The sequence below is a fragment of the Drosophila grimshawi genome, unplaced genomic scaffold (assembly GCF_018153295.1).
Source record: "Drosophila grimshawi isolate 15287-2541.00 unplaced genomic scaffold, ASM1815329v1 contig_1367, whole genome shotgun sequence".
Taxonomy (NCBI): domain Eukaryota; kingdom Metazoa; phylum Arthropoda; class Insecta; order Diptera; family Drosophilidae; genus Drosophila; species Drosophila grimshawi.
The window spans coordinates 4,808,691-4,880,779 of NW_025062889.1; the positions used below are offsets into that span (position 1 = coordinate 4,808,691).

Here is a 72,089-nt window from a genome sequence, read left to right on the forward strand (position 1 = left end):
CAACTTGAATATTTGTCTGTAATCGTTTGCTTTATATATGTTCAAAGACTGCTGCAAGACAAACGAGCTTAAAGTAAATCGAAATCCTTAACTGTCCTCAGTGGCTCTCTGGGCACACCACACTCCTTTACAATACACACACACACACACACACACACTGCTCTGGTCCATTTGTGATTGTAAGCGCATTCCCATGTCGCACATAATCCAGCGCAGCTGAAAAAAGGCAAAAGAAGTAGAATCCCAAATCCCCTATACATATACCAAATACGAAAACGCCTTTAATTTGCTCGTTTCTGTTGAGGCTGCGAAGGGATAGGGGGTGGTAAAGTGAGTGCTCGTATGGCAGAGTGCCTGTGTGTGTGTGTGTGTGTGTGTGGTTATAAGCATTTGACATGGTGTGAACACGCGCATAAGGCCATTTCAATGGTTTTCAAATGCACGACAACTGTCAGTAAGGGTGGGGGTGGGAGCAAGGCGTTATGTTGCCCCCCATCTGTCTCTCTATCTTTGTGTGTGTGTGCACAATTGGTTGGCAATTTATTTAAATATCGGCACACAGTTGGAAACGCAATGCCAACTGGAATTTCATGCCAAGTGAAACACATTTCAGCGTAAATACAACGAAACAACAGCAACAACAACAACAGTAGCAGCGGCAACAGCAACAACAACAAGCGCTGAGAAATTTCGGCTGCCAAGCAAGCTGGCAAAATGGAATTTTTTTCAGCTGCCGGCGGCAGTGGAGGGAGGCTGCTGCGACTGCGACAGCGACAGCGACAGCAGCTGATTTTAATAGCCCAGCGGGGCCAAATGCCGGCTGCTGCCAGCCGAAGCTAAAGAGGAAGAAATGCTGCAGACTGCGACCGATGTCTGTGGCAGCAGCAGTTGGTGTTCTTGTTGTTGTTGATAAGCCAATGTGGTGTGTGCTTGTGTGTGTGTGTCTGTGTGTGTGTTAGCAGCTGAACAGCTGTTTCTGACGCGAACACAACAACTGCGCCGGCGCCTTGCATTATGCAGGCGAATACAACCGAAGCAAGACACGAAGCCACTGCTGCGGAGAAACGAACGACGATGCGACGAACGACACGACGAAAACGAAACATGTGCGAGACGACAGACGACGACAGACGATGACTACGACTACCTGAGCAAATTGAAACTGAAACGGCGCTCACAAACAAATTCAACTTTCAACTGAGCGGACGTCACGCAGCCAACAGCGGCAGCAGCAGCAGCAATAGCAGCAACAGCAGCCAGCCAGCGAGTCAGCAGCAGAGGCAGAGTTTCTCTCAATTTGCCGTCTTGTGTGAGCGATATTTGGGATTCGGAATTCCATAGCCGCCATCCAGCTTCAGTCGTTTGGCATTGGCCCGACATGCCGGTACAAGAGACGCATCATCGTTTTCGTTTACGCCAACAATTGTTGTTGTTTGTTTGCGTCGCGTCGCGTCGCGTTCACAGCAACAAATAAATAGTTTTATTTATTGGCGGCACACGGAATAGTTTATTATTGTATTGTGTGCATTTGCTGCTAGTGAAATACACGCCCATTGCAGCTGGCAAATCGCGCGCGCGTTTTTTAGTGGGTGTCAACAGCATCAAATGTATCTCAAAGATACGCAAACAATGCAACAACAAGCCTTTTAAGTGCAGCAGCAACAAAAACAACAATAACAATAAATACCAAAGCAAACGTATATTAAAAAGAATTACCAAAAAAAAATAAATAAAAATAAAAGGAAATCGAAGGCAGCCAAAATGGTAAGTCAATGAGCCACATGCAAAGTATCTGAAAGATGCGCATCTGTTAAATCTGTGTGTGTGTGTGTGTGTGTGTGTCGTCTCCTCTCCCCTCCCCTCAACCAATCGAGAGCAACACATGTTGATTGTCCATGGCGAGATAGCGCCAGCTGTCCCTGGCAATACGCTCTCAAATTGTAGATATAAATATATATGTATTTAAGTATATATCTGGAATCTGGGCAGCTGCGCGTTTTGCTCTTTAAAAATATCTCAAATACGACGCATCTGTTTTTTATTTGCGCAAATGTTTGGCCCAAAACACAGAGCTACACAATGTTGGTAGTAGTACAAGTCAAGTGCTTCATATTTTTGCATTGCCCTGTGGAAGAGCAGGAATAACTCGCAGCGAATTCGTTTTGTCAGTTTCACGTGCGAAAAATTATAAATTACGAATATTTTCCTGCTCCGCACTTCCTTCCTTCCTGCCTTCTTCTTCTTCTACTCTCTGTCACGTGTGCTTGTGTGTGTGTGTGTGTGTGTGTGTGGATAGTGATGTCGGAGTATGCGGAAGTGGCTGGCAGCCAATGACTTTGGCCGCCGTCTGTTTCTGATGGCCTTGGACTGCGAATCTCAACTGCAAATAATTGCAGCTGGCTGCCATTCCCAAAAGCCGCCTTCTGCTCCCTAAAGCAGCATTATATCAGAAGCCAAAATCCAAAACTTCTACCAAATGAAATATGACAACAACAGCAGCAGCAGCAGCACCACAATTAAATATATAGCTCGTCGTAATATAATTGTGAATGGGACATATTTATAAATCTATGGTATGTTCACAACTAAAGTTGGAAAAGGGGAAATTGCTATATACCATTTATCATTGGAATGTATCTGTATACTGTCAGCGGATCAATAAGTAAAGTGGTTTGAAACGAGTCCATTTAAATATTGCGTCAGCTACAATTCGTGACAGAATATTCAAGACAGACTCAATCTATCAGATCTTAAGTAGAAACACAAGAATTCGCATAAAGCAGACTTGAACTCTTACAGATTTGATAAGATAAGTCATATTCCATATTTCTTACTTTTTATTTGTATAAAGTCGCTTGACTAATCGAGTTTTACTTGTAAAAACTTAACTTATATAACTTCATACACAGGCCTAAATTTTTATATCATATTCCATTCAAAATTATTAACAGTAATCTGAAAATTAGAATAGTTTTTATAGACTTATATACTTATATCTTTCTCTTTAAATCTGCGAAAAGTATTAACTAAAAACTGTAAGAAGAGAGTCATAAAATTATTATAATTTTAGAATGACATTAATTAATGGTAATATTTAATACAAAAAATGACTAAATGCGTGTCCCAATCGAAGTTGCCAAAATTGAAATTGAGTAGTCAGGTTGAGTTCTCGGTTTAACTAGAAGCCATCAAATCGATTAAGTTCAGGTCACACGTGCCACGGATCAGGCCAAAACAACAAAAAAAAAGTGTTCGATTGCAGCTGGCCAAATGTTTACGTCCAATTTAAGAGCGGTGGTTTCTAACCAATTTTGGCATTTCAGACACAGCTGGGCCATCTGCACTAGCAGCTGCTGCTGTTGCTGCCGTTGCTGCTGCTTGAATGACTCATTGGCCCAAAGCACCTGGCACTGTGCGATTCAGCCTGGCCTTGACTGGGCGGCAGCTGCAAAACGATCTGCACTTGTGCACACCGCGGAAGTCTGCGTGTGTGTGTGTGGATGAGTGAGTGTGTGTGTGAGTGTGTGTGCCTGTGTGTGCCTGTGTGTCAGACAGGTAGTGAGTGCAAGCGAGAGAGCGTAGCTGGCGCGGTTGAAACAGCTGCCGTTTTGCCTTTTTGGCCTGAATCGTCTGCCTGTCGATTGGTGTTTTTGCTCTGCGTTCAGTGCCTGTCTGTCTGTCTGTGTGTCTGTGTGTCTGTCTGTATGTCTGTATGTCTGTCGTTGCCGCAACACCTGCGTAAACATTTTAACAGCTTGCGGGCTAAGCAAAGAGCTCTGTTCTGCTCGGCACTGCTCAGCATACCCTTCGCCACACAGGGTATCTTAATAACTGCTTGCGGCTTATGATGGACTCAATCGAGTTATTTAAACTTATATATATTTCAAAAGGTGTCCTTATAAGTGCCGTTGAATAAAATTATGATTATTTCGACAAGTCCATTAAATAACAAGCTTTATAATTGACCATAAATTGCATTCCTTACGACATAAGCGAAAGGGTAATTTTTCATGATAACTATAATTTATAATTTATTTATTATCTGGAACACATGTCCTTAAAGGTTTATATAAGATGCTTTTGCTGCTTGTAAATGACTGCGATAAATGACCGTAAAAATATGCCGTTGAAGCTCATTTTTTTAATGGTTGTGAGCTGATCTACAAAAATGAATTTTACGTCAATTAATATTGTACTTTGTTTTAAGTTTAGTATTCCGAATAAACAAAGAACTCTTTGTTTTAAGAGTCTCATTATTTTTTTACACTCCAAAAGTATTCTAAACTAAAAATTTGCTCATCTATTTTTTAACTTAATTAAAAAACTATACAGAAAAGAATTCAACAAAGAATATTTATGTAAATTTTGAAATATTTTGCTGAATGTTCAGAAAGCGAGAGAGAGAGAGAGAGAGAGAGAGAGAGAGAGAGAGGGAGAGAGTATTAAAATTTCCGCTTGACATTGAATCGTTATCTATTTGCACAGCATGCAGTTGTTTAAACAATACAAACTGTACGCCGCTGCTAATAAATTAAGCCAACAGAGTGCTCGCAATTAGCCTTGGCTGAAGGAGTGCGCCAATTAGCGTGTTCGATTGAGCAACTGGGCTAACTGGAGCTGGAAATCAGCGCTGCGTTGCTTTGGCCAATAACCAATAGACAGATAGGCTGGCTGGCCGGCTGGCAGGCAGGCAATTTTCATATTGAATAATGTAGTGGTTGGGCGGATTGTTTGACTGGTAAATTGCTGTATTGACGGGCTGATTAGCTGGAAGCGAATTCAGCGATTCAGTGCATTCGAAATTGACAGTGCGGAGTGAAAAGGGCAAAGTGATTAAGGTAATAGCCGACAGTTGGTAGTCGCTTCCAGCCAACTGAAATGCACATGACAAGTGCAGCTGTTGCTATTTATTTTTTAATGCTTTCTGCTGCTGCTACTGCTGCTGCTGCTGCTGCTTCTGCTTCTTAGCGCGGCGTGTCACATGTGGCAAGCAATACGTGGCATGTGGCTCTGCGCCAACAGCACAACACAAAGAAACAACAAAAAAAAAATCCCTGCCCAGCCATCCATCAAGCGCTCAATCAATCATTAGCGCTGTAAACTTGGCCCAGACAACCCAGACCAACCCGCCTGCCCACCCACCCAGCCACAAGGATATAAAGTTGTCGACGGCATTTTCACACCTTGGCAATTAAGCGACACGCCCACGAAAGAGGCGGCGTGGCGCCCAAGTGCTGGCTGCCTAGGCGACATTGACTAATGAGACGCCATTTTGTTTGGCGGCTAAACAGCTGAGACAACATCACGACGACAAATGGCAATGGCGACCGGAAATAAGTCAATTTACTTATTAGCAGCAAACAACACACAATTTCGGCAAACAACTACCCAGTTTTCAGTTGGCAGCTCTGCGCTCAAAGCACAAAGCCAAACAAAACGCCAAAATATGTCACGCACAGCACAACAACTAACACCCAGCAACACACACACACACACACACACATCCTATATAACTGTGTGTGTGTGTGTGCGCACACGCTTAATCGAAAAAGTCAAAAGCAAATATTTCGGGCTTATTTTTTTGTCCATTCTCGCATCCTGAACCTGAACCTGAACCTGCTTCTAGCCTCGGTATTTTTATTATATTTATTTTGTTTGTTGCGTATGCTGCAAGTGGCAGCTTATTAAAAATGCGCAAAGCAGAAACCCGAATCCAGAATCCAACCACAATTGCTTGCTTTCGGGCCAAAAAATGACATAGATAAAGTTGAAATTATATCGCCATGTGTAGAAAAACAATTCAGTCTCGATTTGCAACAACAAAAATTGACAAAAGAGTGTTGAATATAAAAAAAAAACAACTTGTTCAACTCAATGCGGAAAAGAATATACAAAAAATTGAGTGGAGTAAACAAAGTTGTTATTGAATAACAAGCATTATAAACATCAGCAGCTCAAAAGGACTTTTAAGTAAAACGATTGTAACTAACAAGATAATGCAACAATTTTCTTTGATGCGACCAGGTTGCAAAGTATAGATACAACATGTTGCAAGTGGAAGGTCGTCAGTTTGTATTACTTCCAAGTATTATAATTAATGCTAGCGAAAACAATTTACATATATATCTGACTTTCTATTCAAATAAAGCAACTATAAATAAACCAAATAAACCAACAGCTGCCGACAGTCGAATGATGAGTGTTGTCCAAGTTAAGGCAAGGCTGAATGACAAGGGTTCAGGCTCGATTTTTAGGGAACTAACTATAAAATATTAATGTATCTGTCTGTGATGTATTAGCTGAAGGCCACTTTGGATTTGTTTGTTTGCTACTTGATGGCTTGGAACTAAATAGAATGATTAATTCAATGCATAAAACTAACTTCGCATGACTTATCATAAACTAGATGATATTACTTTTTTAATCTATCGTTGTTATTCAGTTACCCGAAGCCATTTAAAGATCTAGCACAGCATTTAATGTGTTCTCTTCAGTTTTGTAAAATATATGCATTCAGTTAGACAGTTTCAACATTTGCAATATACACTTGCTAACCAAAAGATGAGGAAGATGAGCAGATGAGCAGATGGAGAAGATGTGCAGCTGTGAAATGCGTCATGTTGTCCATTTTCTGTCATTCTCTCAACAGATGTAAAGAGTGCTAAACTAAGTGCACATTTCATTCATCTTCTTCATAATGTTGCCTGCCATTTTCAACATATTCTCTTCATTGAGCTGAAGCCCCAACCACCACCACCACTCCCCCTTCCCTCCGGACCGCCCACTCAACTAACCAGCAATCCTTCAGCCTCAACTGACGCCTCTTATGTTTTAAACATTGTCGACAAAAAAAAAAGAAAAAAAAACAAAAAAAACATAGAAGGAAGAATAAATAAAAAATATAAAACAGCCACGACTAACGGCATGTCCAGCGCAGATACAGCATCAGTGTGGCCTTATACCCTTATGCCACTTTTAATACCCTTACCCTTTTGCCTTTTACTCTCTGCTTCTTTGCCGCTTGGCAAGCGCCCAAATTGTCTGCTGCTATTGCTGCTGCTGCTGCTGCTGTTGCTGCTGGTTTTGCTTTGGGCCAAAAACATTTGAATTGAATTTGCAGCAGCAACTGCCTCAATTTCCAGACACGCTGACCTTGTCACACATACACACACACATACACTGAGAGAGAAGGGGCGTCAGCCAACGACGACGACAACGACAACGTCGCAGCTGCCGCAATATTTCTTGCGCCAGATGAAACGCAGATGATGCCAGGCAACGGACAAAGTACAAGGGAGCAGCAACAGCAGCAACTGAAAAACTGCGCCCGCCAAGTGGCAACAGCTGCCAGTTTAAGTATAACTGCCTCGTATTCCCCCTCTCTCTCCTCTCTCTCTCTCTCCCTCTCTACCTCTATCTTTCTCTGTCTCTGTCTTTCGGTCTACCCCTCTCTTTCATTGCTTGCGTCTTGTAACTTGTCATAGCGCAGTTGTTCGAGCTGCAGCTCAAGTGCCGGCAACAGATTTTTGCTGTTACTGCCCCAAAAAGTTGCTGCCATTGCTGCTGCCGTTGCTGGCATGTGTTGCTGTCGTTGTTGCATTGATTTTAGCATGTGCCCAAAACAAAAAAAAAAAGTGTAGAAATTGAAAGAAGCATAGCACATTTCACAGGTGCTATGTCAGCAGCAGAAACAGCAGCAGCTGCAGCCGCTGCAATCGGTGCTGTCAGTTGCAATTTTTTAATTGAAAAACGGCAGCAACAGTCGGCAAAAGCAACAGCAACAGCAACTGTCGTGTGCAGCCCTGGCAAAGACAGCAACGTCAGCCTCAATGGCACGTGCCAACATGTGTTGCCCAAACGCCTCCCGCAGGTTTCACCTCCTTGCCTCACGACTGTTGCAGACAACTTGGCTGCACAAGCAATCAGCAACAGCAGAAGCAGCAGCAGCAGCAGCAACAGAAGGCAGCAACAACCGGCTGCAGGCATTCAACGAGCAACGACAACAGCAACAACAAATGCGGCACGTGCTGCGTGCAGCTCAGTAACTGAAAACGCTTTTCCAATCAGACAATCACAATAACAACAACGACAGCAACAACAGCAATAAACAGCCAAAAGCAGCTGGAAAATCTTCAATTGTCCAGCAACGGGACCTCGTTACATTTGAAAATTGCATTTGCAGCAACAGCAGCAGCAGCAGCAGCCACAGACACAGCAGCAGCAACAGCAGAGGCAGCAGCAGGAGTAGCAGCAACAGCTGTATAATTGAAATGCTGGCTGGCAACATGTGGCAAACAGTCGCATTCTGTGGCTGCCAAATGTTCTAGCTGCAGCTGCAGCCACTCACAACAACAATTACAACTCCAACTGGACTGGTCTGGATTGGACTGGATTGGACTGGCTAGTTAATGGCCAGGCGGGACATAAAACAGTTCATATCGGAAATAAAACAGACCATAAAGCCGATTAAGCGCGACACTCGCTCAACTGTTTTTCCTGCTGCTGCTGCTGTTGCTGCTGTTGCTGTTGTTGCTGTTGCTGCTATTGTCATTGTTGTTGCTGTTGTTCTGTTGTTGGTCGCTGTGACACGCCATTATCTTATTATGCCTGACACACACACACAAACACACAGAGAAAGGGCCAGAGGGAAAGGAAGTAAGTTGCAGCGACAGACACACGTGCGGTGACTAGTGCAAAATTGTTGCTGCTGCTTTTGTTGCTGATGCTGCTGCTGTTGCTGCTGCTGCTGCTGCTGCTGTTGATGCTGTTGCTGTTGCTGACTGTGTGTAATTTAAAATGACGTCGATGCTGCGGCACGTTGCAGTGGCACACACACGTTGCTGTGGGCAAACAGACATCTGGCGAGGGCTACTTGAAAAACCATTAAATTAACTTTAAAAAAATTAAACTTTTTTGTTGCATATATTAATCATTTGATGGCGCATTAATTATGTCAGCTGTTTGCATTAATCAAGCTTTATTATTTAGTTAAATATAGCTTTTATATTGATGGTATAATTAAATAAATCTCTTGTTATATATTATATTTTACGTACACTATTCATTTAGAACATTTCAAATTCTCCTGCTCAGTTTATTAAAAGTAATTGGATTTAAAAATATACATAACATTTAATATAATATATATAATATGTTTCAATTACTTTGCAATTATTTCTTAATACTTTTGATATGAGGAACGAGGATATTTCCTGCTAGTTAAACAAAATAATTAATTAACTTTCATCGTCTATCGATTTCGATCTATTTTGTATAAAATAAATCGCTCAAATTTAGTTTGATTTTTTTAAAATTGTGTTAAGCAATTATTTAGTTAGTAATTGTTGTGCTCAGCAATTGGGTGCCACAAACTTCTGTGGCAGCGCATTTCACTCACATTTGTAGCTTCGTGTGTAATGAAGCAGCTGACGCAGCAAGTTGCAAAAAACTTTTTACTGTAAAGCACGCACACACATTGGCATAACTCCTTTTGTCTGAATGTGTCCGTTGCTGTTGTTGTTGTTGCTGTTGTTGTTAGTGTTGTTGATGTTGTTGTAGCTGTTGCACAGGTGTCGTCGCCAGTAATCTCTTCCAGGCGGCGTTGGCGGCCGGCGCCACTTGTGCATAATGACGCAGTCCGCAGAGGCACACACAAAAGCCGGACTGTGTGTGCACATGTGTGTCAGTGTGTGTGTGTGTGTGTGTGTGTGTGTGTGTGTGAACTGGACTCGTCCACGCGGCTGTCATTTACACACTCATACAAAGACACACACACACACACGCAGCGAGGACGTGAACTGGCAGCTTACAGCTAAAGCACATGCAGCTGTGCTGTGATTTCAACCAACCAGTCCCAAACCCCAAAGTCTCAAAAATACAAAACCCAACACGTAAGTGTGTTCGGGTGTATAGACGAGAAGATACCCTATACTACCTCTTCTATATACAACAACAATTTAACTTACAGCTCTTCAAATCTGTCAGATTTATGCAGACAACTTGAATCTGGTTGTTCCGATGATGCCTTGCTTCTGCGTCTGTTACATCGTTTTGCACATCGTTTAACACCCGTTTGTAATGTGTACAGGGTATAGGAATACCCACAACCCCAGAAAGCAACCCTTCACAGTTATTGTTGTTGCTGTTGTTATTACAGTTGGCGCGCCTTTTCGTTAACTCTGCCACAACTCCTGCCTCTGCCTCTGCCTCTGCCTCTGCCTCTGCCTCTGCACTCGCTCCTGCTTCCGATGCCGATTAAGTATGTAGGTGTGTGTATCTGTGTGTGTGTGTGTGTTTTTGTTAGCAAAAGGGATAAAAGTATAAAATACTTTGGTGTCCAGCCAGCCATATGGCTATTGCGCTGCTGCTTTTGGCCTTTTTTACACGAATTAAATGAATGTCGTTGAATTTTTTATGATTTGTGTTGAGCCTAATTGAAAATTATGTGCAAGTTGTTCCTGTTGCTGTTGTTGTTGCTACTGTTGCTTTTAATTTGTCATTGCTAGCCTAATAGTTGCCACACCCCGTGCACCCCACGTTTAAATAATTACTTTTTCTTTTAGCCAATTTTACCAGCAGCCGTTGCCAACGAGAGTAAGCCACCCGCACCACTCGCACCCGCACCACCTCCACCTTCACCACCGCCCATCCGCTTTTGCCCCTCTCAAGTTTTGTGGCAAAAGTTCTGCGGGCGACATTTTCCATTTTGGCTGAAACCGAAGGCGCTTTGAAGTGCCTGCCTGGGCAGCTGGGTGTTGGGCGTGGTGTGGTATGGTGTGGTGTGGTATTTGCGGGGGTTGAGCGAGCGACGAAGAGGGAAAAGTAACTCAAGTTGAAGCCTTAGACGCCTGCTGGCGCCGACAGGCGACAGCTGCTTGAGCGACGACAAGGCGGGGAATGGGGTGGTGGAGGAAAACACGGCTGCTGCTGCTGCTACTGCTGCTGTTGCTGTTGCTGACATTTGATTCATTCGTCATAGCCTGCTGCTGCTGCTGCTGCTGTTGTTGTTGTTGTTGTTGCTGTGCCTTTGCTAAGCAGCTGCTGCCAGCCGAGCAGCCAGCCAGCCAAGCTATTAAGTGAGTCAGGCCAAAAATGTAGCACCATCCCACCACCACCCACCGCCCACACTCACCTGGCGCACAGCACACACCCACACACACACACACAAAACACTTGTTGTTGCCGCTTGTCACGCATGTTTCGCTTTGTTAGTTTCTGAATGCCTGCTGGCTGCCAGTTGACAAGTGTTATAGACGCCATATGCCGGCTGGATCCGTCATTAGTTGAACCCACAATCTCCATGCCCCTCCCCCAGCAACGGGCTCTTGTCGGCACTTTGGCAAAACGGCAGCTGCGTGTCAAGTGTTTGTTTTTAATAGAATTTCATTTGCAGCATTTTTAGTAATTTGCCTGATGCGAAACAGCTGTCCGCCTCACTGCTCTCTCTCTCTCTCTCTCTCTCTCTCTCTCTCTCGTACTCTCACTGTAATATACCCCCCTTTTTGGCTAGTGTAAATATTGCCTAGTCCGACGATTGACTTTAAACATTGCGCCAAAAAAAAGAACAACCAACAAAAAAACTGTTTTTACACCTCAAGCAGGCAGTTGGCAGGGGGCGTTGCTGGGGGCATACCGGAGATTGATCGAAAACATGAATGAAAATTTCCTTTATGTTGTTTTCTTTTTCTATTTTTTTTTTTTTGCCACTGTGCTCTTGTGTTCTTTTACGCTTTTGTTTATGCAGCCGGCAAGCTGCACAAACTCCCACAGCTCGCCCAGGTATTTACATATTTTAGTGATAAAAATCAACAAATTTTCCCATGCCAAGCTGACCGGACATGAACATGAACAAGTGCGTGCCAAAAGGGTGAATGGAAATGCTTGTTGGGGTAGCGTAGTGAGTGGGGAGGAGAGGGGAGTGGTTGTGCTTAAATGGGTGGTAAGTGGCAGTTGAATGTTTTTCCTGCCAGTCGTGTTGAAAATCGGCAGTTGTAGCGAATGTGTGCCTGATTGCGTGTGCTTGTTTGTGCGCGATGAATGCATTGAAAGACCAGAGGGTCGAACTGTAAATGGGCTCCATTAAAGAAGTATCTCGATTGGCACATCGGTTTCATTCAATATCTAATTAGCCATGAAGTTTTTAACTCTCTAATGCAAAAGAAACAAGTATTTTGTGATAATATTTATTATAGTGCATCAAACATTATCTGTTGAAAATCTTAGCACGGCAAGTCAGAGGAAAGTTCCCATAACTATTTTATCATTTACAGGACGAACTACCGATCGTATAACGTAAATTGCATGCATGTTGAAAATACTGCATTAGATCTTTGATATGGTAAAATTTCCTTTTCTACTTCTCACTTTATACTGACCCGATTAGACCAGGCAATAAATATGAATCGATTTATATATAGTGTAAGCTTTTAACTACCCAGCCTGGCAGAGGGTGCTATAATTTTGTCGTCAAATTTGTAATGCATTGAAAAAGATATGTATATCTTTCCTTATATAAGTAAAGATTGTTCCATTAACATAAACTAGATTTTATAGAAATGAATGAGATATGTGGGAATATTTATAACTTTTGAATGCCTAAGACCAAACATGAATAAAAATTAAATTAAATCATTTAGGCAATATTAATTAAGAATGAGTAATTTTGTATGCACAAGTAATGCGCCTTCAAACTGTGGGCTCCAGCTGGCCCTAATGAGGCGCGGTCCCAGGCCACACACAGAGACACATACCGAAACCATCGTGCAGCAAATGTCAGGACTCAGACACAACAAGGAACTCAAGGCTTCGGTGCGCCCAATTTGCATGTCAGAAAACAATTTAATCAAATTGAAATCAAATAATTTGAAATCATAATGTGAGAACTTTGTCACTTGATGTTTTCGTTCGACGCATGGGAACCTGTGCAGGTTGTTTGCCTGGCTTATAATTACAAATTGTTGTGGGGCTTACAATCGCGATTGTTGTTGCTGTTGCTGTTGTTGCTGCTGTTGCTATTGTTACATTTGAGGTTGGGACCAATAGCAACAGCAACATCAGATAGGTTGTTTAAATTTCTCCAACTAATTTGCGACTACTATTTCCAGATGGCGCTCGATGGGAAAGCGATAATTAAGGAGGAGATTACCGACAAGGATGCATACGACGCGGCGGCCGCAGCAGCGGCAGCGGTCGCAGTTGCCACATCAACAGCTGCCTCATCCGCGTCATCCTCGTCAGCGGCCTCATCAGCAGCAGCAGTGGCGGCGGCGGCGGCAGCAGCAGCAGCGGCTGCAAACACAGCAGCAACTGCGGCTGCAATTAGTCGACGGCTCAAAGGTGAGTGTGGCATGTGTGTGTGGACAAAACATATGCGAATGGGGCAGGGCGAACAGCGTCAGGGGAATGTGTATCTGAATGGGAATCCAAATGGGCAGGGCATACACATTAAGGCGTTTCATTGGAACTTGCGAGCGGGGATTGGGCTTGGGAAGCATAAGCACCGTCAAGTGCAACCAAGCGACAGGCACTACGATTGATGGTGTGAACGCCAGCAGCTGTGTGTGTGCGTGTGTAGGTGTGAAACAGTGTGAGTGTTTACCAAAAACAAAAACCAACTTAACAAACCAAGACATTTTGGGCGAGAGAAAGAGAGATAGTGAGAGAGAGAGGGAGAGAGAGAGAGAGAAAGATAGAGTTTGAAGAATATCAGTTTTTTAACTTCTCTTGGGTGCAGAATAAAGTAGAAATTGGTATATTCTATTGAATCGGATAGTAGATATATCTGAACAGTTTAATAATTCTTAAAAATTACTCAATTTGTTAATGATTTATTATAGACCTGCAAGAAAAGTCGAATATTTTATTGATTTCTATTTTGTAAATGTTAAATCTTTATTAAGGTCAATGCTGATTGAAGCTCATTTTTAATAAAAATATAGTTGTTTTTTACTATTACTCTATTTACTAATATTTAGAAATTTGACTCAACAATAATAAATAACAACTGATTTGCTACAGTTAATTGGAGCCATATTCAATCGATTAATATATTCTATCTATCTATCTAAATACCATTCTGATTTTGCAGTCGCTTCCAGCAGCTGGCTTCTGCTGCCTGTTGTAGTTTAACAACTTATTTTGTTGGTTTCAACGGTTCGCTGGGACCACAGCCCCTAGTTAAATTTTGTGTGTGCGGTATCGAATGGCCACAAGTTTTTTTTCCATATTCATCTCTCTCTCTGGGTCTGTCTGTCTCGCTCTGTCTCTCTTGCTTTTTGTGCCATTTCGGAGGTTAGCCCAAAAAATAACAGCCGCTGTTGGCGTTCCCAGCAGCAACATCAGCAACAGCAACAGCAGCAGCAGCAGCGGTGGCCAAATCAGCAACAGCCACAGCCCGCATATAGGCAAAAAGCGTAGCTCGCTTTTGGGGGCTGGTGAATTGGGTGTGCTTTGCTTTGATTGCTGCTGCTGCTCGTTGCTGTTGTTGTTGTTGTTGCTGTTGTTGTTGTTTTTGCTGTTGCTGATATAGTTGTTGTAGTCGTGTTGCTGCTGTGTGCGTACCTGTTTCGCTTGCTGCGCCAATTCCCAGGCCCACAATGTGTGTGTGCGCTGTGCATTTAAGGCGCTTAAATTCTATAAAACGATGCTCTCTAATTAGCATTCAAAACTGGGAGCTATTCAAAAAAAAAAAAAAAAACAGGAAATCAGAAGAGAGAAAAAAACAAGTTTGTTTAACAAATGTTTGCTGTGTGCTGCAGAGACGCCCACAGCAGCAGCAGCAGCAGCAGCAATAGCAGCAACCAAAGCAAGAGCAGTAGCAACTTCATTATGGCCGCCTGCTGATGATGATAATCACAAACAGCACATGATGAATATTTGCCAAAATGATTGTTTTCCCAAATGACTATGCCAGCAACAGCAACAGCAGCAACATCAACAGCAACAACAACAATGGCAGCAGCAACAACAGCAACAACACTAACTAAACTTGCCAACGTTTCGTTTTGTGCGCTCGACTGCAATCTATGGGACGCAGCTGTGCAAATTCTGTTGCCCGCACATAGATACACACACACACACACACACACACAAAGACTGCGCACTGGCCCATGCTGCGTATACGTAACCTTAAATCGATGGTTGCTGCTGCTGCTGCTGCTGCTTTTGAAGCTCACTCATGATGTTGATGTTGCGCCAGCCGTTGAGTCTCCCACAATGCCGCATTGCCACGCCCCCTACCCCGCACACACACACACACACACAGACACACACACTTACAGACACTTACAGAAAATTGCCAACATTATGTTTTAGAAAATATGTGAATTGTCAACACAAAATTTTCGTAAATAGTTTTTCGTGGACGAAACATTTTTCGTATCCAGTCACAGCTGGTCAGCTGTTAACCAACCAACCACCTCCCAAACTCCATTCCCGCCCCTGTGCTATCACTCTTGGGGGCAGAACTTTGGGTCAGTTGCGGTTTTTGTGGGTCCGAACAAAACTTTTAAGCCTCAGCCAACTGCAATATTTTACAATTGTACACCAGCCAGTTAGATACTGAGCTCAGCTTGAATAGATAGATACAACTACAGATACAGATACAAATACAGATACAGATACAGATACATAGAGTGGGCGACACTTGGTTCTCTTTTATTTATTCTCATCTGTTTTGCTGTTTTTTTTTTTTTTATTTTTTTTTTAATTTTTTTTTTTTGCTGCCTTTTGCATAACAGCCAATTACAGAGCTCGGCGGCGGCATCATGTGATCCATCATTGTCTATGTTTGGCGTTTGATAAGCCGCCGCCAACTCAGTTGAGTGATGCGTCCAACTCGCACTCTGTATGCTCTACATACATATCTTGTGTGTGTGTTTGTGTCCCTTCGATTGGCGTGCCTGAATGGCTGTGAAAACACAGCCAGTTGCAGCTGTATCCACAATCATTATCACAAAAGCAAACTGTGCAGCAGCCACAGCAGCAGCAGCAACAGCAGCGGCAGCAACATCGACTAGCTGCCTTCAACGTCGACATCGTCATCGTCAGCAGCAGTGGCAACATTTGCACTCCTCATCACCAACCCCACACACAGCAGCCAACGCATTCACCCACACATACACACACACACAGACACAGACACACACATATATATACAATTTCCATTAGCTTGGGCAAACAAAGTTTTGTGTGTGTTTGGTCCCCAATGCGAAACAGGCGACAAAAACATTTGCAAACCTATTTCCAATTCAGAACATTTTACAGCAACTCACAATTATAGAGAACTGAACAAAATTAGAGCTAGACTTGCATGCTAAAACAATTCTTTGACGAAAATGATTTCAATATAATATTTGAATATTGCTGGAGATAAGTTGACGGTGTGAGGCAAGTGGAAGTATGCAAATATTAACAACAAATAAAACATATTTAAGAAACTGTTAAGCAAACTTTCAAAGTATATTAACAATATTTCCAATTATAAATCAATTAAAATGATTTACTTAAAATGAAGTCAACAACAATACGGCAATAAAATCTGCTTTAAATATGTTTAAAATTCGAGCGAAATTTTATTTAAATATGTTTATACTTTTGCCACCAATCAAAAATAAAGTCATAACAGATTTTAAAAGGTTTTCACAACAACAACTATATTGTTGTAGCAGTTCGAAAACATTTCCTTTTTCACGTGTCGCCTGACAGCCCTGGATTAATCCTCCGCACTGTGCCCTTCATCCATCCACCCAGCAACATAGTTGAGTCCCGTCCATCTGCGCGTTGCGGCTTTTCCGTTAAGCTTTTCATTTTTGAGCTACTGTCGAGTGTGGCGCTTTTGGCAGCAGGATCAGAGCCGAACGTCAGGCAGCAGGCACGTTGCGACCAAACCTAACCCCAAGCCCCCATGCCACATGCCCCATGCCCCATGGCGTTTGGTGCTGCAATTAGTGCGTCAGGCGGCTGAATTACTTTGCTTGGCTGGTCTTTTGGGTGCGTTGTTAGCCAGCCAGTTGGCTGTTGTAGCCTGGCAAATGGCAGCCAAAAATGTTTGCTAATTTATTTCCCATGTTCAAACAAATTTGTTAATGCCCCAACGGCGAGTGAAGCGGACAAGTGCTGTAGCTTGTTGTGGTCACAACCGAAATATATATATACATATATGTTTATATATAAATATATATAGATATGTGTGTGTGCATATGTATGCCATATAGTATGGTATTTGTGGCATGGCTGATGTGGCAAGCAGTTACTAATGCATTTGTAATGCGCTTCGCCTGCACATCCTGTCTAAGCTTGTCCTTTTCACTTGTTCTTTCTCTCTCTCTCCCCCGCTCTCCCCCGCTCTTTCTCTGTCCTTCTCTTTTAGTCTCGCCGTTTCTTGTTTATTGTGAACTAACTAACGAGCTTCCTTTTCGTTAACACAGCGAACAGCAGCAGCAGCAACTGCAGCAGCAACAGCAGCAGCAGCAACGGCGACAAGTGTTCCAACAACTCATCCAACAACTCCAGCTCCTCCTCCTCCTCCAGCAGCAAAGACACAGCCAGCAATGGCTGTCGAGAGCGTGAGCGCGAGCGTGAGCGAGAACGAGAGCGAGATAGACTGTGCCGCACACCGCCGGATTCACCGCCAGAGCTGGCACGCAATTTGGTTGCTGCACCACGTTCGCCACACTCGCCGCCAACATCGCTGCCACATCATCATCAACAGCAGCAGCAGCAGCAACAGCAACAGCAGCAGCGACCGCAGCGCAATGCGAGCGCCTCGCCCGTTATCAATGGCAGCAATGCAACATCGCCAACGCCAGCGGCCGCCCAGCAACAACATGCAGCCACTTTGGCGGCCGCTGCTGCCGCCGCCGCCGCAGCCGCTGCACATGTGGAACAGGCGCGTCTGCTTGGCAAGCTGAGAAAATTCCTCGGCTCGTTGCTGCAATTCGCACAGGAACTCGGCCAGCCGGAAGTGAGCGAACGGGTGCGTGCCCTAATCCTCTCCCTCTGCAGCAGTTCCATTTCGCTCGAGGAATTCCGTCTGGCGCTGCAGGAGGCCATCAATTTGCCGTTGCGTCCATATGTGATGCCGTTGCTCAAGAATAGCGTGACGCTCATGCAACGTGAGATACTCGCCCTGTCGCGTGCCACAAATCAATCGGCGCTGCAATATGTCACCAGCAATGAGCAGGCTGTCATGGAACATCAGCCACATAGCGCCGAATTTGCCGACATCTTTGTGCAGCTGGAGGCGCCATCGAATGGCAACAGTGGTGCACTGTTCAAGCGTCGCTCCTCGGACTCGATGATGGAGCAGGGGCACAACAGTGCCGCACACAATGGCCTGCAGGAGTGGAGTGATTATATGGCAGCCGGGGCATCATATGCGCCTCCAAGCAAACGTCTGGCCATGCATACCAATCCGGCGCCAGCTCATTCAATGCTCGCCTTTGACTATAGCGCCGCTGCAGCTGCAGCTGCTGCTGCCGCCGGCGATGCTGGCGGTTTTATGCAGCGTGATGAGCGCGAGCTGCCCCGTCATGCACCGCCTCAGGTGGCACGTGGCGGCGGTGGCAACGCTCCACCGGGTGGTGGTGGTGGTGGTGGCGGCGGCGGCGGTGCTTGTGGTGGTGGTGGTGCTGGTACTGCTGGCGGCGAGGAGGAATGGAAGAATATACATACCATGCTCAATTGCATCTCGGCCATGGTGGACAAAACAAAGCGAGCGATTACCATCTTGCAACAGCGTGGCATTGAGCCGCAGCACGGCAGCAACAGCAGCCAGGAATTGACGCCAGCCGCAATGGCCGAGCTGCGACGCCAGACCGAAGAGAAGGTTGCCGAATTCAAGCGGAATGCCGAGGATGCAGTCACACAGGTCGGTTAACTATCATAATATATATACTGCATATATATCTATAATATTTATTTGTGGTAATCAGGTCAAGCGACAGGCTGTGATTGAGATACAACGTGCCGTTGTTGCCGCCGAGACGCGTGCAGCGGAGATCATGACACAGGAGCGACTGCGCATGGAAAAGTTCTTCATGGAGATGAGCCGGCATTCCAGTGGTGAGCGCGATCTGGACAACAAGTCACCATCCATAACCAGCGCACAGAATGTAAGTAACATTTAACATTACTTCTCGATCAAAAAGCAAACCAAAAAAATAATTAATAATAATTGAAATAAACATTTCTTGGCATTTACAGGGCAGCAATTTGCAACAGCAATGCTGGAATTGCGGCCGCAAGGCCACCGAAACCTGCTCCGGCTGCAACATGGCTCGCTATTGCAGTGCCTCGTGTCAATACAGGGATTGGGATAGCCATCACCAGGTGGGTTAAGCAGCAAATGCTTTAAAGTGCTGTTACTAAATCAAATCTCTATTTCTGTCTCTGTCTCTGTGTGTAAAAGGTTTGCGGCAACTCACGTGCCACCGAGCTGAGTGCCAAACATTTGCAGCATTCGGCAAACGCCAGTGGATTGAGAAGCGCCATTTCCACCCGATCACCGCCCACGCCAACAGCAGCAGCTGCAGCGGCGGCAGCTGCAGCTAGCGCCCACCTACAGGCAGCTGCTGCCGGCGCACGTGAAGCGGCTGCTGTGGCAGCTGCTGGCACTGCTGTTGGTGGTGTTGCTGGCGGTGGTGGTGGTGGTGGTGCTGCTGCTGCCGTCAGCGCTGGGACGCCCAGTGCCCTGGTGCCTAATGGATTGGGCTCCAAATGACGCATTCGCATGATGAAACCCAAGAAGAAGTACTTGTGCTAGTCAAATTAAATGGAAGCGATATGATATGAAACACTACGATTATAATTAAACCTACAATATATAATTATGCAGTTCAACTAAAGAAAAACTTAACCAAAAAAAAATAATAAAATAATAAACAAAAAAAAAAAAGAAACGAAATGAAAAATAGGGGAAGAGACATTGTCAGCATTATCCAAATAGTTTTCTAAATGCACACCTAAAGATACTTCAAGTAAACACAAGATAGAAATGTAATTTGAAACTCAATTCCTTTTTGCATTTCAGCATTCAAAATATACTAAAAAAATCAACAAAAAAAAAAAGTAGCCTACAAAAAATACTGTTAAATGAGTAATTAAATTATAAATTGTGTGAGCACTTAAAAAAAAATAGCGAAAAAATACAACAAAAAAAAAATATATATATATAATTTGCACCACATTAAAGATAATTTATTAACATATCTATCTTAAAGGCAAATTGAAATATATAAATAAAGAAAAGAAGAAAAAATCAAAGTTGTAAGTAGTAATTAGGACCCAGCCCAAAAAGGAGTTGCAGAAGAAGCGAATACTTAAACTGAACATAGTAGTTTTTATTATTATTATTATTATTACCTATAATAAATACTATAATTATTACGAACTATTATTATTGCTATCATTATGGCTAATTTATTGATTATATATATGTATGTGTTTAATTTATTAATTAGTATTTATTGTATTTCTAAACAACAACCACACGTATTTAACTGTACTTTAACTATAAACATGCAAATGAAAACCAAAAGAAAAAGGCGCAAAAAAAGAACCTAAAGTAAATGTTACAACTACAAAGAAAGGCTAAAAGAAACCCAAGAAATAAAGTGTTTTAAACCAAAAAAAAATAGAAAGAAAACAAACATAAACTGATTGCAACAAATTCGATTCCATCATTTTGTGCGAAGCTGCAGCCTAAAAGCAGGCAACACAAAAATGCAGCCATGATTTGCACATTAGTGCATGGGCAGGGGCACGTTGTGCGTGTGTGTGTGGTTCTGTGTGTGTGTGTGGGTGAGTATACTACAAAACCACAAACTACTGTGATGAAATTTCAATTATCGTCACTCAGCTGTGCCATGTGCGAGTGTGTGTGTGTGTGTTGGTGTGTGTTCCGCACACCTGCTGCTGTCGCATTGCAAGCAAGCAAAAGCTCGTTAGCAAAGCATCGCCCTTTAGGGTCCACAGCATTTGTTGCACACACACACACACACACATGCACATGGCTTGTGGCTGCGCCACACACACACACACACACACGCACAGCCACACACATTTGTAGACGCTTCAGGCTGTGCTTGCCTTAACTTTGCTTTTGTCTGCAACTGCTGTGCGCTTTTTTGCAACCCTTCACTGAACTTGGGTCTGGGTGCTGGGCTGCTCCATTGCTCCATTGCTTCATGCCCATCATGATGATGCTGATGATGCTGGCATTTTGCTACCTGAGTGATTTTCTAAAGCCAGCTCCGACTACACAGAGAGAGAGAAAGAGAGATAGAGGGAGGGGATAGGCGACCGTCGGGTGCATATTCAAATAGCTGCACGTCCAGTCGAATGGGAGCATCAGCTTCAGCTGGATGCTTGCCTTTGGCCAGCAGCATATGCCAACGTTTTGTTTGTTCCCGACTAACCCCCAAAACCCCATCCCTCACTGCTAGCTGCGCTTATTGCCCGTTCGTTAGCTTCTATTTAACATGCAGTTATCGTTTGTTATCGCCAGCAGCCACAGCTTAGCTCAGCCAGCCACAGACTTGGACATGTTGTCAACGGCAATAACAGCACTTTATCCCCCTTTCTCAACCGACCAAAGGCAAGAGACGCATTTTGAATTGTTTCAACTACCTCCGAATACCCTGTAATGGAAACTTACCAGATATTCAGCATCTTGAACTGTCTATATTAAGTGCGCTTCCTTCACTTCTAATTGCCATTACTTACGACAAAGCTGAAATAGACAGTTAGTTGAAAAGGTTCACAATTTTGTTATTACAAGTATATATTCTAGATATGAGTACAGATAAACTGGGGGTATACAAGTTACACATGTGTTTGATAAACAAGAAAAAAAGGTTATTTAAAATCTATCCAACTCTGTTTAAAGTTTATTTAGCTAGGCTTATGTATGAATATAGCCTGTGGAGAGGTCTACTCAATGGCTGCGAACAATAAAGGAAGCTTTGGCATCTGTTTAGATTTGACCATTGTATTGTCTTTGGGCTTCGATTGGGTAAATTGCATTAACATTAAAACTTGAACGAGAAATTTTAATTAAAATACCGAGCAACTAGCGCACAATATGCGATGTCTGGCAGAATCAGAGTCTCGCCTTGTTTGTGCTTGTGTTTGTGTGTGTGAGTGTGTCTGCCACAAAAATATTCATCATAAGTGGCAGCCACCAGCAGGAGCAACAGCAACAGCAGTAACAACAGCCGCCAGCTGCTCACAGAAACTGGCAGAAGGCAGCCATCAGCAGGCAGCAGTCGCAGTCACAGTCGACGCTGGCAGCGACGCGAGCAGCAATTGTGCCATTTCAATCGACATCTGTTACTGATTTCAAAGAAACTTTTGTTGACAACACAAACAAATGCCAAGCACAGCAGCAGCAGCAATTCGAGAGAGAGAGAGAGAGAGAGAGAGAGTGGGTAAGGGCGGGGAAAGGTTGGGGTTCACGTTGTCGCCTGGGGGGCGGCCAAATGGGGCAAGGTACAAACGTTTGACGCTTGCCTGCGCACGACTCCAAGTTCGGGTGCTCACGTGTGCCACCCAAAAACACCCACAAACCTCCGCCACCCCCTTCGACCATGCAAAAGGGCCGCACAGCTGACGTTAACGTTATCAGCAAGCAAGTGGCTTGACTACTCTCTCTCTCGTTCTCTCTCTTTCCGTCTCTCTCTCTCTCTCTCTTTTCCTCTCTCTCTCTCTCTCTCTCACTCACTTTGTATGTGTGTGTTTTTGTTTTTGTTTTTGCCGGCTACAAACAAAGTTGACTGAGGTTGCCTGCATTTGAAGGCTGTGCAGCAGCAACAGCAGCAGCAGCAGCAGCCAGCAGCAGTGAATAACATGTGCGTGCCCCGTGTGTGTGTGTGGGTGTGCGAGAATGTGTGTGTTTTTGGCGGCGCCATTGTCGATAATAACGATTTGACTGGAACGGCAGTGAATGGTGGGTGGCGGGTTGGGCCAGATCGAAACAGAGGCGCAGTTAGTACGCAAGTTGCCGTTGCCGTTGCCGCTTTTGTGAGCGTAACATGTGTCAATTACAGGCACACACACACACACACACCCACAATCAAACTAACTGCTCACACACACACACACACTGGTTTCACTCTGCTCACCGTCTATAACTCAAAAAGCTGCCAAAAAGTATGCGCACATTTTTTATACGCGCCGCGCCTGAAAGTATGCACATATATATTTTTTTTATTTTCGCCTGCCGGCATTTGACAGCTACGACCCGACGACAGCGACGGCGACAGCGACGCCGACTGCGCAGCTGCTGCGAGTGGCGCCCGGCTTTATGTTAATTTATTTCAACATTGGAATTTATTTTGGGTGCTGCAAATTGTTTTTCTTTGTATTTGGCTATGGGGCAAGTGTGTTTAATTAAAAAAATTCGAACTTTTGCTTCTGGATTTAATTTTAACAGCTTGTTAACAGCCCCATTAAGTCTCTTATTGCCTGGCTATGGTGAATATGTTAAAACGTTTGCACCAACAGCCCTAAAATGCATTATAAATATATGAATGAATTTGAGATGTGCTTCCCAAGAACTTGATGAAACTTATTATTTTTATGGGGTAGAAGACGCGCTGCAAACTTCCGGTTACAAATTGTAGCAGCATCTGAAAAGGGTTTAACAAATTATGCTCAGTAAAAGGCAAATTAAATGCAAAAATTAAATTTAAATATGTTATTTAAAAAATAAGTCATTTATTAATGAAAACTATTCAAAGTTATAAAAAATTTAATATTTATAATTTGAGAATTTATTTTGATTATTATTTTCCCAGCTGAACTCAACATTTTAACAATCAACAATCAGAAAATGTTCAATCAACTCAACAATGCTTTTCTATTTATCATAGACCTCAACCGAACCTGTTTCTCTATGGGGGATGTGATTGCCAGAGAGCCGTTGATAATTCTAATGTTCTCTCAGTGGAATATTCTTACGCTCTCGAGCTCCAGCGCAACGTGCTCAGTGCTCAGTCAGTTGCTCTTAATGGCTGATAAATACACAGAGCCGGCTGAAAACGATCAGTTGTTGTTAGTTGTTGCTGTCGATTAGAACTCGTCTCGTCTTGTCTCGTCTTGTTTCGTCGATCGCTTTGCAGTTGTTGTGATTCTGTTTGCTGTGACATTTAATTGTACAAAAAGTATGTCAATTGATTAACATATGCGATAACTTGCGAGAACTTGAAAATTGAAAACTTGAGAGCTGCATTGCACACGCAACAGCTAAAAAGTGAATTGGCCGCTTGCCTGACAGCTGTGTGTCTAATGGAATGCATATGCATATGCATCTGCATCTGTATCTGTATGTGTAGTTGTGTGTGCTGCAATGCTAACGAATTGGAACCAAAGTCAGTGTCAGACCCACGTAATCAGCAATCACTGGCGGGCCGGGCCAAGTCAACCAAGTCCATGTTGTAAGCCAAGTTAGCCAAGTGAACCAAACGCGTGTAGAACCGTTTAATGTTTTGTGCGTTGCATACGAAATAAGTCAAGGTCCCGGTCCGTATCTTTGATGCCAAGACACACACACACACACACACACAAATATACATATAACTAAACATATTTAATTGAATATGTACATATATAAGAAATACACATTCATATTTATGCTTGACACACAGCGCACAGTGGAACGCAATCAGAAATATTTATAGAGATTTATGCATATTCAAGGGAAAACTTTTATATTATACATTCTGTTGATCAGAATTGAAATAAATAACAAAAAATGATTAGAAACTACATTTTAACAATCATTTGTGGCCCACTGTGCAGTGCCAGCCACAAATGGAATCTCCGCAGTAGCAATGAACTTTGCCAGGCGCCTGTTGCTCAAACCGTTGCTTCTATTTTTGTTGCTGTTGTTGTTGTTGTTATTGTTGTTGTCAGATGATAGCCCTTAACCCTTATGTACAGTTAAATCGCATTAATATTGTCATTACTGGCTTTAAGCAGCAATTATTAAAAAATCAGCAAAATTTATGCTAATTCCCTTTGTATAAATGTATCAACAACAAAGGGAGAGTAAGCAATTATAAATATATATCTAGATTATAATACTCTCTGTTTACCTAAATGTTCTCACCTTTGCCAATAACACCTGAATTGTCTGTTATCAGAAATCACATATGTACAAGCAGCTGTTTTCTTTCATTTTTCATTATGCTTTTGTTTGCCTGTTCTTTGATAAGAGCACAACGCAGAGTAACAAATAGCGATATCAGCTGTTTGTAGTTTAAGTGCTTCTGAACTGGATTAATTAAAGCCAGAACTTGTTTATTACACTCAAAATTTCGGAAAATAAATTGACAAGTTGATTAACCCCTATGAAATGAATGCCTTTTGGCCATTGCAATAATTGTACACAACACAAAATCGAGATTATGTTTAATTGTTAATGCATAAAATGCTGACACTTGCTTAATCTGAAAGCGAAAACATTTTGTTTGTTGACTACTTGTGGACAAATTTACGATTTATTCTTCAAGGTCGTTAATAAAATCAATTTGATTAGAAATGGTTTGTCAATGAATATTTGTTACTCAAATATGATTGTTTCCCAGTCCCATATATCACTGAAGATCAATTGAAAAATCAATACCACTTGAAACAAACTCTTTCATCAGAAACTATTGCCAGAGGAAAATCAAAAGGGTTGCAACAAAAAAACCAAATTGAATATGTAGACTTATTTATAATAATTTGGATGTTAATTTCAAAATGAAAAATATTATTTAATGATGAATGGATTTTCTACATTTTATGTATATACGATCACCTACTTTGCTAGTGTACTTTTTAGGTTGTTTCACTGTACTCTCAACCTATCACAGCACAAGCTAGCGTATAGTTTATGACTGGTCTGTCAATGCACACCCCCTCGTTATGGCACTCACCCGTTGACTAGCAGCACCTAAACCATGTTAATTACTCATTGTATTGATAGTGAGACCGAGTGGGTTTCCACAACCAAAATTCTGTAATGCTTGGTGCTAGAAATAGTATCAGGAACGCTGATAAGAAGTCGTGTGTGGATAGATATATGAATGTGTGTATATGTTGTTGCGGGGGTCGGTCGCCACAGTCAGTGTCAGTTGAGCGTTACTGCGAGGCATAAGTGTGAAATATCGACATCGAGTTAGATTTCATTTAACTGCTAGTACATAGACATTTACTGATAATAAAACTAAATAATGCAAATGTTTCTTCGAAAGTGAGCGAGTGTAAGCAGCAACTAGACCAGAAGGAGAGACCTGAAGAGAAGAGAATGGAAATATTGCTGGAGCTCAATCTCAAACAGAAGCTGGCCACAAGGCTGGGCATTCTGATCGTTGGCAGCATTATCTTTGGCCTCTTTTGCTGCCACAGCGCATTGGCCAGCTTAACACTTGGCGCCCTCTTGGCCCTAATGCTGCGCAATCCAACAAATGTCTTCGCCTTGGTGATGACCTGTCGCAGGGATGTCATGTAAGTATCACAAGACATTTGCCAAGTACATAAGATTGTTCAGTTACATTTGCCAAGTACATAAGATTGTTCAGTTATAAGCAAATTTGGATCAAGCTGATAAGCTCAACAACTATTATAGTTTTTTAGATTACTAACACATTATGTTGTTCATTAACTCATATGTATAAAAGCCATATTAATTATAATACAGCTTTGTTGTTCGATTAGCATTATACGAGTATATTAGATTCTTTACCTCTTTGTAGATTAAGTTATTTAGTAAACATAATAATAGACAAGATTGTTTAGCACTAAACAAGATATTATAATAACATTATTCTTGCAACAACAAGGTGAGCTTCTTTGTGAATAGGTAAATCCCTTAAAACTCACTCCCTCCCTCTCTCTCTCTCTGTCTCTCACTGTCTCTCCTTCTCCCTCTCTCGCTTTCTTTCTTCCAGGGCCCTGCAACGTTTTGTGGCCTTAAATTTGTATCTGCTGCGCAAAGATCGAGCTGGCTGCACCGTGGCGCATTGCTTTGAGGAGCAGGCACGCCAGCAGCCGGAGAAGATATGCTTTGTGATGGACGAGCGTCGCCTGAGCTACTCGCAGGCGCTGCTCTTCAGCCAGCGTGTGGCAGGTTACTTTCAGCAGCGTGGCCTGAAGCGCGGCGACTGCGTGGCACTGTTAATGGAGACGCGTGTGGAGTACACCTGTTTCTGGCTGGGTCTCAGCCAGTTGGGCGTGATAACCGCGCTGATAAACTCCCATCTGCGCGGCGATTCGCTGCTGCACTGCATCCGAGTGGCCAAGGCATGTGCTCTGATCGTTGGCAGCGAGCTGAGCGATGTGCTGTTGAATCTGCCGCCACTTGAACTGGACATCTATCAGTATACGGATGTGGAGGGGCAGCAGCTGCTGCCCAATGCCATCGAACTTCGCGACGCTCTCGAGGCACAACAGCCGCTGCCGCTAAGTCGTAATCGGGAGAGTTCGTCGAAGGATAAGTTACTCTATATTTACACTTCCGGCACGACGGGAATGCCCAAGGCAGCTGTCATCACGAATCTGCGCTATATATTCATGTCCGCTGGCACTTCCTATTTGGCGGGCCTGCAAAGCAACGATGTGATTTATAATCCTTTGCCACTGTATCACACGGCTGGTGGCATTGTGGGCGTGGGAACTGCCCTACTCAATGGTAGCACTGTGGTGCTGCGCAAGAAGTTCTCCGCATCGAATTTCTGGAGTGATTGCCGCAAACACAATTGCACTGCGGCCCAGTATATCGGAGAGCTGTGTCGCTATCTGCTTGCCACGCCATTTGAGGCACAGGAGAAGCCTCTACACAATCTCCGCTTGATGTACGGCAATGGATTGCGACCGCAAATCTGGACGCAGTTCGTCACACGTTTCGGCATACCGCATATTGTGGAGATCTATGGCGCCACCGAGGGCAACTCCAATCTAATCAATATCACAAATCGCTTGGGTGCCATTGGCTTTGTGCCCATCTTCGGACGTCGTCTGTATCCGGTGCAGATCCTACGCTGCGATGAGCTGACGGGTGAACCGCTCCGCGATGCCAAGGGCCGCTGTATGCGCTGTGCGCCCGGCGAGGCGGGTCTGCTGGTCGGCAAGGTCGATGACCGGCGTGCGGTGAGCGCTTTCCATGGCTATGTGGATAAGGCGGCCTCCGAGCAGAAGCGATTACGCAATGTCTTCGCCAATGGAGATTGCTTTTTCAATTCGGGCGACATGGTCGTCGGTGATATATTGGGCTATATTTACTTTAAGGATCGCACTGGCGACACATTTCGCTGGCGCGGCGAGAATGTTGCCACCCAGGAAGTGGAGGCCATCATCACCAATTGTGTTCGGCTCAACGATTGTGTCGTCTACGGCGTTCAGGTGAGTTGGCCAAGCTCAATGTGGACCAACAAATGTCAACACATAAAAATAAACTCAGATTAAAATAACAGATCTCTATCAGTATCTAAAATTAAACATTAAAAAGCTATTTGCAATTTAATTTGCAGCAATTTCTTAGATTTACTTTCATGAAAAATGCAGTTAACAATAATCGTTGAACTGTTTTGGCTTATAGATACCACATGTGGAGGGCAAGGCGGGCATGGCGGCAATTATGGATCCCACACGGAAGTTGGTGGACATTGAGTATTTGTCGATTGTGATACGGGGCAGTCTGCCCCCCTATGCGCGACCCCTCTTCATCCGGCTGCTAGATGAGATTCCGCGCACGGAAACGTTCAAGCTGAAGAAACGCGAACTGGCACTGGAGGGCTATAATCTGGAGATAGTCAAGGATCCCATCTACTATCTGAATCGGGATGGTGTCTATCGGCTGCTCAGCACGGAGCAATACGCCTCACTGCTGGCGGGCACGGCGGGTCTCTGAAATCCGACATGCTCACTTAGACTTTAGCCATAGCTTGTATATTTACACACACATACACACACCATTACACAAACACACACACATTCTTGCAAATGTATTTTTATCACTTAAAAGCAACGACTGATGAAACTTTAGCCAAAGCCGAACGCGTTTCATTCCCATAACTTGGCCATAAAAAAAAAAATGGCAGCTGAACCGATAATGGCCGCCAATACATTTCCGGGCAGCAGGAGGGGGGAGTGGGGAGCAGAGCACACAAGACAGCAACGGCCAAGATATATCGAAAGTGTTAAATCCCCAAGATTAAGTTCTCGCTCATTGGCAGCTGCTGTGGCCGCTTGGCTGTTGCATTTGTTGCTACTGTTGCTACTACTGTTCCTGCTGCTGCTGTTCCAGCTATAGTTGCAACATTAACGCCATTTCTGTTCACCAGCAGCAGCTGCGACGCAACAACAACAACAAGGGCCAACAACGTTTGCCATCCTCTAAGATAAACGATGTGAAAAATCCATACAAACAACAACAACAACACAGCTGCAGTTGCTGCCGGAATCGCTGTTGTTGTCGAATTGGCGCTGCAACCGCAAGCAGCGCTGCCAAAGTCGCTGCCACCAATATCGATGGCAAAAAAGTTGTGGCAGGCAATCATAAAAAACGTAGAAATACCAACAAAGCCGCTACTTCCATGAAATTGGTTGCCACCACTTTTTGGGCCAAAACTATGTGAGGGGCGTAGTTGGATGGGGGTAGGTGGAGCAGCAGCTAGCTGTGGAGGCAGAGCAGGAGCTGCAAGGGTGGAGCTTAAGTTCAGGATACGCATAAAAACTATGGCGACACTATATCATAGTTTTGTGCAGCATTTTCGAATATTATTCTCGGTTAGTTGAATTTGAAAAGAAGGAAATATCTTTCCTGGTTTGTTGCAACAGAACATTTTCTAAAATAATGTTCAATATTTCTTGAGTAGTCTTTCTACGTTTATTTATTGTACACATGAAATGCTCGACAAGATTAAGGGAACACTTAACAAGTCCCATTTTCCATATTTTTATTCATTTCTGTTCACATCATTCGACAAGTCAATATTTTGTTGCGCTGTGTAATTTAACAGCTATTTGCCACAAGCCATCTCAGCACTCACGACGTTATCAATTACCCTATCAACAATCGACAAACCTCCTTGCAACAGCGGCAACATCAACAAGAACAACAGCAACAGCTAAACTTAAGGCTGCCAATGCGAGCATCAAAAATTCGCATAAAGTTACATTGGCAGCAGAATAGTGAGATGGGTACAGGTTGGTGGGGGGAGGGGGAGATGGTGAGTGGCAACTGTTGCAGCTGCCACTGGCACTGCCACAAAATGTGAATGGTGCGAGTTTTGTCACCATCGTTTCACGGCATTCGCAGCAGCCCTTTTACCCTTTTCGTCTCTTGGCCCATGTTGCATGTTGGCTGCCTCAGCTGGTTGCATCGTCGCCGTCATAAACAAAATGGCAGTTGCTGGCGGCCAGGGCGCATGCATAGCTAATATCAATAAAAACAATAACAACAACAACAATAACAACAACAACAACAACAACAACAACAATCGCTTCAGCAGCTGTTGCAACTGTTATTGTTGTTGTTATTGCAACATCGCGTGCGTTGCGCGTTTAAGAAGAAAAATTAAAAAAAATTTTCAATAATTTTTCGAAATGTTCGACGATTTTGCCGCCATCGACCTTTTTCCCCTACCACGTACTCTCTCTCTCTCTCTCTCTCTCTCTCTCTCTCTCTCGGAGTCACTTTTTCGTTTGCTTTCTTGCCATTTCTTTTGCTCATTTTGGGCGCTGGGCGGTTGGCGAATGGCGCCACAGCTGCCATTGGAATTTCAAAGCTATTAAAACGCTGCCAGGCGAGCAACGACCAAACGGGCTCCATGTTGCTGCTACTGCTACTCCACATTGAAATTGTACTTGTTGCCCCCGAGCTTCCCCATTGAAGAAACGAGATGGAAGAATATCAACTATTGCACAGATTTGGTTACACTTGGGGCAAAGCATCGCAATCGAATATTAAAATAATCCAAAATAAATACAATAAATAAATAATCTTAAATAATAAAAGTGGCAAAATTGGCTGTGCCCCAATTGGAGGCAAATTGTATGCTTCATTTAAGAAAATATACATATCATATCCATAGTCAATATAATGATTTCAATTTGACCGAACTCCAAGTGGCATGGCTTGAGATGGCTTGTTTTATAAATAGATTTCACTTTTCTTATAAAACAATTTTTATTTTTAGAAATTCAGCCATCAATCCAAATTAATTTGCTTTGTGCCGGTTCATTAAAATGCTTCTTTAAGACTTATAATGAACATAACTTTAATATAACTTCAAATGTTTGCAGCTTTGCGGTATAAATCACTATTTTATTATTATGTTTGCTTGTGTGGTAAAATATCTCAATTATTGATAATTAATTGATAATTTCTAAACACATAAATCAAGAATTCATTATGAGAATTTATTGCTGACATTTAGATATGATATTTGCTAAGTACAACATTTTTTGGCAGTTTGGTATTTTATTTGTATTCAATGTTTGATAGAGTATTGAGAATTTGAAGTATTGAAGCTTGTGCTAATTGTGCAGTTGTTGCTGCTCTCGGCTCTCTGGCTGCTTGTATGCATTTGGGCTTAAAGGTTTTGCTTGCTTTTGTTTTTATGTGCCGCACAGCCGCCTGCCGGATTGCCCCTTTGCCCTTTCGCTGCTGCTGCTGTTGTTGCTGTTGCTGCTGCTGGTGTTGTTGCTGGCGACTGTTCAGTTGCTTTGTCGGTTCGTGCTAATTACGTTGCACCTGTGCGTGACGTTTGATGTTGCCCTGTCCGAGCTTGTCGCTTCTGTTTGTTGCTGGCTTTTGCTTAGTTTGTTTTGTGGGTGTTGGTTGTGGGTTGCAGCTGCAGTAGTAGCAGCAGCAGCAGCAGCAGCAGCAGTCGTCTAGCAAAAATTAATTAAAAGCCAACGTGCGGCAATGCAATTAAATTCGATTTGGCTCAGCCATCGATGCTGATGGCGACGTCGATGCTGACAGCAACGGTGACGCCGACGGCGACGCTGGCTGCGTGTTGTGCTCAGCTGGGCGGCTGTTGTTGACATCGTTTAATACAACAATACAGCAAAATTATATTACACACACAAACACACACACACATGCATACACATTTATGTATATTTTGAAAAGTTCACACAATGCAACTGCCTCGTTCTGCCTCTTCTCTCTCCCTCTCTCCCTCTCTCTCTCTCTCTCTCTCTACCCCTGTGTCGTCCTTTTGCCAGCTTTTGTTTTGTTTGTTTTTGTGTGTTTTTATTGTGAGCTTTTCGCATACGTTGGCAGCTGTTGGCTGATCTGCCTATTTGCCTCTGCATGTCTGTGTGAATGTGTGTGTGTGTGAGTTCGTGTGTGTGTGTGTGTGTGTTTGAAATGGCTGACTGGCTGCTGTTGCTGGCATGCCTGTGCTTATTTGTGTGTCTCCCCGTGTGTGTGTGTGTGTATGTTTGTTTGGCTGCTTCGTTAGTTCGTTCGTTTTCCGTTGGTCCCGTTGATTCGTGGCACCTTTTGGATTTGACAGTTTTGTAATTAACTGCAGTCAGCATGTGCGGCATTGGCAGCGCCAACGTCAGCGTCGTCGCTGGCAGAGAGCAGAGCAGCAGCAAAAATGTGTTGCATACTTTCAGGCTGTACAATCGAAATTGCCAATAAGCATGAACGACTCGCTTTTGGCATTTTTGGTGCGCAATTAGTTTTTGTTTTTAAACTTCAGTCTGAGCAACCCCCGGGGTTGTTCAGCTGCAGCTGATGTTTCATATTTATCCACGTTCACGAAATTAGACCAGCAATTATAAACAATTACTTAAATGTATGTGCGTACTTCGCTTAGAACTTAGAAATGAGACGCCAAATTACCAATTGAATAGTCAAAATGCTCCAAAATGTATGCTATGCCTGAGAGAAAAGGGCTTCAATTAAGATCTTTTGGTATCGAAACTATTAAACGGAGGCTGAAGGGTTTTCAGCTTTGCTTAAAATCAGCAGGAAAGTCTCAGGAAATGATGTAGTTATTTATTGTGTTCGTTGGTTATTTTCAATGTTCAACTAAGTCCTTTACTAGTTTGATCAGCCTACTTAGAGTATTTATTTATTTGTTGGTTGGAAATTCCCAAATGAAATACCTGCAATCAGACTATGACAAAGTTTTGCTGCTGCCAGCAGCTGCTGCCACTTACTTGAGCCGGCTGCAGGCAATAGCCAGAGTTACAGTTACAGTCACCTACACAGCTGTGGCACGAGTCAACCACAGGACAAAGGGAAGCCGGAAACAGGACACTGGATACAGCACACTGGACACACACGTGTGCCTCGAACGATGGCTTGGGTTTTGCTTAGGCTTCTCGCTCGTACGACTTTGGCCCGGCAGCACACTTTGGCCTTTTGCTATGGCTGCCTCAGCAGTGGTTGTCAATGTTGTCATTGTTGTTGTTGCTGTTGCTGTTGCTGTTGCTGTTGCTGTTGCTGTTGCTGCTGCTGCTACTTTAGCTGTTGTTGCTGTGGTTGTTGTTTTTTATGGCCAGTCCTTGGCGGCCTTTATGCGCCCGCATATTAAACAATTATTGCCAAATGGCAAACGACAGCTGCGTTGTGTCACCATCGGCGATGTCGTTAGTGTGGGCCGAGCACGAGGCCTATGCGACGGCCACGTTTTTTAGCCAAGCAGCATCAACAGCAACAGCAACAGCGACAGCAAAGCAGCAACAGCAGGACATGGCCAGTAACTCGGATTGGGTTTTGGATGTGGCATTGGCATTGGCTGTGTGGAATGTGGAACTGTGGGCCAGTTTGCCTGCATTGGCTCACAGACGTTTTTTTCGCGTTTCAGCGTCTGCTGCAATTTATGTGTATAAATGACAAAAGTACCGTTATTTATGGCCAGCAACCGCAACGCAATTTGGCAACACTTGTTGGCCAATTGGCAAAAATGTGAAACGAGCTGCGCCCCGAAGCAAAAACAACAACAACAACAAAAAGCCAGAACAAAAACAAAACAAAAAATGAGAAAAACCTCCGCATTCCCAAAATATATGTAGGCATGTAAATGTGTATTACAGCCATGTGTATCGGAATATATACAAGCAACAGTATTGTCTATACTCCATAATGCTCAATACAAAGAAACCAGAAGCTGCTCGAATGGCTTAAGTTAGCCGACTAACTTATGCACTTAAAGGGATCGGAAACAACAACAAAATTAATTACATATCGATATACAAATTTGATCTTAAGAAGCAAAGGAATTATATTAACTTCGTTAATTACAATCAACTTCCAGCGTAAAATGCAATTTCAGCAACTCCAATGGCAAATAAATAACCTAATTTATTTTGATAATGTTTCATAATTGAACTTAATCAGTGAAAAATATACACATATATAATTAAATTTCTTTAACTACTTGCCCAAGTTACAAACTCGATTACTCAATCAAAACACTCTGCAATTGAAGCATTTGCAAAGGAACATCTGTCTAATATTTTGGTGACATGGGCACAGATATTTTTGTGCCGTCCTTGGCAAAATTTGAATTTTTATTGCTGATCGATGCGCGGGCGCGCATTGACACGCCCACCACCCACCACCCAACGCCCACCGCCCAACGACTATCACATACGGCAACACTTACGCCCGCCCCCTTGGCCAAATTATGCGTATTTAGGTCGTTGACTATATCCGTATGTCGTCGTATCCGGCAGCCGCTTGTTGCTGTCATAAATTTTGGCCAGGACGCTGTGTGTAAATGTGCCAATGCGTTCGCCTACAGCCCAAAAGGACTTCGACGGTTTCGTCCTTTTGCAAGTGTGCCGATATTGACCCTTCTGTTTTGTTGTCGCGCTTTTATTATTCTAATATTTTTTAGGGGGCATTGCCAAGATTTATTGAAATTACTGCGGCGCGCACATAAAGCTGAAACCTTGCCACCGATTTCATACTTCCTACGTCCCCCATTTGTTGAGAGGTGCAAGGAGGCGGCGGCGGCAGCACACGCGGCGTATGAGCATCAATTAAATAACCATTTAATGTGCAGCTTGTTGCTTGTTGTACATAATTGTAGTTGTATGCTTTATGTTGCTTGTCATCCAGCGTTGCATAATTGACGCTCTTTTTTCTTGCAATTAGTGTAACAACTAATTGGCAGCAAAAACTATTATTCCAGCCAACTGCAACAGCTGTTGGCTTGCAGGGAAACAAAACCGAAAGAAAAAATCAAACCTCCCTCGCTGAAAAATGAGTTGCATAAATTTTAGCTAACAGTTTTGAGTGTTGACAGGAAACAGCGAAAAAAGCAACTGGGAATTTAATTTGAGTTTTATTTATGATACCCTTCAGTGACCTCTTAGAACCTGAAGCGAAAGCAGACTGCTTGCAGCAAGTTTCAACATTTACGAGTAGGCTGAGGACAAGTTAGCTAAAAAAAATCCATTTCAAAAATATATAATACAGTTTAGATGCCAATAATATATTTAGCTGTATCATTTTAAAAATAAACACTATTCCAAGAACATTTTATGACAACTAAATTTTTCTTTTTTATTTGCGCAAATAAATTAAATATTCTTAAAGAAATTCAACACATAATTTCTCACTTATTTTTTTGGTCTAACAAAGACTTAAGATAGCTAACTATTTGAGAGCTTTGTGCAATAGCATTCTAAGGAAATAAATAATCCATGCTTCAATTCATTTTCACAGCAGTTCAATCTGTTTGCTATTTCAATGGGCTTACAATTATTATATATGTATGTGTCTTCTGCCTGTGGCAGCTTCCCTGTTGTTGTACAAACAAAGCGCCTCAAAGTATGCCACAAACACACACACACACCTACCCCTAGCCAAACACATGCACAACAGAGACACAACAAACGACAGCCGCAGCAATATTTTGTCCTTTTTCCCACATTTACACAGGCCCACAGAGAATGTGAGCAGGTGTTGCCATTGTTAGGCTAGACGGTGTTTTTATTTTGGCCAGGTGTGATAAATGAAACCACCCATATTGCCACAAACCACTCTGCAAACTCTGCACACTCCACCGCCCCACAGGCCACGGGCCACGAGCCACGGGCAGAATTGTTATGATTTTACAACAATATTATTTTTCCATCAACAATATCAGCAAAAATCAATCAAATTCAATTAAATCGCAGCCAAATGATGTAAAAATGGACACAACGAAAAAAACAACACTCTTGCAATTATGCTAAATTAATTAAATGCAACAAAAAAATGAAAAAAAAAAAAAAAAAATTGAAACAACAAAGCAAGTTTCATAATTTAAAATGCGCATTAAAATTAAGAGATGAGCGAACAAAATAAATTAAAATTGACCACAAGGCCAAATCAATCAATTAAGCGGATAAATGCGTGTGTGCGCATAACAGTGTTAGTGTTGTAAATGCTCACAAAAAAAACACACACACACACTCACACACACACACACACACAAATTGAATGCATAACAATGCTCACAGCAAGAAAACATTTTGCTGGCAAAAAAAATGATGGCAAAACTGATGTTTTACACTTATTTTTATCATCTATCTATATACATATATATACACATATACATATATATATATATACATATATATGTGTGCTTTTATAATTTTTGATATATTATCTGTGTGTGTGTGTGTGTGTGTGTGTGTGTGTGTGTGTGTGTTTTGCATAATTTCCCAAAACACACACACACACACACACGCGCGCGCGCGCGTGAATGTGTGTGAACATTTTGTGGGGGGGTTTTCGCCGGTGGGCGTGCACTTCAACCACACACGTGTTTGAGTGCGCGCAAAACGAGTCAAAAATATTGGGCGCATGCTTGTCTGTGTGTGTCTGTGTGTATCTGTTGTTCACATAAGCGTAGCTCGTGGGAAACTCTAGCCTTTTACAAAGGGGAACAACACACACACACACACACACACACACATACACACACACACACACATCAACATCACACCCCAAGCAGCAACTTGTTTCCAGTTGTTAATCTTAGGGAAAACTTTTTGATATATCACACAACTAAAGTTAACAGCTTTAAGGATCAAGCGTACAAGCAGTAAAGACTGGGCATTAAATAAGTTAACGTTGAATGTTGATCGTAAAGTTCTTTAAATCCAAAAGCAGAATGAGCTTATGAGAAATATATTCAAAACTAGCTTTTTCTGTTAAAGATTATGAAATACTTATATCTATTATCATTACTTCTTTTATTTGAGATATAAATGCTTTTTTTTATCATTTCCTATTTGATAATTTTCTATTTCGTCTAAGCAAATCCCCTTCAAATTTTCACCAACTACGTCCATTTTGAAAATGTCATCAGTCTGCCTTTATTTTGCTAACCAAAAATTGTCAAAGTATTTGTTGTCCGTTAGTGGTATTTGTTCTGGCCTAAAACGGCACTTGCATTAGGGCTCAAAAGCATGGAGGCAAAAGGAGCCAGGGACCAGGAACCAGGGAGCAATTTGTACTGTGTTTTGTTTGCAGCGCTTGTTGTGAATAAATGTATAACATTTAATAACTATTCATGCTCGTAAATTGGAGATTATTTGATGGTGTATTTAAATTTAGCCACACACACACACACAAGCGTAGGCCTGCAAATTGGATTAATGTGAGTTTAGTGGTTTGACTGCCAACATAACGATGGAAAGCACTTGAAAATGGCCGGAAAATGCAAGTCTAAAGGCAGCGCCTTTCAACTTGAAAGTAATTAGAAAGTAAAGCGACTACAAATTGTTTAAAATACTCGAGGGGGCATTGATTGATTTCCAAGGAAAGCGACGCAGCACTCGAGTGCCACTAAACGCAGCGAAGTGCAACCAAAAATAGATGCAAGTTGAATGCATTTTCGTGCTGCAACCAAATGAAAGCAAAAACATATGTAGAAACCAAATAAGAATGCTCCTAATGACTGCGGTGACACTTTTGTGGAAGTGAACACACACACACACACACACACAGAAGGGATAGACAGAGAGAGATAGAGATAGATATGGAGAGAGATAGAGTGAGATGGAGACAGTGTGTTTGAGCTGCTGCATACCTGTGCAGTCTGTGCTGATAAAATTAGAACGTGCCACGTCGCTCTGCAGTTGACAGCGTGAAAATTTGTGAACTTAGAACAGGAAAAGGCGGCGGGATGCCGTCGCTCAGCTGCGAAAGCGGACAGCTTAATACACACACGCACACACACACACACACACACACACACACACACATCCACACACACACAAATGGAAATGCACATGCATTGCTAAAGATACAAATACAAATATTCAACATCTACAGTTTCAGGCATTCATACAAACATATATACATAAATAAATATATATATACATACACATATACACATATATATATGTATATATATATATATATATGTATTCGGAACACACACATAAACCAAAATAGCAGCCTCGTTATATTTGTTGTTTTGGCATTTGGCCTGTCGTGTTCGAGTGATTGAAGTTGCCATAATAAACAAGTAAAAAAGCCAAGTAGTCAGTGCGGCTGCTGTCTGAGATACCCTGTCTCCATGTAGATAATGATTTAAAGATAAGCTAATATATATAATATATATCAATAATAAGAGACTTTAAAAACTGAGAATGCATTAAAAAAAAGATAAGCTGTTGAAGCTGGCAGTTCACTCAAAAAAAAAACATGATAAATTTGACCATTTTTCAAATGTGTTGCAGATTTCTATCTGAAGAAGACGAATAAGAGGTACTTGTAGGTCCAATCTTCTTAGATAACAAATATTTAATGCTTTTTCTTATAGAGAACATGCAACACTTAGAGAAAAATAATGAATTTCGTTGCTCATCACTTTTCTGCAATATTTCTATTATAAATATGAAATTTGACAAAAAATTTGTTTCCAAATATATACTAAATTGATCTTACTTTGGTAAATTAAAACATGCCTACATTTTCTTATAAACTATATAACGCTGAATGGTTATCAAATATATCCTACTGATCCATAAGGATTGAGTGCTAATTTGAGTCTTATTTAGCCATATTAGCCAAGAATTGCAAGTCTAATTTGAAGACCCTTTTAAACGATATTCACCTTAATACCGCTTTTACAGAGTATGGTCAAAAGCTGTCCCATTACAGAACTTTACGGGCGGCCCCACTGCTTGAGCAATTTTCCTCAGTGATACTCTTTCTCTCTCCCTCTCACTCTCTCTCTCTCTCTCTCTCCCTCTCACTCTCTCTCTCTCTCTCTCTCTTTCTTTCTCTCTCTTTCTGTCTGCGAGAGTCACAAAACTCTTTCTCCTGCATAGAAGATTACCAAAAATTGCAATTTGCAAACTAAAATATTTGAATATCTCTCAGTATATTTTCAACATTTGGCATTGCAAGTAATTATTTAAAGTAATTATTAAAAATAGTAATTATTTTGTACGAAACTGCAGCATGCTTTCAATGCAAAAGAAAGAAAATTATTCACAGTTTCTAAGTAAAGAACTAGGCATGGCACATACTTGAATGTATGTGTGTGTGTGTGTGTGTGTGTGTGTGTGCGATCATCTGTCTCGCTCTATGGCAAACTCTGCCAGTCAGCCGAAGCAACGAAGTTGACGTCGACGTCGACGTTGCCGTCAGCGTCAGCGTCATCGTCATCGTTGGTCTGCTGGGTTGGGTAGCTGGGACTTTAACTGGGGACTCGACTCTGAGGCCTTTGCCGGTGCTGTCGCTGCGATCAGTTGAGTTTTGTGCGTTGTGCGGTTCAGTTGTAGCGCGTTCTGTTTGTTCTGCTCCGGCCCCCCTTCAAGACTCACACAAGTGAGATCAATCAGTGCACCATACACAAACACACACATACACACACTAATACACATAGATACAAAAAAAAATCACACACAAATATTCAGAACACACACACAGGCGCACACACTCACACAGAGAGAGAGAGAGAATAAGCACAGTATCCAGCCAGCAGCCAGCATCCAGGTTCTGGTTCAGGTTCCATTCAGTTGAATTGAATTTTAGTTGAGCTAAGGACCACGCCTGCACTTTTGCCGACTTTTGTCGACTTTTGCCGTCCCACGCATTCAGAATTGTTAAATTGTTACATTCAAGCCCATAAATCAAAATGAGAGAAATTGTGCATCTGCAGGCTGGACAGTGCGGCAACCAGATTGGCGCTAAGGTAAGTCTCCTTCACTGTTTTTTTCTTTTTTTTTGTGTATTTTATTTTATTTTCATTATTTTTGTTGATTCGCTTTTGGTTTTGGCGAGTTTTTGGCAAGCGCAGCTAATTTATGCACATTGCCCGTAAACGTTTTTCAATGAGTTTCCAAATTGATCACAACTCAGAGTCAACGTTGAAGCCGCCGCCTTTTACAGCGCATTCAGCGCAATTAAAGCAAAAGAAAATTAACGCAAAAAAATAAGAAACAACAAAAAAAAAAAGAAGAAAAAACCGGCCAACGAATAAACATAAAGAAAAGAATAAGAAAAAAAAACTTACAAAGCAGAAAAAAAGGTTAAATCAAATAAAATGCCAAGTGCAAAAAATGAAAAAAAAAAACTAACCGAGTCGACGTAGCGAAGAAAATGAAATTTGATTGGGTTTGTCAGGCACTCGATATGCCCTTTGTTAAAACTCCAATTTCCAACTGTGATTATAGTGCAGAGCCTCAGAGACTCAGAGACAGCCCCTTTAATAAATGAGGCGGAATTTAACTGCTCTAATATAAGGCATTACTGCAATTGTTTCAACGTTTTTTAACGTTTTTTTTCTCTCTCTCGCTCTCCATTTCGGCTGCATTTTACGGATGCCAAAAAAACTCATGAAATTATCATTGCGGTTGTATCTTTTCGCTTTGCTGGGTTTCCTTTTGGAGAACCAACCGCAAGAGGTGCTCAAAAATATGCCACACAAGAGGGCAACCTTAATTTATGAGCAACAAAGCAAGGGAACAATTTAAGATTATTTAATTACAAATACTCCTACAAAGAATAAACTATATTAAGAGAATAACTCTAATGATTTAAAATACACAAAAAACATTTTCTAAATTAGAGTTTTAAAGAAGAAAAAAATAGGAATGACAACTAAGCGATTACTAATAAAATTTGACAAAAATATTATCCATTAATACGCTTAAATAAAAATCAAAAATGGTTACATATATAATGTGTCTACTGTATTAAGGTACCATATGGCATTCAGTCTGCTGCCCTGTTAATCAGTGTTGATCGTCCACTTACTAGTTAATCAATTGTAATGCTTGCAATTAAAAGTAGAAACAACAATTAGCGGTGCCCAGGCATCAATTATATTCAATGGGTTCGCATGGTGCAGCAACGTCAGCCAGTTAATCAATATGGCCAACCAATCAGGCAACCAAACAGCAGTCATCGCAACAAACGAACGTGCCACAGAGCTACACCCCAAAAAACCAGCCTGCCTGCAACTTGACGCATTTTTATGCTGCCTGCAGTTGTTGTTTGTGTATCTCTTTTTCTTTTTTCGTTTTTTTTTTGGAATTTAATTTTTTGCAATTTTTTTGGCAACTTGTAACCGGTTTGTATTTAATTTTTTGTTGTTGAAAGGCATTGACATGTGTAGCACGGTCGATTTGTGATCGAAAATCAATGTCAATGCTTGACTTGAAAATGTTTGCGGCAACCAGAAAGTGTGTCACGTTGCACGAGTGCTGATAAAAGCCAATCAAGCGATGATTTAACTATAAGCATTATTAAATTAAACTCAACTCAAGCAAAAGATAAGCAAACGTAGTAAATTTATTTCTTTCTACACATTTATACAGACATATGACTCAATTGTGGTTTGTGGATTTTTGCGATTTGCGAGAAATGTGGCTCCAACGAGTGTGTGGAGCGGGGGGTGTTTAGTGTCGCTTAATTTAGCGCTAACAGTTTTGTAGTTCTCAGAAATTCGGCATAGTAATGGTTTTTATGGAGCACGGAGCACACACACACTTAATACGTATATATTGCATACATCTGTTTATGTATCTGCTTACTTTTCGCTTTGTCCATGAATGAAATACTCATAGTGTTTATCTAAGGCAGACGACGGCGCTGAAGCCGACTTGGTAATTTGAGCAAACCGCTGGTTTCACATTACCCATCAGATTTTTGAAACACAGAGAGAGGGAGAGACCTAAGAAAGAAAGAAACAAAAAAATAAGTACATCATAAAAAGAAGAACAGCTGAGTGGACAACTTCAAATGTGTGGCAAGAACACAACAACTGGACTGACTGGCTGGCTGTCTATCTGGCTATCTGGCTGACTGGCTGACTGCTACCTAAGCATGCCCACATGTTTAATTACGTATCGCAATCGCAATTGAAAACCGCACAAGTGCAACAAAGGAAATGACTCAGTGAATCAATATGGCAACAGAGTCGACTTGAAGGATTGACTGTGGCTGCCACGTCTTCAGTTACAGGATAGGGGCTGATCGCATATGATTTGGGCGTTTCCGTTTTTTTTCGTTTTTTTTTGTTTTTTGCCCACACGACGACGACAAATGCATTTTAAATAATCAGCATCGTATTTATATATTCCATATATATATATATAGGAATTATAATTTCAGATATATGTATGCATGCACTCCCTGACAAAGTCAACAAACTTGCGGTCGTTTTTTTGTACTTCTTGTGAAAGATTTATTATCGCCCTCGTCTGACTTGGAGAAGAACAACGCAGGCAACAAACAGCTGCTGAGCAAAGACAAATGCTTTTGATAGGCTGGCAAGCGTCAAAGTTGGTTGGGTGGCGGGTCTGGGGGGGTTGGGGAGGCAGCTGTTTGATGCTCAAATGGCAGGCATCATGTGAAAATGCATTTTTGCATATCTTTTTTTTTTTCAAGGGCTGCCGGAAAAGCTATATAGCCAAAGCAAAAGCTACAAGCTGCAAGCGATCAGTGCACCAGCTGCAGACGGGCTGGACTTGTTGAAGATATATGTTTTTTTTTTTTAGAAGACTTTTGTGCTTCAGACAGTGTTCTCCGGCTCCAAAAGTTCATGCCCGAGTGATTTCAAGAGGCACCGACTGCAAGACTGGCGGCGATGCAGCGTTGGGGCAACTACAGACATGCAACACTTAATGAGGGCGTCGGCAACAGTCGGCAGCTGATCGCATGCGCTAAAGGGGGAGGCGTGTTGACGGAGGCGTGGCATTTACAACTAATTGGAAGTCTCTAAAGTTTCTAGCTGCCAGCAGGCGAGTGGCAAGTGGCAGCCAGAAGAGGCAGCCAACAATAAAGACTTGGCAAATAAATTACGATTTTTTATTCGAGTTTTCGTTTCTGAGCTTTCAAAAATTGAATTTACCAGACAGTAACTGTGCACAGGCATTAAATATATATATAGCTGTGTGTATATATATATATATATATATATATATAGCTCTTTTCTTCTATTTATTTATGTATCACTTTTTCTAATAGTTTCTCGAGAAATATTATTAAGCCGTGCGGAGCAAAAGTGTTTGTTTTTGCACTTTTTGCCTGAATCATGCAGAGAAATCTTTTGCAAAACTTTTCTTGAGTCATTTTTATGTGAATAGAAAAGCAAATATTTTGTAACAGCAGCGAGACCAACTCAAAGACATAATGTGTAAGCAAATTAAACAATGCATTTTTATACACAATTATGAAATACTTATGCAAAACTAAGCACTTCATAATTTTGTTAAAAATATATATTATTTTTCACTTTATTAATTGAAATACGATTTCTCACGCCTATCTCAAGTAGACTTTCTTTAAGCAGCATGATCACGAAAATTGTTTTAAGATCGTGATACCCAATCTAATATATATATATATATATAGTTTACCCCGTATCAAACGATCATTTATCACTTTTACCATCAACGAATTTTCAGCATTTTCTTGCCAACAGTTTTTATGTGCGGCTTATAATTGTTTTTCCCACTTTTCTCGACAGATCGTGCTGCTGATAAGTCCATGTCCAAACTTTTATTAGTGACTCACTTCACGTTCTCACCGTTTGTAATAGGAAATCTAATGCATTCCGTGTAAGCTATCACAGGAATGTGACGCAGCTAAAACCAATTTACACAGCTGGACTTGGTTAATATAGCCCCGCCACCCGCCACCCGCTCCCTGGGCATCCTCCTGTCCAGTGACCATTTCCCCAAGCAATCAATGCAGTTAGCCGAAAAAAAAAAAAACAAAAAAAGAAGCAATTTCCCGTAACTATCAAAAGCAGAAAACAAGAAAAATTAGTTGAAAGTAAAGCGATCGCTGGGTATGAAAAGATAGAAGAAATGTGTAGAAGCAACATGAAAAACGACTTTTCACTTCAACAGTTTTGTGTGCTAATTTATTTTTGTTGCTGCTGCCCCAAGTCGGTTGCATGATTTCGTTGTTCATTGTGTATGCCTCTAAGCGCTCTCGTCCGGCATATAAACTGCGCTTTATTGTTGCTGCTGCTGCTGCTGCTGCAGTTGCAGCAAGCTTCATAATTGCAACGGCCACACTCCAATTAAATTTGATGATCTTGCGGAGATTGTACATACATACAATTTACTAGTTGAGTTGCCTTTCAAATAAACAAAAGCAAACACAAACACAATTGGCTGTCATTGAACAAGGCCCGAACTGAGGCAGCAACTGTTTCTCCTTTTTAACACACACACACAGACACACCTCAAGTTCAAGTGGCAAAGGGAAATGCGACAGACAACAATGTAGAGAATTGAGAATCTGGAAATGAGAACTGAGAACTGGGAATTGGGAATGGGAATGGGCAAGGGCAACTAAGGAATTAAAGCGGATCACAGCAGTGGCACTTCAAGCGATAACATTTTTATTATTTCCTCGCTAGTCGTTTCTGTTTATTTCGTTTCGAATCGAATTGGAATTTTTGAAATTTCGGGACGATTTATGCGTCTCGCTTGAATGGGATCAATTTGTTGGTGGGGAAGGGGGGCAAAGAGATCGTTTTGTTGTTAATGAAAAACTAATGCGTTCCATTTTTGGTCAACAAATGGAATCGTTGGCTTGTTAAACGCAGCAAAACATTTGCAGCGCGCTTCCGCAATGAATGCTAAGCTAATCGAGGGGGCAACAACATCAATGAACAGTTCGTATCTAAGAGATACGCAAGTATCTTTTTTGATTTGCTTCAGCTGCGATCGGAATGTATGTAATTGTTTTTGTGTGTTTGGTTGCCTTCTAATGATGTTGTCGATGTCTACAACTGGCGTCTGCTGGGTTAATTTAGTAACTGCGAGCTGTGCCGGCCTGGGTCGTTGGCCTGCAGTTCAGCTATGACTCAGCAGCAGCAGCAGCAGCAGGCAGGCAGCAGATACATTTTTTTGTTGTATCTGGCCAGTGCCTATAGTGCCCAACATGCAACGTGCAACAGCGCGCCACGAGGCAGTGCTATTTTTAACACTTTCGCCTGCATAAGGTTGCACATTGCACCCCAGGAGCGTATAGGAATGAAGACTCAACTTGGAAATGTCCCATGCCGCGACACGCTGCACTGAAATATATTCAACAGAAAAAAATAAAAATATATATATATATAACTATATATATATATAAGCAAAGAAAAAGCCAAACCAAAAGCGGAAAAACTATTTTGGATTGCGTGCGGTTGCCAGCGCTGTTTCTCTTTAAATTTAGCACTAAATCAGGGCATGTTGGAGCAGAGATCCACCAAACTCTGAAACTCTGACGGCTAAACTAAACATAAATTGTCAGCCTCAACAACGTACAATGTGTCTCACTTTTCAAGCTGTCCCATCTCTCTTTCCATTTTCTTTTTTTCTATTTTTTCAAACCAAAAAAAAAAACCTTAAAAAAAATATTAAAAACTGAAAGAAAGAAAAAAACAACAACAATTTTATGGCGCTGAGACTGCGCCTAGTTCGTTGTCACATTGTCACAATGCTGCCACACAGCGGCACAAGCGAGTATAAAAGAAATTTTCTAATAATTTGTATATGTTTCTTCATTTTTTTGTTGTTTTTCTTATTTTTTTTTGCGCTGTGAACGGTTTCTGCGGCTGGCAACATGAACTCTGACATGGCTGGCTGGGCACACAGCTCGTAATTCTATTTGACAAACGTCAAAAGTCGAGAAGATGCGGCCAAGAGTTTGACAGATGACTGACCCCAGAGAGATATATATTGAAATTGGCCTACGGTTTAACAGTTTAGCCACAGCAGCCGCAGCTAAAGATAACAATTTGCATTGCATTCGCGACTATCTCGAGTTGAGAACCTCTCTTATCATGTCAGTCATTATATATATATATATATATATATGCACAGTAGCTGACAGCCTTAACAACAAAACAAAAAAACAAAAATACGCATATGGGTTCTGTTTGAATGATAGTGTTACATTTTTATCATTACATGCCTTAAATGCGTCGCTTTTGTACTTATTTCCCCATAACGATCAAGTATCATTATGCACCAAGCCAGACAATGGATTTTACTATTTAATTATCACATTTGATAGTTTTTTCGCTGCTTTTAAATAATCGTAAATTCGATTGTAGTTATATATAAATAAATATGCCCAATTGATGGCTCTGATGTCGCCAAGATATCCAAAATAGACACTCGAATGCTGCTCAACTTCACAGAGTTTTCCCCCCTTGTGTGTCTTAAAATCTGAGCCCCTGACGACTGTCATAAAAATAGCTGCAGTAGCTCTTGTTGTATCTTTTTTATGGTGACACCCGCCAAAGTCATTAAATTGTTATAAACATGATAATTATTACTGTACATTTCTCAGCTCGTCGTTAAAAGCGAAGAGGTGTCACATAAACCATTTAAATTTAGAACTAGTCTTTGGTTTATTTATGACGACAGCTCGCAATTCAAGTTTTGATATTGTTAAAGGATCTCTTAACTGATCTCGACTAAGTAAGCAAAAAACAATGACTAATCCTGCTTTATTTCTTTCAATTCTTTTGCAGTTCTGGGAGATCATATCGGAGGAGCATGGCATTGACAGCCAAGGCATTTATGTGGGCGACAGCGATCTGCAGCTGGAACGTGTCAGCGTCTACTATAATGAAGCAGCTGGTAAGTGCTCCCCATCCATCCATCCATCCATCTCTCTGCCATCTTGGCCGCTGACTCATGTCCCTTTTTTTTTTATATGAAATTGCATTCCAATAGCTGTGAGTCGTTCGTCTGGTGGCAAGTATGTGCCACGCGCCATTCTGCTCGATCTGGAGCCCGGCACCATGGAGTCGGTGCGTTCGGGTCCCTATGGCCAGCTGTTCCGTCCCGATAACTTTGTCTTTGGGCAATCGGGCGCCGGCAACAACTGGGCCAAGGGCCACTATACGGAGGGTGCCGAGCTGGTTGACAATGTCCTCGACGTGGTGCGCAAGGAGTGCGAGAATTGCGACTGTCTCCAGGTAAGCTCTTTAACCTGCTCAGATTGAGGGTAGCTGGAGAAATTGCAGCCCGAATTTTAATAGATGTTATTATAATTTATACTGCATTAAATACTGTCGACCAAGACTGCTCTAGTCGGTATATTCTGACTAGGAGATACCCTATTCGCATCTGTTCAATGTAAAATTGAAATTTGAAACTGAGTTGCTGGCTTCAAAATCATAATCAAAATATGCTTTCCAGTCTTATAACTTTGTCAGAACTTAAAGAGAACTTTAGAACAATTTTAAGTTCAAAGTTGGAAACGAAATTCAGTTTTGAAAATCATGTGAAAATGTTAAGCCAATAAAACCAACTTTCGATAATCATCAATTTGTCTAAACTGATTCGATTTTCAAAAACGATGACTTTTTGAGCATGGCTGGATCTCTTTAAAAAAAATAGATTAAACAAAATTTTAAAAACTTGAAACTTCTGCACAAATCCTTGACCAAATGAGAATGCTCCAATCAGGACGGCTCAACTAGGAGATGTCCTGGCAACGGCTGCGATTGCTTATACAAACGGGCATGGCTACATTTGTTGGACAGTTGAAGCACAATTGTGCATATTTAATGGATATTTGATACTAGTTTTATATGTTTTCCATTGGTAATTTCAGGGCTTCCAGCTGACGCACTCGCTGGGCGGTGGAACTGGCTCGGGCATGGGCACACTGCTCATATCGAAGATACGCGAGGAGTATCCGGATCGCATAATGAACACGTATTCGGTGGTGCCATCGCCCAAGGTGTCCGATACGGTTGTGGAGCCGTACAATGCCACGCTGTCGATCCATCAGCTGGTGGAGAACACGGACGAGACGTACTGCATCGACAATGAGGCGCTGTACGATATCTGTTTCCGCACACTGAAGGTATCGAATCCGAGCTATGGCGATCTCAACCATCTCGTCTCGCTGACCATGTCCGGTGTGACCACCTGCCTGCGCTTCCCCGGCCAGCTGAACGCCGATCTGCGCAAGCTGGCTGTGAATATGGTTCCATTCCCGCGTCTGCATTTCTTTATGCCCGGCTTTGCGCCGCTCACATCGCGCGGATCACAGCAGTATCGTGCCCTAACCGTACCGGAGCTGACCCAACAGATGTTCGATGCCAAGAATATGATGGCCGCCTGTGATCCGCGTCACGGTCGCTATCTGACTGTGGCCGCCGTCTTCCGCGGTCGCATGTCCATGAAGGAGGTGGACGAGCAGATGCTGGCGGTGCAGAACAAGAACAGCTCGTACTTTGTCGAATGGATACCGAACAATGTGAAGACGGCTGTCTGCGATATACCGCCCAAGGGGCTGAAGATGTCGTCGACATTCATTGGCAATACCACCGCTATACAGGAGCTGTTCAAGCGCATCTCTGAGCAATTCTCGGCCATGTTCCGTCGCAAGGCTTTCCTCCATTGGTATACCGGCGAGGGCATGGACGAGATGGAGTTCACCGAGGCGGAGAGCAATATGAACGATCTGGTTTCGGAATATCAACAGTATCAGGAGGCCACCGCCGACGACGAGTTCGATCCGGATGTTAACCAGGAGGAGGTCGAAGGCGATTGTATTTAATGGTGTGGCCAGAGGAATGAGGTGCGTGCGTGAGCGTCTCGTCTTTGGCAGTGGTGCCGGTGGCGCCGCTGGTGTCGCCAGTGGTGCCAGTGGTACACGGAATGTGTTTCTGCGTGGCATGCGGCATCAGCTACGCGCCAAACACTGCATCATCCTCTAAAGACGCAAGCGACTACAAGAGACACACACACAGAAATACAAATACACTCACTCACACACACACTCTCACTCACACTCACACACATACACACACATACATGCATACAGGAAATGTCAAGCGTAGTTTGACAGCAATCGAAACATCATCAGCCGGAAATGGTCCAAAGCTCTCATTTCATTTAATTTCATTTCACATGCTTCCTTTTAAAAGCATTCACTCATTATTCACTACTCACTTCTATTCACTATTCACTACTCACTATTCATATTTTTAATCGCATTCACATCTATCTTTCAATCTTATTCTTCATTCTACGCTACACTTTACACGGAGGCACGTCTATCGCATTTCTCGCAGCCATTTTTCTTCAATCTTTTCTTCAACTGCTTACCCCCTACTGCCCCCACACCCCCCTCATTGCCACCCCCCTGCATCAGCTCTCAATAATTTAAGTCACAATTTTATAACATTTTTAATATACATCATTATTTATATGCAAAACATTTTACTATTTCAAATATACAATTTACAAAAACATCGACAACAAAAAGGAAAAAAAAATACTGCACAATTCTCAAGAAAAGAAAATACTTCAACAAACAATATTTCAAATTGCACCGAAGACTGACGGACAGGCAAAAGTTTGGACTCAATGGCAATATTACGAGTACTTTGTACTCTGAGCGCACCCAAAGATCGATCCTATTGAAAGCAAAACAAAAATCAACAAAAAAAAGAAACAAAAAAAAGAACAATTTGAATATTATCATTGTATTATTCTTAAGCACAACACACATGTTTCTGTATTCCTGTGCATAATCCTCTAGTAGTCTTTAAAAAGTACCCAAGTATTTAACTAAACTTGAATAATAATAATATGCTGCAAAAACTTTTTCAATAAAATGCAAATTTGCTAAAAAAAAACAATTTTACATTCGCTTTGTGTTTTTACTTCAAATTTGTAGATGTTCCCGAACAAATGCTTTTAAATATTATGTATATCTTCAAATAAATATAAGTATGCTAAGCACTTATGATCTCCTAAAGAAATAAACTATTAAATTGTCGATTTATCTTGGATTTCATTTTGAGATATTCTCGATAAAAGAACCAAATATGCTTAGCCAAGTTTCCAACCAATTCACATCTGCTTTGTGGTTTGTGGCAAAAGCTAAACTGATTTCCGCCAGGTGTCGCCAGCAAATGAAAGCAAGCAGTGTGGCAACACTTTGAAATCAAGAAAGCTCTTAAGTGAAAGCTTTAGAGTGACCAGCTGATTATGTAACAGTTATTTAAAATTAAAATGAATACCTTTTGTGAAATTTTGTTAAGGTTTGTTGTAGTTGCTGACTTGAGTGTAAACTTGTTACACATTTCAAAAGGCTTAATTCTTAATGTGTTTAAACTTTGACAGACTACGCCTCACTTTAGTTACATTGCTTCTGACTATTATTTAATAAATAACCTAAATTTTCCCTAGCCAACCAGCTGTGAGGCATTGAAATTGTCATCCTCCTATCATTTGGGATTATATTTCATCAATTTGTTAACTTTCTCTGCGGCATTCTTGTTATCTGCATAATTTCTTATCTGCCTGAGTAACTCCACCAAAAATAAGTCGTGAAGACTCTTAAGCTAACCGCACACGCTGACGCTTGTAATATCTTCCGTAGATCTCAGAGTCGTACAAAGTTTTCCATCCACCAACTCTCAGGCATATGCCACAAATTCAGCAGAACTCAAAGACATTAAAGTTTTGCCCTAAACCACCTCCCGCGTTTGCGGTCTCGTGACACAAAAGAAAACCCCTAAAAAAAAAACCAAAAAAAATAAATAAAAACAAAAACAACAGTCGAATAATATTTTTAAGAATCTAACAGAACAGGGCACAAGTAAGAAGTAGAAGAGGAAGAAGAAGAACCACAACAACCAGAAGAAACAAGAAACCAGTTTTGGCAGAAAGAGCCGGCCGGCATTCTGAATGAATGTTGACGGCAACCGAGTTCTTCCGTCTAGACGCGCGACTCGCGACTCGCAGCTCGCAGCTCGCAACTTGCAACTCATGACTCTTGTTTGAGTGGCCAAAGTGCGTTTAACAGTTATGTCACTGACAATTAAACGAAACGAACGAAATAACGAGAGAAACCCAAACATACTGCAGGTCACTAAGGTCAACCGGGGAACGGAAGTTGCAAGCTGAGAGAATTACTCTGAGAATTCCCAGTTGCTGTAGTTGAATTCATTTTTTGTGCTTTTTTTTGGCATTTGTTGTCGAGCTTAAGCTACGCTAAGCTGTCAACCAGTTAGTCGGGCACAAAGAAATATAGGCAAATGAAAAGGCAATAAAAAGTTTGCAATTTACACTCTTTACGCTGTACTCCCTAACCGGGCCCTCACCTCCCACCCACCTCACCATGCCCCTAACCAGTTGTCCATCCAAATCCAGTCGAACCAGGCAACGAGATGCAAGAGACACAAAAAAAAACTAAATAAATACGTAGACAACAACAGCCCAAGCAGCGATTGACCCAGTTTTCAAGACGACAACAACGACGACGACGACGACGACGACGGAGACGACGACGGAGACGACGACGACGACAGCAACGGCAACGAACGACCGACAACAACCTACGTGGTGCCAAAACGGAGACGGACGAGGCACAGTGTGGCAGTTAACACGAAATATATATGTATATATAACTGAACATTTCGACAATTCCCTTAGCCCTTAACCAGCTTTAGATTTACAGTCAACAAACTGAGACGGATTTCTTACAAGAATCTGTTTTAATCAAAGCCACTTTGAGTAGGTCTCTAAATATGGCTAAGAAAAATATTCAACGAATTTTTACACAGTTGTACTAAATATTGTCTAAAGCTTAAGTTTGTTGAGACTGCTTATGCCTTAAACTAATAACAGAGATAAATAAATTAATAATAAATCAATAAATTCACAAACAATTCCAAAAACTGAAGCTCAACTTTCATTGTAAACTTTGCCAGATATGAAAACTTGAACATATTTAAAGTAATTTATTTAAATGTAAAACTAAACTTTATTCGTTGGCATATCCTTTTCTGTAAGATGCCACAACAAATGATATAAGTTGATAAATATAGCAGATAATCATGATAAATATGGAGCTGGTTGCACTGTGCAACATCGGCATGGCTCTATGAAGCGTACCTGTATGCGGCACCGATCCTCAGCTTGACTACACCAACACTTTGACGGAATCCAGCTGGAAACTGTAGCTGTGCTGTACTGGAGCTACAGAAGTGCAATGTACTCGACGCCAGCCAAATCGCAAACAGCAAAAAAAATCTCGTTTTCTGCAATTTGCCGATTCTTCAGAAATAAAGAAAAAAAAAACAAAAATGAAAAACGAAACTTGCTTGGCTAGAAGAGTTAGGTGAGGTATGCATGTGTGTAATGGAGAGGGGGGTGGAGGGGGAGCCGGGGCATGAGTAGAGCCAACAGAGATGGGCTGAGCTTTAACTGCGGCTGCTGCTGCTGCTGCTGCTGCTGCTGCTGCTGCAGACACATGCAAACAACACGTCAATGCACTCTGATGTTGCTAGTTGTTGTTGCTAGTTGTTGTTGCTTGTTGCTAGTTGCTTGTTGCTAGTTGGTAGTTGCTGTTGCTAGTCGCTAGTTGCTGTTTGCTTGGCCACAACGACCGCAACGCCTCGACTAGTTTAGATCGGACGGAGACTAGAGACAAACGCTGACTAGACTTGATCTGGGCGATGTATTTTTTATTATTTTTCATTTTTTGTTTCTGTTTTTTTTTTTTTGCCATCAATTTTTTGCGATACTTGTGTACTTGTATTTTTGCTGGCTTGCGGTTTTTGTTTTTGTTTTCTTGATTTTTCTTGTGCTTTTTTTTATTGGTCGTAGAACAGCAGCAAGAAAAACACATTCACATATGTAGCAAATGTAATTGCAGTGGCAGGAAAACGCAAAGAGCTCTGGTCATTGATGCGACCGCACAGTGTGCCCAAACTTGTGCACACTCATGAATATATATATAACATATGTACATATTGTTCAGTTATTTGATTTGACTGGTGGCTTGGAGCCACGCCAAGGCAGACGTTCACTTGCGACGTTGCCAAGTTTCTTTGGCAGCAAGTGCCTTGCAAAGTGCAGCGGAAGTGACTCAAGTGCAGTTTTCAGTTGCGCTGTTGCCAATTTGCACAGACAGTCACATTAAGTTAAGAGCTGTTAGCTGTCATAGATAAATGATATATGGGCTGCATTTTTGGCAATATAGTGCCAGCCACTAGACCAACACGCCAAGGCTGCATTTTTATGAGTAGAATCAAATTGTTGACCAATTTTATGTTCCAAAACCAAATGCAGCCAGTTAATGAGCTGCATCAAATGAATACTACTCAATTTATACAATATATTTGCATACAAAGAGAGTTCTTTAAACATTTCAAAAATATCAATTGCGAAAAATAAATTTTATGTTTATAGTATTTTTTTTTTTTTTTGCATTTTTAGCTCAACACTGAAGCCTATTTTAACTGAAATTCTTTAGATATATAACTAAAAATTCTAAAAGATTTAGCAAGTTTTTTTTGTATAATATTTTGCCAAAATTTCGCTAAGAATTTGTGGAACATTCTCAAACAATTATCGAGTGGAAAAAAGTTCAATGCAAGCCGCTTTATAAAAGATGTTAAGCTATTCAATGGATTAGATATTTCTGGCTGCTGGCTGCTGGCTGCAGCTAATCTCTGCTGGCAGAGAGCTCATAAATATGCGACGAATGTTTTTGTTTTGCGATTGTTTTGATCAGTTTAGATGAGTTCAATGTATGCCGCTAGTTGTCGCGATAAGTCGCAAACTTTGCCTTCGATTTGGTTACATTTTGTGAGGGTGTTGATTTCATCTAAATGCGCATTTATTGTACGCCTGATACCACACTCTATATATATCTATGTATATCTATATCTATGTATATCTATATCTATTTAATCAATCAGTAAACTAGGGGAGTGCATTGTGCCTCTGCTGCTGCTGCTGCTGCTGTGAATGTGGCTGCTGCATTAGCATTTGCAGCAAATTGCATTACAAATGCGACGCATTGCAGCAGTTCGAACAATTCATTCAATTGATTGGATGTTATTAGCACCTCAGTTACCAGTTGGCCACTTGGCCACTTGGCCACTTGACTACCTGTGGCAACAGCTCATTAGACAAATTGACTCCCATTCGGATTTGATTTGATTTGATTGATTTTGCAGCACCAACAGTTGCCAATAGGCAGCTCTCTGTGCGCATTTTGGCCAGGCTTAAAAGATGGTGTTTTGTAATTTGACGCTTGCTGGAAAATTGGAGCACGCGGGCCAGTCGCCATCCGTCTGGTTTTTGTTCGTTTTCTTGGGAATCGCAGCTCGTATAAAACATGAAAATGTGCCATAACGGCACAAGCAGTGCTTTCAAATTAAATAGAGCTAACTGTAAGCGACGTGCGTTAAACAAATGTCAACGGTTAATAAGCCCAAAGCCCAACAACAGCCAGGCAGCCAGGCAGCCAGACAGCCAGACAGCCAAAGCTGAAGATGACATTATGACCAACGGCTACTGCCTGTTTCCACGAATTGGCAAGTGATAAACAGCCGTGTTCCCCTCCCCTTTCGAAAACATATAAAAATATTAAAGACCAGTAGCTGTTCTCAGACTTGGCCAAAAACCAGCAACTGACTGATGCCAAAGTTAATTAACACACAATCAAAAAAAAATATTAAAAAAATAAAACATGTCTGAGACAGGCCTAAAGCCTGCACCCCAGCCACAACGGTGGCAAAAAAGAAATAGGAAAAAAGCAACAACAACAACAATAACAACAACAACAACAACGGCAACAACAAGTGGTAATCTAAGCATGCAATAATAACAAAACATACGAAATTAGCCGCATGGCGGGCAACTTCCATGCGAGAATGCACCAAAAATCTGCTAAAGAAACAAAAAAAAAAAACAGAAACAAACAGAAAAACCAAAAACTCAAGAAAACAGAAATTAAAGTTTGTAAGATTACAACAGTTTCGCTGACGATGGCACCGCAGTGGCAGTAGCAGTAGCAGCACCAGACCCCCACCACCCAGTCAGTTTGACTTGCTGTAGAGTCATGCCATGTGAACCAATTTGTGGCATCAATCTCAGGCATAATGCGAAATTGGCCAAGCAGCCAAAACAGACTCACATCGTATCAGATCCAGTCAAAACACTCGCCTCGAAACCCCTCTCATTAGTCAATATACCTCAACAAAGCACTTAATAGTTGCTGTAGAACATACATTTATTAATTTAAGACATTTCCGGTTGTAGTCTGGAAAAATGAATAGATAAATTGTTGCCAATGATGATTGAAGGACAATTGCTGATTCTTTTAGTTTTCCAATTCTTTCGTATATTATTTTAAGCAGAGTATCAGACTTACCATAAAGGCTATAATTGAAATCCACACATGACAGCAATTAGCGTTAAGATCAAGTGACATTTATTCAATATTTTCTAAGACTTTAATCCAACTTGATTAGACGTGGTAATTGCGATAACTGAAGAGACTCGATCTGACAAGTGCTGCGAAGTCAAAAGAGTTTCAAAAGTTGGTCGCAAGAAAGTATCCAAGATTTTGCTATTTGCATGGATTCGACTGATTAGTTAATAAATTGATAAATTGAATTGTTAATAAATTATGTCAAAATGTGCGCTTGGATCAAGTATAGCATAACTTGTCAAAACTGAAAAGATCCTCTAAATAAATACTGCAGTTCAATTACAGGTTGTTAAGCTAAATTTTAATTAAATCAAAAATTACACATTAATTTATATATTTGATATTGAAATATGTATATGAATATTTGAAACATATTTGAAAGCCTTAAGGATCTTATAGCATAGAGCTTATACACAATTTTGTTTATATTTTGTTTATATCTTTTGTGGTTTTTTTTTGCTGCATCATTGTATGCTATGAAAAGTATAACAACATCTTTACTGCAACCACATCGAGCATCAACATATGACATAAAAAAGCGCTGTGATCGTGCCTAACATATTTGGTTTAATGTATTGTTGTTATTGTTATTATTGTTGTTGCTTTTGTTTTCGTATCACATTAAATCATGAAAGGAGAGCGCTCGAGCTGAGCTGTTTACATGTGTGTAAAACTTGATGAAAATGTCAAATGTTTTTAGCTTAAGACAAAGGCCAAAAGCGTATACAAAAACAAACAAAACACAAAACAACAACAACAACAACAAATATATATATACATATATAATAATAATAAAAAAAAGGGGAAAAATGTGGCGACAACAACAACAACAACAATAAAGCGGCATAATCCAAAACGGAGATACGTGAGCTGATGAACGTGATTATGAGTGGCAAACTTTGGGGGCACTTACGAACTTCCAGTTCCCGAATAGCCAAACAAGCGAACAACCAGAGTACAGTACCAAAGGAGCCCTAAAAAATGCTGCACGATGAATCAGAAGACGTGAATATATATATATATACATATATATAAGTATATTTATGTGGAATGTGCTCAAAGTATAAATCAAGAGCTAAATGGACTGATTATGTTATGCAGCAGTAAAATTAAGTTTACATTATGCGAATTGACAATGAATTTTGGTTTGAAGTTCCCAACGCATTATGTAATATGAAAATGAAATAAAATAAATGGAGAGAGGGTTATTTATTTGAGATCAGTGTATACCTCTTATAACCCGAAGTTGTGCAAAAGATGACAGGCATTTGTCGACCCCACAAAGTGTATAAATTCTTGAACAGGATTAAAAGGAGAGTTCATCTTAATGGTAAAATCTAAATGGGTATCTTATAGTCAAACTCTCTTTTATAGTTGCAAATATATTGAAAATAAAATGCTGATCAACTCTTATTGAATATTTTCTTGTTTTTTGATTACTAAATTAAATATAAATATTATGCGCAGCAGCCTTCAAGGACAATTGTGATGTTTCAGCGCTGAATCATTTTGTTTTCGCTTAAGTTACATTTTATTTCCCCAAAATCGAAATTAACTCTGAATCATTGCGGCACAAAAAATGTGTATACTGTAAAATAAAGAAAAAAAAAAACAAAAAGAAATGAAAGAAACACCCTTTGTATAAGGTTGACTGATAAAGTGATAAGATGGATGGCATGACATTAAAGCCTGATCAAAACTGACGCAGCTTATTTTATTATTATTATTTTTGTTTATTCCATTTTTTATCTGTTGCTGTTTAAATACAAAACAATTTGAACGCGCGAAACACTCAAACAAAATGATTTTTGACAGCTTTTCACACGCAGAAAAATGCCATTTAGACAGTAACAAATAAAATATCTATACAAAGAGTGAAAAAATTGAAAAAATAAAAGTATTATAGCAACAACAACAACAACAAAAACAACAACAAGAAAGAGTGACATGAAAGAAAGAAAGAAAGAAAAAAACAGCAAGAGCCATTGTTGACTTTTCAGCTGGGCTTTTGTTAGTAACTAACTCTTTCTTGTCGGCCAAAATTGAAAAAAGAAAAAAATGAAAAAAGAAAAAAGCGCGCGCACAAAATTCGAATTTAGGTCAAACATTATTCAAATGCGGAGAGCGAGCAGCGGAAGGGGGGAAGGGGGGAGGGGTATGGGGAGCTGCATTGAATGAATGAACAGTGAGAGTGAGAGTGAGACGGCAAAAGCGAAGACGTCGACGAAGTCCAAGTCGAAGACTCGTTGACTGACCAAGCAGCCAAGCAGCCAAGCTGCCAAATAGCCAAGCCAAATAGCCAAGCCAGATAGCCAAATAGCCAACCAGTTGGCCAGTCGAGCATTTAGCGCTGCTGCTGCTTTTGCTGCTGTTGCTGTTGCTGCTGTTGTTGTTGTTGCTGTTGCTGGTGTCCCGCTTTGAAAATGCATAAAACGCGCACGCGGTCTCCTAAGTCGGTCGCTCCAGCCCCGCTGCTGACCATTTGGCTGGCACGTAAGAGCACCGCTGATGATATAACCAGGCCCAGCGCGCTAAACAAAACAAAACTCAGCTACTAGTAAATAGTATGTGTGTCGTTGCAGCCACCAGTGAGCAACTAGGGGGAGGGAGGGGATGGTAGATATGCCGACTGACTGACTGACTGACTGGCTGACTGACTGACTGACTGACTGACTGACTGACTGACTGACTGACTGACTTAGTGACTTGATGGCAGCCCCAACTTGGCTTAGCTTGACTCGGCTCGGCTCTGCCTGGCTCGACTTGGCTTTGCTTGTCTTGGCCTGGCCTGGCTTGGCTTGGCTTGGCTTGGCTTGGAGTATCTTCGTTTGGCTTTCGTAATCGCAGTTTTTTTTTTTATTTTTCTCTTTTTTTTTGCAGCGCTTCGTTGATTTTAGCAGCTTTACGGCAAGTCCAGCACTATATTGGCTTAGAGCTGCTTCTCTGGCAGCCGTTCTGCCCACACACACTCGCACACACACTCGCACACACACACACATTGCACAGCTAATCGGCGCTTGTAAATCTGCTAAACGCGCTTTCTTGTTTTGGGTGTGGCTGCTCCTTGAACCGGTTCGGTTCACACTGGGATGCTGAAGAGCGCCTTGGAGCCTTCTTTTGCTATTTGTTACCCCCATTGAATTTGTTTCATTTGTTTTTTTCTTTGTGTGTTTTTGTTTTTTTTTTCAGGCGCCTTTCAAATGCTGCCAACTCGTAATTGCCTGATCACGTTTTGTAGCCTGGGGCTGGCTTTATTTATATTTTGCTATCGCTGCATCTCGTTAAACGGGGGTCTCTTTGTTAGCCTCAATTGTTGACACATTTATTTATATATTGTCGGGCATCATCAATTGATGAGCATCTCAAAATGCAATTGTCTCTCAAATCGATAAACGTGCGCCAATTTTCACATTGAAAACGATTTTATTTGTTTTTTGGTTTTACCCCCTGGTAGAAATATTATGCAATTGGCTATCATGGCGTATTAGTTATATACATAGGAATCTTCTTCAAGGAACGCCCCATGTAGCTTCTTTGTTTGGATTATTGTTAGTTATGTGAGGAGCGAATCTCAATCATTAAATACCCTAAGAGTTAGAGAGAGTATCTGTTGCTGTTTTATTAATTATATAATTCCTGGCAAAGTTTGTTTTTTTTTTAATGTTTATTAATAACGCCCAACTGTTGTTCAAGCTATCTTTGAAAATATGTTATAATCTGCCTTCAAAATCATCTCCTAACTATATGCTACATTATCTTCTGCATGGACTCATTCTACTACTTAAGATCGCTCAACTATCTACCAACTCTCGTCACATTAACTCCCTATTAAATGTATATTTTAAAAAACAATTTTAACTTATGAGTACTTAATTTTTCAAAAGGGCCCAAAACGTTGTGAATTTTTTTTAGAAATTGTTGTTGCCCAAAAAGAAAAAAATCGACGTGTGCTTAAATTGTGCCTTGATTTTTTTATTATCATTCATTTATTTATTTATATTTACAGTGCCTGCGTGCATAATTTTCCCTAAATTATAATTCAGTTGCCGCTCTTTCAGCCGTCTGCTGCCTGCTGCCTGCTGTTGCTGCTATTGTCGCCAGCAGCGTTGCTGCTGTTGCTGTTGGTGCTTTTGCTGCTGCTGCTGCTGCTGTCGACGGCGATTATGTGATTTTTCTTGCCGTACATTCGTCATAGTCTCATAGCCATTTTGTTGTCGTAGTCGCTGTCGTTGTAGCTGCTTTTGCTGTTGTTGTTGTTATTGTTGCTTCGTTTTCACTTTCTATCGCGCGCCGGCAGAAACAGCAACAGCAACAACAACAGCAGCAGCAGCAGCAGCGGCAGCGGCAGCAGCAGCAACTTACATGTGTGCATATATTTGTTGTGCTCTCGTCTGTGTGTGTGTTAGTGTTAGTGTGTGTGTGTGTGTGTAAGCACAAACGACACGCTGACCCAGTTTCTCACACAACTACAAGCGAACGTGGAAGCACACACTGGAATTAATATTATTATGGTTTGCTGTTGCTGTTGCTGGTTGTTGTTGGTTGTTGTTGGTTGTTGTTGTCGATTTGGTTTGCTTGATTTTCTTGCTGGGCTTCGTGCCTGGTCGGCCGCTGCCTGATTCGGTTTCTTATGCAGTTTACTCACACACACACACACACACTCGCTTATACCCGAAATAATCGAGTCGAGTGCTCATATGGCATACACTCAGCTGCTCACACACATGCCACACATATTTCCATTATCAATTATCGTGCGCTGATCATTCGATATTATGCAGGCGCTCCCTGTGCCTGACAAATTTATGGAAAATTCAAAAATTGAAGTTCGACTGCTGCTTATGTTTTCTCTCTCTCTCTCTCACACATTTTCTTGGACTCTAATTGACCAGCCAAGAAAAAATAATAGAAAAAGACAAAAATCAAAGAGGCTCAAAGAAACAAAAAAACAGCACATAACAATCAAGGAGATGTGGTGGAGGGAGGGGCAGTCAGAGGAGCATTTTGTGTTTCTGCTTCGTTGATTATGTCTGCAACAAAAGCTCTATTAACTATAGAGTCTATAGAGACGACGCTTACTGCCGCTGGCTGGCTGGCTGCCTGGCTGGCTGGCTGGCTGGCTGGCTGGCTGGCTGGCGATATCGATCAGAATCACGAAAATGTAATGCACATTAACTAAGCATTTTGATACGCTTCATGAAGAGCATCCAACAATTGTCATTGCGCTTGTAACATTCATCACATTAACTTTGACATATGTTTGCCCATTATTTTTATTAGCATTATTAATGCAAACTCAAATATGCATGTCATATTTGATTATGATTGCCAGCTGCTTGAAGTATGATTAAAAAAAAACATTTGCAACTAATAAATATTATTTAAAAGTAGTTTCATCAATTACTTTTGGAACTGTAAACTTCAATTGAGTTGCGTTGCATAATCTATTAAATAAGAGTACTTAAAATTCTAACATTAATTAGTATGTTGTTCATCAAGTTGCTGCTTTTTGATATTGTTGCTTGTTTGGTTGTTGTTGCAAGTTGCTGTTATTGTTGTTGTTGGTGCTGCATACGATTCCTGCCCTATGCTGAGGCACTTCACGCGTCAATGAAAGCGAAAGGAAAACTGCCGCTGCTGCTGCTGCTGCTGTTGCTGCCTCAGCTCTCGGGGCAGACTACGAAAAGTGACGCTTGGTGAGGAAATGGAAAATATTGAGCAAATATTTAGTAAAGATTTTGCAAGCCGCAAGAACCACGGCAGCGTGACTAGCCGAAAAAACTTTGACTGTAGACCCCCCTAGGTGGTCAGAGAGAGAGAGAGAGAGAGAGAGAGAGAGACTGATAGAGCCACAAAGCAACCTGCCGCACAGCCAACTGATGATTAAAATATGAAATTAATTTGTGGCTGACTCTTCGCATGCAAATTAATGTCAGACGCATAACGGTACAAATGATGTAACTGCCTGACAACTAAAACTATAAATATATTTGCCGTTGTTGTTGCTGTTGTTGTTGCTTGTTGCTTGTCGCTTTCTGTAAATTTAGGTAGGTTCATAATATTTATGCATATGCATATAAAGTGTTAGCTGTGCCAGATGACTGTGGCCTAAAGTGTCTATCTGTGTGTGTGTGTGTGTGTTATATATATATTTTGTGTTTGTTGTTGTTGCTGTCGCACTGTTTAATAAATAAATAAATATACACTCTTGTTTTTTTTTTTTTCATTTAATTTTGTGGAAAACATGTTAGCATGAAGTTACAAGTGTGTGCGCCAAGCCACTGCCCCCCTCTCAGTCAGCCTCCCAGTTGCCCAGTTCAAGTCCCAGTTCCAGTCTCCCTGTCTCCCTGTCTCCCTGTCGCCCACTCCCCTCGCTCTTCCTGTTTGCCGCTCGCCTCTGTTGGTTTGTGTGTTTGTTTGTTTGTTTGTTTGTTTGTTTGTTCGTTTGTTTGTTCAAGACAACACTTCAACACTTGAGTTCAGGTTTTTTTTTCTCCTTATTTTTCTTTCAATTTCCTTTCTACAATTTTTCCCATTGCCCACTCCAGCACTTTGCACATTTCAGCGTTGCAGTTGCACCTTTTTGTGGCGCCCCCAGGCAAAAGTAAATAATTTTTTTTCTTTTCAAATAATGTGTATGCACATTAAGACTGCAAATGAACTGAGAATGTTTAAGATTATTATGGTATTTGTTAAGAAATTCTTGCTTATTTTACTTTCAAATTTCTATACAAAATTTAAAATTTTCTTATTGTTTTTGAAAGCGAGAAGTATGTAAAAATAATCGTCTTGAGTATGTGTGTTGAGAAATATCAGACTTATAGATAAATAGTTTGTAATCCTTAAACTAGTAGATGAAATAGTTTGTTAAATATTAAAAACCCCACGAATCAAACTATAAAATAAAAGACATTAAATAATCTATCCTAAACGATATTTAACTTAAAGATAAGCTAATGCTTATGTAATAAAATTGATGATCTCAAAGACTACTTTGATATTGATTAAGATGCTTATAAGTCTTCATAATTATAAGTATATAAAGATGTATTCATTAGGTGGATATAGATACTTTGAATAGTATTATTTAGTCTATGGCACGTATGAGTAATATTTGATTTTCTTAAAAGTGACTGCTTGAAAATTCAACACTTATGTAATATAATTTATATATTTTATGTTTAATTTGCTATAATTTATTCAATAGTAATTCTTTTATATGCTAACTTACATATAGAAATAGTTTCGGAAATACTTTATTAAACTTCTCTCTAAATACGTAGATAAAGTAACGACAACTTTTATATATATACGACTTTATATAAGCGACTTATTTTCTTAACAATTTGATATCTGTGTAATTTTGTCAACTGGATTAATTGCATGTTGGCCATGATTTGCATGTTTGTCACTTGCGCTGACCTAGACAAGAAAGTCTCTTAGCCAAATGATTTTTGCCGCATCATGCCCTGTCTAAACCGTGCCACCACATTTTGGCGCCAAAAGCAGCAACAGCAACAGCAACAGCAGCAGCAGCAGCAACAGCAGCAGCAACAGCAAAAGCAGCAATAGCAGTCAGTAGGCAACGGGCCAAGAGCAGGCCAAGCCAGTTGGCCAGGCCTGAGCTGACATTGCCTCATTTTGCCGGCTGAGCTTGAAAGTAAAAGTGGTTTGGCTTTCTTTTGTGGCACACGCTTTTGGCGCTGCTTTCCAAGACGGCGACAAGTTATCGTCAGTTGTTGCTGTTGTTGCTGTTGCTGCTGCTGCTGTTGCTGTTGGCTGTTGTTGCCGTGTTGAGTCCAAGGTCAAGAGGAAGACTTTGAAAATGCCTCAATGCGGATGAATAATGCAAAAGCAAAAGCCAGGCCAACACAATCAGCGCCAACTGTTTGCTGTGCGTGTCTGTCAGAGCGACAGAGACAGCGACAGAGAGATGGAGACAGAGTGAGAGAGAGAGGGAGAGAGGGAGAGTAAGAGTGAGAGTGAGAGTTGAGCATAGCAGAGATCTGAAGAGTTGGCGCTGCTGCCTTGCTGTTCGTTGTACCGTTATGCGCGCCAGTTCCGGTTTATAACTGGTTGGCGCATCTCCCGAAATGTAGTTCATGTATGTAACTGGCACACTGTGTGTGTGTGTGTGTGTGTGTGTGTATTGTTGTTGTTGTTGCTTTTCAGTTTATGATTACGCGAAAAATGATTTGACGTGGGTCTCAGTTGCCCGTCTTTGTCCCGTATCCGTATTTATATCTATATACATATGTATATATGTATATACATATGTATCTACGCGCATTAAGATACAAATGTATCTGTGTAACTGTTGTCGCCTGGCTGGCACTGTTTATGGGCTTTTGCTTAGAGAGATGCATAACAATTTCAACTCTTATTTTTGCCTATGCATAATTAAGCACCGTTAACGGAACTGTATCTTTATTATTTATTCATCTTTTTTTCTTTTTTTTTTTTTTTGGTATGCTTGGAAAATGGAGCTTAATGAAATGGCTTAGTTTTTGGTTTTCAGATATTTTGTAATAGACGCACTAAACTCAAAACAGTAAAAACAAAATAAAATGCGAACCAAAAACAAAGCATGTAATACTTAGCTGGATAGTTAAAACAATTAAATGTGCGCTTACGTGCCGCCTTATATAATGGGCCGCCCAGTTGTTTAATTGCCACAAAATGTTTAGCTGCAACTGCTTATGAAATGAGGTTGCCAATGCTGCCAGCCGTTTGGCCATTTAACTGCTTTTCGACAATCAACTTGCCGCATTGACTTTAAACTCATGGAAATGAGCTGCGACAACACTCGAAACAATCCTCAAATAAATCTTGAGTCTCCTTTAAATTGTGGCAGCTGCCACGCAACCCATGTGGGCGATGGCTGACATTTGATTTGGCTGTCAGACTGCAAGAAGTGCCAGAATTGGCGAGCCATTTGATTGTTGTTTAAAGTTGCAATTTAAGCTCGGCTACAAAAATGTCTTAAAGCTCACACACACACACACACAAACACACACACCTAATAACATATACATAGAGTGAAACAGACACATGTAAACAAAAGCCAGAAAAGCGAAAGTTCCTCGCTCGACACCTTTTCACTTTCAAGGCCGCGTAATCGACACACGATTGTCACTACTAAACACACACACACACACCACACACACACACACACACACAGACACTAACACACATGCATATATGCAACCACAAATCTGAAACTAACACACCCAACCCAATCAAAAGGCGGACAAGACAAAAACCACACACGCATGTGACCCGAAAATGCGGAAGACGGACCACAAACATAACAAAAACTGTTCGAGACTAAGTCGACGCGTGAATACCCTAACTTTTTATGTATTTATTGTGAAATGGATAATAAAAATTTGTTCTGTTAACATTTAAATTTGTGACAAAACAACAAAAAAAAGCATTTAGAATTTATAAATAAATTAAATGTAAAATGCAATAAATAAGTTAAACGAGCTTGTAGAATAAATATTCTCTGAGTAGAATATTAAATCACATAAAAACAGTTCAAATAAAATTTGACATATTTAATAAAAATTCGGAAACTTTTCAACAAAATTTTATATAAATAATATGTTTACATAAAACGAGTTTATTTTGAAAGTAAATTAATTTGATTATATAAAAGTAGAAATAAAATACAAATAACTATATAAATATATCAACGACTATTAAGAGCATGTGACAAAAGCTTCCACCTAGTCATGCAAGCTCGTCGCATAGAGGGTATCCAGGCAAACAAATAGAAAATGCTATTGAAACGCTGAGCGCATCGAGTCAATTTTTGTTTGTGTATTCGATCAATGAGTGGGCCAACATTAGACTGACAGACACTCACTGATAATACACATACGGCAACGCATTAGAATCATGAATGGGATTCGGCTGGGAGAGTGTTTATCAGGGCCTTAAATAGACAATCGGCTAGCGGGTTGCGCAACGCACGTTAAACTGGCTGCTTACGTAGCCAGATAGCTTAGGTCAGTTACGTAAAACGTGTTAGCTTCAAAGTGGGTTGCTGCTGGCCAGTTCAAACTAATATCTCGATTTGTGGGCAGGCACAACATATATCTAATAATATAACACATTAAACCATTTAGTTTAGATTGAATGAGCTTAATGCACTTTCAGATTTATCAGCCTCGAAATGGGGAAAATGTACTAAACAAATTTAATGTGGCGAGTAGCAAACTAAATGATTTTGGCATCTTTAGACGAATTATAATATATTTTATAAGCATAGCAACAAATTGGTCTATGCATTTTATAATAATTAATCTTATCTAGCGTATGCGATTGGTGACAGTTTGTTGTTCAACTTTGACCTTCAGCAGCTGCCAGGGATGCAGGATATAAAATCGTATTCATAATGATATCTGCCACAACTTTGCTAAAACTGATTCGATATGAAAACATAATTTAGTTTTAAGAATAATTTTGCCTCCAGTTTAAATCTGGAAACACGATTTGAGATCGTGATTTATGCACAAATTATAAAGAGGAGAATAAACTTGAGGACTGCTCTCAACTTTTCTCAGTCATCCGTTTGCCAAAAGTGAATAGACTTTTCTAGTTTAAATCTGCAAATATGATTTGAAGTCGAACTCATTTTCCGTCATAGTTTAACAACTAGATTAATTCCAAACTTTCAAAGATTCAAAGATCTTTCTCAATGCAACTTCTAATTATTAAAGCTGAACGCAACTGTACCGCACAGCTGTAAAAGATATAGTTTTGCAATGGTAGAGCAAAGCAAAGTCAAGAGTTTGTTCCATTTGCTGTACTGCATTAATGTGATAATGAAAACTTTTGATCACTGATCACTGAGAATGCTGTTAGCTGTTGCCTGTTGGCTGTTGGCTGTTGGTTGTTGCTGACCTACTTAACAGCCAGTGTCTGGCCCTTTGAAGAGTTCAGCAGAGACAGCAGAAATGCCTCAAGCAAAGATTGCTGGTAGACACCAAGTGAACGCATCCAGACACACACACACACACACATACACACTCAATACACCCATTCCCATGGAGCTGCTCGGCAATAATTATCAATTCGAAACCCAATTCAATTCCCTAGATGCACATGCTAGTTTGGCAGTTCTCCCCTAGAAATACAAAAAAAAAAGAATAAATTTTTGTTGGTTTGATTGTTGCTGCTGCTGCCGCTGCTGCTGCTGCTGCTGCTTCTTCTTGTTTTAGATGTATGCGTCTATTTTACAGCTGCTGACCTACTTAGCTCAAAGTCAAGCAAACTCTATGATATTATTCTTGTGCTTGCTGCAGACATTTCTTTCTTTCAATGCGCCCAAATTGAAAGTGAATTCTGCTGCAGCACCAAAGAGAAATCCCCCTCCCTCCCTCCCTCCAACCCCACACCCCACTCCCGCCGCTCTACACATGCAGCTTGTAACAGCAACAACTGCAAACAACTCAACAATGCCGCAAAGCAAACAAAAATTAACAACAATTTCAATTTCGGTTCTTTAAGGGAGCTTTTTTCTTTATGGCTAGGGCATATTTAGGTTTGTTTGTGTTTCATATGTGTGTGTGTGTGCGTGTGTGTGTGTGTGTGCAGTAAAAAAATAATATGTTTTTTTGTTGCTGTTGTTGTTGTTGTTGTTGCTTCGAAAATTGGGTCAATTTTTTCGTTGTTTGTGCGCTGTTGCCTGCTTGCAACAAGTGTCTGGGTTCCAACTCGGGCCCGGGCCCGGGCCTGGGCCCTACGCCCATCTCTTTCCGACGCGCGTCGGGTCTTGCCCTAAGATAAGTTGCCCACGCAGCTCCCCCCACCATCCCCACCATACCCCGTACGCAGGGCAGATTGATAAAGCAGCGACTGCGACGCCAACGCGCAGCTGAAAAATGAAAATAGCAGCGCGACTTTTTTCTTTTTTTTTTGTTTTTTTTTTTTTGAAAGAAGTTTTTAAAAGGGCGCGCTGTAAATTTTGCCGCACCAACACAAACACAAACAAACACACGCATTTCTGGTTGATTAGCGGCACACACACACACACACAGATACACACATAGACACACACATGCCACACTCTTGTTGTGTGTGTTGGCGTTGAGATTATGTTCTAGCATATTTTTGTTTTTATTGTAGTATTTCCTATATTTTTGTTGTTGGTCTGTAAGAAAAGTAGGCCAATGGGTCTTTGGGTGAGTGGTTTAGATTTAGTTTTCTTTACACACACACACACATAAATGTACAATTGTGTGTGCGTGTGTGTGTGTGCATGCCCTTGCCAATAAGGGAGTATTTGGGCTACATTGTGAAGTTTGCTTGCACTAAATACAAATATGAATCAATCAAAAAATGTATGCAAGCATAAATAATAAATGTATTAATTAATTAACAAAATTCACATTTAAAATCTGAATTTCCATTTCCAATCGTAGTCCGTATCCGAAAAGCTGCTTGCAACATAAATAGAAAAGCTGTAATAAATCAAAGTGTATTCAAAATGTCGTTGCAGATTAATGTGTTGCTTTCGAAAAACTATTTTGGAGAACAAGTCAAAAACAAAAAAAAACAAAAACAAAAAAAATACACTCGATTTTTGCACCTCACCTCGTGGCACATAAAGACATAAATTTGTATAGATAGTTTAGGCTGTGTATCTGAAAGATACTCGCTGCAAATGCTTTTCCCTTTCTTTACAAATAATTGTTGTGCGCGTATAGCATCTATGGCTAGATTTATATGTTTTTAATTGTGCTTGCTGTTTTTATTTTGTTATTGTTATTGTTGTTGTTGTTGTTGTTTTGCTATTGTTGTTTTAACAACTACATTTAAGTTGCTGCTGCTGTTTACTGTTTGCTGATTGTTATTGTTATTAACATTTGTGCCGCCTGAGTGAGCCACGAATAAACTCAATCCAGGCGATTGCATTTGATGCCAAAATTGCGTAACTCCGCCCATAGGGGCATGGAAAGGGAAAGGGAAAGGCAAAGGGTAAGCGGGTGGTGGAGGAGGAAGGAGGAGGGGGGAAAGATGTCTTGATTTTTGCGTTGACGCTTGATTTATAACGGTGGAAAAATCGTTTAAACAACATCAAAAAAAAAAAAAAACAAAACAAGCAAAACAAAATTTTTGTAGGCCACGTTAATAAGCGCAACATAACGAACATAATATCTTAACTTGGTCATCAGCTGCACAACAAAAGAAAAGGCATCTTTTACAACTACAACTAAAGCAACAACAACAACAAAAACAACTGCTAGCCGATTACATAAGAGGCCCACACTCAGATGCACACTCAGAGACGCAGCAACAGCAGCAGCAGCGGCAGCGGCAGCAGCAGCAACTCTTAGGGGCCGTCGAAAAGAAAATAGTCAAAGCATTGTTGGATACAACAACAACAACAATAGCAACAACACTAGTAGTAACAAAAAGAGGTGAACAGAGCAACGCCGTTAAAGTCTCTAATACCCTGGGCTCATACCAATCACCAAAGTGGGTATATTAATAAATGATAAAAAGAAAAGGAGAGAGACTTGTTAGCCGCATTGGAATATGCCCAGCATTCTTCACATTTCGGAACTTTATTATCATTCTCCGTTGGCTTAAATAAAACAGCAAAAATATATTTATTTAAATTTATATTTATTATATTATATTATATTAAATTATTTTATTTTTTTGTCTTTGCAAAATGAATAATAAATCAACTAATTCAAATATAAAAGACAGGCGATGAATACTTTTCTGCAAACAACTCAATAAATAATAAACAAATTTTAAAATTATTAAGATTTCATTTCTAATTTCTTAATAAATTACACAAAAACAAATGAAATTAATAAATTTAGAATTGTATTTTAAGGCAATCGCGATCCTACCTTAAAATATCGAATTCTTAAATGCGAATTTTGAAGGTATGACAAAATGGCAATGCAACAATTTTACATTGGATAATGTTAGAAATTTTGACAGTGAATATTGCTCTTTAACTTTAAAATACTACATTTAAATTTAATAATTCAATTTTTCAACATTAAGAAGTCTTCTCAAACAAATAACACACTTTGCAGCCGGCAAATACTTTTACTAAAAAGAGTTTTATTTTAAGAAAAATTGTGAATTTTGTTTTTTGTTTTGTGAGCACTAAATATAACTAAAATATAATATATATTTTATATATTTAGATATATTTTGAATGCCGTTGGGATTCAAATCTTTAGGAAAAGATACGCATTCATCAATTGCTTTGGTGAGTATGCTGTAGTCGTGAGCACTCGACTAGAGCACTCTTTGCTAGTTAATAGTTGTTGTTGCTGGATGCTTGACGGCCCCAATATGGTTTGTTGTTGTTATTGTTGTTGTTGTTGCCTGTTGCCTGTTGCTAGCTGCTGCTGCTGCTGTTGGTAGATAGCAAAAGTCAGCGGCATAGAAAGTGAAACCGCGCTTGCCGCAGCAGTTGGCCACACGATCAGCGCCGCTGCTGCTGCTGCTGCCAAGTTGAGAGAGTGGGGAGGAGGGAGGAGAAGTGCAAGAGAGACTTGGCTTTAAATATAAGCCAAACGGCAGCAGTGCCAGCAACAACAACAAACTATTACTCAATCTGTGCTAAAAAAAAAGATAGACCGATAGATGCATAGATGTAAAGCTGGCTTTAGTTGTTGTTATTGTTGTTATTGTTGTTGTTGTTACTGTTGTTGCTATTGGTATTGGTGGCTTGAAAAGCAAGAAAATAAAAATGAAGTAACCCACTTTTTCCGTTACAGTTTTTATTGTTGTTGCTGAGGCATAAAAAGAAGGCAACAATGATAAAAATGTGTAACAGTCAAAAACTAAAACTGAAACTGAAGTGTGAAAGATGGATGAAATGACTGCTTGAAATGCAATGCATGATGCTCTTAACCGAAACTGGAGCATTGATAAGTACCAAATATGTGTATATATAATATCTGACTGATGCATAAGCGATTAAGTCCAGCAGAAAGTAAAGTATATTTTGTAAAATCGAAATAGTAGCTGAAATAACAGTAGACTAAGAAATGTTCTACTTATTAAAAAGATAATAAATATCAAAAATATAATAAAACCCTGCTGAGGTTGTCTATTAGTCAGTCGATATAGCTTAGCCCCATCGTTATTCCTTACGATATGTAGCCCAATTCGGATTGAAACCGATGGCATTATACACTCACTCTCTAAATTATATTTTATTTTAAGATTAGATATTTTAGATTAAGATTAGATACGAGAAATTCAAACTGAAAGCGTTAAACTGTTTTTGACTCTTTGCGTGGCTCAAAAATATCTATGATAAGAATGTATATATGTAGAATAATCCGGAAGTCACTGATAAGTTTTCGCACTTTTAAGTCAACATTTAATACAATTTCTCACAATTATCGATACATATTAATAAATCATATTTTACGACGCCTACAAAAACATATTCAATATAATATGAAATATATTTTTACATAAAACATTAAATATTAATAATTATGTATATACATAATAATTTAATATATTTTATTTTCGCTATGCATCTCACAAATTCTTTTCACTTATCACTTCATATTCTCTGAGTGATCTTCAATCATTTCGTGTCGCTCATCAAACCAATTCGTGCACCCTTGTTGCACCGCACACAGCACATAATTAAAAACGAGAGCCGAAAATGACAACCAAAAGAAAATAGAAAACAAGAAGAAATATGCATATTTACGATGCAAAATGAATTAATGTGAAATGTGCGCTTGCTGCAAATTTATCACTTGGCGCTCATAACTCATACGCCGCGTGGTGCGAGAGCGCTTGGCGCTTGGCGCTTAGTTGGGCAGTAATTGTGCGTCAATTTGTTGGCACCAGGATGCGACCAGATGGGAGCTGCCAGACGCAGATACGAACGAGAAAACAATCGTTACTTGACTCTTGAGGGACTCTTTTATTATGTTTTTTTTTTGGTTGATTTGACACGAATGCCGCTTTCACCTTTTGTAAGCGGCTTAGAACCCTTATCAAAGTCGCGCTTCAATTTGAAATTGTACACCAACAAATTGTGGCAAGCAGCTCCCGTTGCACTTGGCAAGAGAGATAGACAGACGAAGAGAGAGAGAGAGAGAGGGGGGTACGCAGAGACACCCACACTGACAATTTCACTTTTTGGAGGCTGCAATTAGCTGTCATCAATCAAAGTGGCCAACAATGCAGCGCTTTAAGAGCGAACCCAAAGCGGCACCTGAGGCAGGGGAAGGGTGGTAGTGGAGCGGGTCAGTGTTGCGCCTAGACAAATTGAACGCACGCAGCTCAAATGAAAGTTGTAGTAGTTTATTTTTTATATTTTTGGTTGTTTTTTGTGGACCGCCTGAGGTCTCCGAAAAGGGCTTAGCCCAAAAAGTTTTTAAGTGATTATCTGCCCCGT

At 40.9% G+C, this 72,089-nt stretch overlaps 3 protein-coding genes across 3 annotated transcripts; all 3 read left to right on the top strand.

Moving 5' to 3' along the window:
• The first annotated feature begins 1,178 nt into the window (after positions 1–1,178).
• On the top strand, positions 1,179–20,129 carry LOC6559095 (protein CBFA2T3). Its single transcript, XM_001985728.2, has 6 exons — positions 1,179–1,764; positions 13,104–13,335; positions 17,427–18,868; positions 18,933–19,112; positions 19,204–19,329; positions 19,409–20,129. The coding sequence occupies exons 1-6, from the start codon at positions 1,762–1,764 to the stop codon at positions 19,718–19,720; spliced, it is 2,295 nt and encodes a 764-aa protein (XP_001985764.2). The 5' UTR covers positions 1,179–1,761; the 3' UTR covers positions 19,721–20,129.
• Positions 20,130–24,044: 3,915 nt separating this feature from the next.
• Positions 24,045–29,031, top strand: LOC6559096 (long-chain fatty acid transport protein 4). The gene is made up of 4 exons (XM_001985729.2): positions 24,045–24,161; positions 26,238–26,490; positions 26,934–28,383; positions 28,580–29,031. Coding segments are annotated over exons 1-4 (2,016 nt in total). The 5' UTR covers positions 24,045–24,160; the 3' UTR covers positions 28,892–29,031.
• A 10,638-nt stretch (positions 29,032–39,669) lies between these two features.
• Positions 39,670–50,084, top strand: LOC6560280 (tubulin beta-3 chain). Its single transcript, XM_001985730.2, has 4 exons — positions 39,670–40,157; positions 46,953–47,061; positions 47,158–47,402; positions 48,044–50,084. The coding sequence occupies exons 1-4, from the start codon at positions 40,101–40,103 to the stop codon at positions 48,995–48,997; spliced, it is 1,365 nt and encodes a 454-aa protein (XP_001985766.1). The 5' UTR covers positions 39,670–40,100; the 3' UTR covers positions 48,998–50,084.
• The last annotated feature ends 22,005 nt before the right edge of the window (positions 50,085–72,089 follow it).

Coding starts and splice junctions, on each gene's coding strand:
- LOC6559095 (XM_001985728.2), top strand. Junction 13,336..17,426: donor AATTAGTCGACGGCTCAAAG/GTGAGTGTGGCA, acceptor TCGTTAACACAG/CGAACAGCAGCAGCAGCAAC. Junction 18,869..18,932: donor CCGAGGATGCAGTCACACAG/GTCGGTTAACTA, acceptor TGTGGTAATCAG/GTCAAGCGACAGGCTGTGAT.
- LOC6559096 (XM_001985729.2), top strand. Junction 26,491..26,933: donor ACCTGTCGCAGGGATGTCAT/GTAAGTATCACA, acceptor TCTTTCTTCCAG/GGCCCTGCAACGTTTTGTGG. Junction 28,384..28,579: donor GTGTCGTCTACGGCGTTCAG/GTGAGTTGGCCA, acceptor TTTGGCTTATAG/ATACCACATGTGGAGGGCAA.
- LOC6560280 (XM_001985730.2), top strand. CDS start 40,101: ATGAGAGAAATTGTGCATCTGCAGGCTGGACAGTGCGGCAACCAGATT. Junction 47,062..47,157: donor CTACTATAATGAAGCAGCTG/GTAAGTGCTCCC, acceptor GCATTCCAATAG/CTGTGAGTCGTTCGTCTGGT. Junction 47,403..48,043: donor AGAATTGCGACTGTCTCCAG/GTAAGCTCTTTA, acceptor TGGTAATTTCAG/GGCTTCCAGCTGACGCACTC.